This window comes from Ascaphus truei, chromosome 2, assembly GCF_040206685.1.
Source record: "Ascaphus truei isolate aAscTru1 chromosome 2, aAscTru1.hap1, whole genome shotgun sequence".
NCBI classification, from domain to species: domain Eukaryota; kingdom Metazoa; phylum Chordata; class Amphibia; order Anura; family Ascaphidae; genus Ascaphus; species Ascaphus truei.
In genome coordinates, this window is record NC_134484.1 from 323,808,934 (window position 1) to 323,881,022 (window position 72,089).

At 43.1% G+C, this 72,089-nt stretch overlaps 2 pseudogenes; both read right to left on the reverse strand.

Annotated features, from left to right (window-relative positions):
• Nucleotides 1-24,224: 24,224 nt before the first annotated feature.
• Nucleotides 24,225-44,393, reverse strand: LOC142488239 (E3 SUMO-protein ligase KIAA1586-like; annotated as a pseudogene).
• Nucleotides 44,394-52,358: 7,965 nt separating this feature from the next.
• Nucleotides 52,359-72,089, reverse strand: part of LOC142488241 (E3 SUMO-protein ligase KIAA1586-like) — a 23,640-nt pseudogene continuing 3,909 nt past the window's right edge.

A 72,089-nucleotide genomic window follows, 5' to 3' on the forward strand; every position in this document is an offset into this window, starting at 1 on the left:
ATACAGATCATCGAGTGGTGGGCTATGCAAATTGTGTAACCTTTTATGCATGGCGACGAGGTACAGGTGTTAAAAGTGGGCGTACTCTAATGTGAGTCATTAACGTATTTTGTGGATTCACTGCACATTGAATACACATCGACTAAACATCGAATATACATTCTTGTGCTTGTATTTCTTTCTACTCGCAGCAATGCCTGTTAAAAAGATTTGAAAGGATCTCAGCATGAGAATTAAGGAGATGTACACGAGCGGACAATGAATTGCAGATATCCAACACTGGTTAGCTGCTTCTGGCCTCGTTGTGCCATCAACCACCGTGTGCTATCATGCACACGGAATGACCAAACAACGCACGAGGACACCAACGGTAACTAACGCGTAAGTATATTTATATTACTATATAATATAGTATATATACTGCTGCGGCCGAGTTTATTCAAGCATTTGCCCGTTCTCGGCCGCAGCAGTAACCTGGCGCGCGCCGGAGGGTGCCGGGCGCGCGCCGAAGCAGCGGAGGAGCGCCCTCCGATCGGGGCTTTGTTCCTCCCGCTGCCGGGTCCACCGGGTCCCCCGGAACCCCCTGCCGCCGTCCCCCACATCGCGGGACACCAGGGCTCCCTCGGGGAGCCCTGGACGCGCGTGCAGGGGGCGCAGGCACCCGATGACGCGTGACCGCGCATCGGTGATGCGCGGCACGCCGAGGGGATGCCACTAGCAAGCCGGGAAATCTCCCGGCTTGCGGAAACGGCCGCACTTCAATAAAACGTGTCGCCAGTGTATATCTATTATTGTTTATATTGCTGCATATAAATATAACTATACTGTATAGTATAGATCTATCTAACATTATGGTTATTTCTGTTTATTTATATTACTATATAATATACAGTAGTATTTCTATCTATTATTGTTTATATTGCTGCATATAAATGTAACTATATAGTATAGATCTATCTAACATTATGGCTATTTCTGTTTATTTATATTACTATATAATATAGTATATCTATCTATTATTGTTTATATTGCTGCATATAAATATAACTATATAGTATAGATCTATCTAACATTATGGTTATTTCTGTTTATTTATATTACTATATAATATAGTATATCTATCTATTATTGTTTATATTGCTGCATCTATTATTGTTTACTGTAAATGATGTGCTGTACTTGTGGCCTACTGCACTGTAACTTACCGGATTGTTGTTATTCTGTACACTGTAGGGAGACAACTCTTCTGGTCGACAAAATAAGTGAAGAGAATGATGAGAAGAGTGCCATAAGGGTCAAATACACTCTGCTACAAAATCACAATCTCACTGTATCCGAGACCAGCATAAAGAAGATGAGAAGCAGAATTGGATGGAAATATGGACGTGTGAGGTTAGTACTGGACAGTACAGGAGGTTAAACTGTTGTTTAAGAAACTGTACTGTTCCTATTAAATTATTCCTTGTCATTACAGAGCGTACCCTATGATAAGGGACGTTAACAAGATCAAGAGAGTGGTCCAGGCCAAGGCATGGATCGACAGTGGAGAAACTTTCCAGGATTGCATCTTTATTGACGAGTCTACTGTATCGCCGGAGAGATTTGCCACCTTTGCATTCCACAAAAAAGGTCGCATATCTATGAAGCCGCGTCCAAAACACCCAGTGAAGATGCATGTGTGGGGTGCCATCTCTAGGCGTGGACCAGGATGCATTGTCATCTTTGAAGGTAAAATAAGTCACACGCTTTTGCCTTATGCACTGTACTGTACTAGTGTGCAGTTTTTTTGAGCACTTTTCTTTTCTTGTTATAGGAATCATGAATAAAGCTTTTTTCCAAGAGCAAATTGTGCCTGAGATTGTGGAATACATCACACGTGAGTTCCCAGATGGTCACCGTTTCTACCAGGACAACGATCCGAAGCACACCGCGTCAACAGCGCATATTCTTGAGCACGGTATCAACTGGGTGAAGATGCCAGTGGAGTAAGTGCGGTAACCGTGTCTCATTTTCCCCCACTGTTTTTACTGTGTATCTCTTTAACTAATTGTCCTTTTTTCCCCCTCCAATGAAAGATCGCCAGACTTCAATCCTATTGAAATGGTCTGGCATCAGCTGAAGGATCAAATCCGAAAAGTCGTGAAACCCTCCAAAAAGGATGAGTTGGCGCAAGGCATAATGAGTTTTTGGAACGATGTACTCACCGTGGAACGGTGCAATAAATATATTGACCATATTGCGACTGTGTTGCCCATTGTGATCGAGCATAAGGGTCAAGCATCAGAAATGTAGTGTGGTATAGTACTGTAGTATGGTAAGTACAGGCACACCAAGTACAGTACTGTATGATACAGGTAAGTATGGCACAGATTTTTTCTTTCCTGAGAGAGCAGCACTAGCCATCTGGTTACTAAATATTTAACAGTAGTTACAGTGTACAGTAGTTCCAGTATAGACTAGTTTGACAGTACTACTGTAACTGCATACTGTAGTCCAATATGGAGTAGCTATACAGTACAGTACACAATGCCATAATGTGCACCTAACTGCATAATTTTTTTCTTTCCTGAGAGAGCAGCACTAGCCATCTGGTTACAAAGTATTTAACAGTAGTCACAGTACACAGTGGCTCCAGTATAGACTAGTTTGAAAGTACTAACTGCATACTGTAGTCCAATATGGAGTAGCTATACAGTACACAATGCCATAATATGCACCTAACTGCACAATTTTTTTCTTTCCTGAGAGAGCAGCACTAGCCATCTGGTTACAAAGTATTTAACAGTAGTTACAGTATACAGTAGTTCCAGTATAGACTAGTTTGACAGTACTAACTGCATACTGTAGTCCAATATGGAGTAGCTATTCAGTACACAATGCCATAATATGCACTTAACTGCACTAATTTTTTCTTTTCTTGTCTTTTCAGAGAAAAAAAGGATGGAAAGGGGGAGGGGGGTATCGTGTATATTGTGTGAACTGTGTGTACAGTAAAGTGTATCTAAAGTTCAGTCATGATTTACACAAAACCTTCCCTCTCTCAATGAACTACACAGAATGAGGAAGAAGATAAAGACGGAAAATGTTACATTATTATATATATTATTATATATTATATATTATTAATTAATATTATTATCAATGTGCATTATTCATGATTATCCTCCGGCCCTCAATTTTCAACTGACAGAAGAACTGAATAAAGACTGCATTTTGTATTATTCATGATTATTTGTATATTTGTATTTTTTGTTCCTGATAAAATAAAATAAATATTTCTTTACATTCATGATAATCATAATCATTGACACCCCCCTACACCAAAGAAAAAGAAAGAATGACAAAAATTGGTAACTTACTGCATCAAAAACATGAATCAGATTATGTTTTTTTTTAACTTTCAATTTCACAGTGCAGTGCAAATCAGATTTACATATCAAATTCGAGAAGGTATTATCATAAGCGTTACCGTAAACAAAGCCTCAAAGGGTTGGGGGGTGGGGGGGTGAGTCATGCGCAGTAATCATCATCTAGCTCCCTTGCCAAAAAGGATTACAGAGAGGTGACTCAAAGCCAACAATAGGAAAATTAATGAATGGTTTTGTAGAGGTGTCGATAAGAGGTTCAAATCCTTGAGCGAGCCTTGTGTGTATGTGTGGGGGGGGGGGGGGGGGGGGAGGGGGGTAAAGCGGCATGAAGGATTATCTGTACTGTAGTTCAAAGACATGACATATTTTCAACAGGCAGGTCATCATAATAATTTGATCCCCACACCCCCAAATACATAAAAATCACACAAATCAATCATGTGCAGTCAAACGCACAGTGTCGCAGTCAAAAGCTACAGCACAGATTGAATATCGTAATGTCAAGATGGTTGAGGCAGGAACATGTTCATTCATGTTGAAAAAATAATAATAAAAAATGACGAGAATTTTTTTTTTTTGGTCACTCTTGAACGTCGCAAGCAATTCACGCATGCGCAGTAATAATCAACTACAGCTCCCTTCCCAAAGAGGATTACACACAGGCGCAGAGAGGTGACTCAAAGCCAACAATAGGAAAATTAATGAATGGTTTTGTAGAGGTGTCAATAAGGGGTTCAAATCCTTGAGCGAGCCTTGTGTGTGTGTGGGGGAGGGGGGTAAAGCTGCATGACGGATTATCTGTACTGTAGTTCAAAGACACGACATATTTTCAACAGACAGGTCATCATAATAATTTGATCCCCACACCCCCAAATACAAAAAATCACACAAATCAATCATGTGCAGTCAAAAGCACAGTGTCGCAGTCAAAAGCTACAGCACAGATTGAATGTCATAATCAAGATGGTTGAGGCAGGAACATGTTCATTCATGTTGAGAAAATAATAATAAAAAAGACGAATATAAAATATATATTTTTTTTGGTCACTCTTGAACGTCGCAAGTAATTCACGCATGCGCAGTAATAATCAACTACAGCTCCCTTCCCAAAGAGGATTACATGCAGGCGCAGAGAGGTGACTCAAAGCCAACAATAGGAAAATTAATGAATGGTTTTGTAGAGGTGTCGATAAGAGGTTCAAATCCTTGAGCGAGCCTTGTGTGTGTACATGGGGGAGGGAGGGTAAAGCTGCATGAAGGATTATCTGTACTGTAGTTCAAAGACATGACATATTTTCAACAAGCAGGTCATCATAATAATTTGATCACCACACCCCCAAATACATAAAAATCACACAAATCAATCATGTGCAGTCAAACGCACAGTGTCTCAGTCAAAAGCTACAGCACAGATTGAATATCGTAATGTCAAGATGGTTGAGGCAGGAACATGTTCTCATTTATGTTGAGAAAATAATAATAAAAAATTACGAGAATTTTTTTTTTTTTGGTCACTTGAACGTTGCAAGCAATTCACGCATGCGCAGTAATAATCAACTACAGCTCCCTTCCCAAAGAGGATTACACGCAGGCGCAGAGAGGTGACTCAAAGCCAACAATAGGAAAATTTAAATATTTTTTTTTTTTGGTCACTCTTGAACTTTTTTCCCCCCAATGAGCATTAATAATCAACACAGTAAATCAAAACTGAACGTTATACACGCAGGAATGTGATGACAGGAATGTAATTGAAACCAGAAAGCCATCCGTTCAAAGAATGGCGTGGGAGAGGTGTACTAGAGGTGTAGATAAGAAGTTGAAATACTGCAGTACAGTACATTATCCTATGTGTGTGCGCAGGGGCGAGCGAGGGAAGGGTGCTATATACGCCGAAATGTGATACTGTTACAGTACACGCCTATGCATTTCAACATTGTTCAAATGAGACATACATGCATGTATAAATATGCAAATTACTGCGCGCGCACACGCAGACTGTGTACTGATGTAGGTTGAACTGCTACAGTATTAGACTTTGAAGACAACAGCTCACGAACGCCAACATGAGTTTTTAGACAGTATTGCAGTATTGCAGACAGCGCTAAGAATATGCTAGTATTACAAGCGCTAAAATACCGGAACATATTCCGAAAAAAATAAATATACTGCATCATGGGGTTTTTTATTTGCCTTCCTCTGGATCAATAAGTAAGTATATATAGTTTATATAGGATAAAGTATCTGTTGTCTAAATTTAGCATTAGTTGAACTTGATGGACCTATGTCTTTTTTCAACCTCATCTACTATGTAACTATGCATGCCCGCGATTATCAGAGTTGCGCCGCTACGGCCGCATTAGGATAAAGGCGGCCGCAGCTGTACAATCGTACAAACACATTTTTTTAAGCTAAAAACCATAAAAGATATATCTGCAGATGGAAGACTCCGCATGCCAACCGGATCCTGCAAATTTCTTTAACCGTTCAAAGAGACGTCCCGCATCCCTCTCCACCGATACCTCGTGCACTCAGATCCTTTCCGAGTCACATTATTTATTTATTTATAAAATATTTTACCAGGAAGTAATACATTGAGAGTTATCTCTCGTTTTCAAGTATGTCCTGGGCACAGAGTAAAACAAATAATACTTGGTTACAAATACAGTTACATAAATGAACAGGGTATACATTATATACAGACATTGCGTGCACAGTTAAAGAAAATATATATTATGGGCGTATGAAACAGTTACAGACCAGATTAAAATGTGAAACAGCCTTAGATTTGAAAGAACTTAAACTGGTGCTGGATGTGAGAGTCCTGGTAGGTTGCTCCAGTTTTGGGGTGCACGGTAGGAGAAGGAGGAACGTCCGGATACTTTGTTGAGCCTTGGGACCATGAACAGTCTTTTGGAGTCTGATCTCAGGTGATAAGTGCTGCATGTGGTAGGGGTGAGGAGCTTGTTCAGATAGCTGGGTAGCTTGCCCATGAAGAATTTGAAGGCAAGACAGGAAAGGAGAATTTTGCGCCTAGACTCTAGTGATGACCAATCTAGTTCTTTGAGTATATCGCAGTGATGTGTGTTGTAGTTGCATTGGAGAACAAAACGACAAATTGAATTGTAGAGGGTGTCAAGTTTGCTAAGGTGGGTTTGAGGTGCCGAGCCATATACTATGTCCCCATAGTCAATAATTGGCATTAGCATCTGCTGTGCGATACGCTTTCTGACCAGGAGACTTAGGGAGGATTTGTTCCTGTAAAGTACCCCTAGTTTGGCATAGGTCTTGGTTGTCAGGGTATCAATGTGCATCCCGAATGTTAAGTGGGAGTCAAACCATAAGCCCAGGTATTAAAAACTAGTGACAGGGGTTAGGGTGGTGTTAGTGTTGGTTCTGATCAGGAGCTCAGTCACTGGAAGCTTTAAAAATTTAGTCTTGGTCCCAAATACCATTGTTACAGTCTTGTCAGTGTTTAAAAACAGTTTGTTTTGGGAAATCCAGTTTTCGAGTCTCAAAAAGTCAGACTGAAGTATGTGTTCAAGGTCAGAGAGGCTATGGCTGTGTGCATATAGGATTGTGTCGTCTGCATACATGTGTATTGAGGCTTCCTTAGAAGCTGTGGGAAGATCATTAATGAACACTGAGAAGAGTAGGGGCCCCAGAACAGAGCCTTGCGGGACACCACAGGTGATATCCAGGGGGTTGGAGTTAGAGCCTGAGATGGACAAATGTTGGGATCTTCCTGATAGGTAGGACTGAAACCAGTTTAAAGCATGCTTCCCTATTCCAGAGCTCTGGAGTTTGTTAAGCAGGATAGCATGATCAACTGTGTCAAAAGCCTTTGCAAAATCTAGGAATACTGCACCAGTGAGTTGTCCCCGTTCCATTCCACACTGGATTTCATTGCAAACTTGTAGCAGGGTAGTTACGGTGGAGTGTTTGGGACGAAGCCCAGATTGGAATTGGCTAGGGAAATTTGTCTTGGTATAGAAATCGCTTAATTGGGAGTGGACACATTTTTCCATGACTTTGGATAGAATTGGGAGAAGTGAGATTGGCCTGTAGTTTGAGACAGTGTTTTTGTCCCCACTTTTGAAGATTGGGACAACTCTGGCAGTTTTCCAGATCTTAGGGTTATGGCCTGCAGACAGGATAGAGTTGACTATGGACGCAATTGGTTTGGCAATGGCTGGGGCACCAAGTCATAGGAACCTAGATTGTAGTAAGTCAGGTCCACATTGGCTGCTTAGTTTTAGTTTGAGGAGCGCTTGTATAATCTCCTCTTCAGATACTGGGCCAAATTGAAAATTGTGGGCAGTGTTGGGAGGGGGTGGGACTATAGGGGTACTCCCAGGATGAGATTCAGGTTTGTGGTTTGGGCTGCGTTATGCTAATAAGTTAGTGGCGCACCCTACAAAGTAATCATTGAATGCATTTGCAATGTCAGTGGGGTTTGTCAGAGTAATATCCCCCTTAGTGATATTACTTGGTTGTTGATGGTTAGGAGGCTGGAATATATTGTTGATAACCTTCCAGAAGTTAGCTGGGTTTGATGTATTTTGGTGGAGATTGTCACAGTAATATTGTGCTTTTGCATGCCTTGTTTGCCTTGTGCACATGTTCCGCATGTATCTGTAGTGATGGAGATCCTTGGTAGTGCCAGTTATTTTGTAGCTTTTCCACAAGGTATCCCTGAGCTGGTAGAGTGCAATAAGGTCAGTTGTAACCCATGGAAGGTGGGCCCCCCGTACCCTTATTTTGCATAGTGGAGCATGGGTATCGCAGAGTTTTAAGAACTCGGATTGGAAATAGTCGAGTGCAGAATCAGGGTCGGGAATTAAATCGATTCTGTGCCATGGGCAGTTGGTAAGGTCATCCAGAAACTGTTGTGGGTTAAAGTTTTTAAATGTTCTAGTGAGGAGAACTTTAGGGCTTGATTGGGGCATTTTAATTTTCCTTACACAGTACACTATTGCATGGTCACTGAAAATGTCAGGAAGGATGCCAGAGGATTGGATTCTGATGGGGTTTGAGGAGAGAATCCAGTGTAGCAAGGAATGGTTATGCGTGTTCAGGTTTATCCGTGTGGGTTGGGAAATGAGTTGCGATAGGTTAAGTGACTTGAGTTGTATCTGGATTTTGTGGTTTTTAGGGTCAAGCCAATTGAAGTTGAAATCTCCAAGAACTAGCAGCTCACTCTTCTCATTCAGAGAGGAAATGGAGCCAAGAAATTGGGTGATATCAGTCAGGGATTGTAGAGGGGTTTTAGGGGGGCGGTAGATGCCAGCAAGCAAGATTGGCTTAGAAAAGGGGAGGCAGATTTTGCCCACTAGAATTTCAAAAGAGGGTCGGCTTGGTGGGCAATTTAACAGTGTAAATTGTAATGTGTCTGCAATATAAAATAACACCCCTCCTCCTCTCTTTGACCTATCTCTCCTAAAAATGGAGTATCCCTGAATGGCGATATTTGCATCAGGGGCTTTAGGGGATAGCCATGTTTCTGTAAGAATGATGGCTTTGGGTTTATGCATAAGGCACCATGCCCTTAGTTCGTCCAGTTTGGGCAGCAGGCTCCGGATATTTATATGGGCGACAGATAGCCCTTTTTGGAATTTAAAGGTGGAATTCTCAGGGGCATGGGACAGAGCTGAAATGGGAGGACCTGGGTTAGGATCCTTAACGGTTCAAGCAGACATCCTGAGTCCCTCTCCACCGGTACCTCCGTGCACTCGGATTACTTCCGCGTCACATGAGGGTTCTACGCGCGTCTTGCGAGATTTCGCCCAAGGCAATCACAGACCTCCAACAGCAGCGATTTCCATTTTGAACTTGAACTTTTTCATTTTTCCTGCATATTGCTCACAGTGTATGCAGTTCTGTGCACCAGAATCTCCAGTTACTACAGCTTCTATTCAATATACTGTGAAGCTACTACCCAGTGCTTGTGAAGAGATGCTCAACTTAACTGAATAGTTCTAAAATATCTCCAGTATGGGAGAACAGGCTCACAATTTACAGAATAAAGGTCTACGACCGGGATTCAGCAAGCCGCAAAGCAGGGTATCGCACACCCTGATCCAGCGTTAATCGCCATTTAAGTCAATGTCGGTTAATGCCTAATTGAGGTGCAATAGCATGCATTGGCACTTAGTGAATTGCCCCCATAAGTGTACTCCCCTAAAGTGGTTACTATTTTATTGTCTAATACACAAGGAAATTAACATAGACAAGTTCACTTCAAGCTGCCAGGGGTCTTTCAATAGATTTTCCTATTTCAGACTGTAGGGTATATTCTCTAAGCTTTGACAGAAAGCCCCATTGATTTCAATGGGGCTTACGTGCCAGATCACATGGATCGGCGATGACGCAGCTTAGAGAATATGCCTCAGTGAGTGATATTTACTAAGCAGTGCCAAGCCATATGACCTTTATGGTCCATGTACTTGAGGGTACTGTAAGGTGTCTTACAGCATCATAAGGTGCATTATGGTTTAGCACTGCTTTGTTAACAGGACTTAGTACTGTATCTTTATCATTAGTCAATCAAAAGTTTCCTGAAGATTTCAGCTTCACCACAAAAGACTAGAAGAGTTCACCGGGTTTTTATTATTTTATAAACAGTTGGGGGAATATTTAAATATTCTTAGAAAACAAAAACATTATTATTTTACTTGTTTTGGAGTCACTGAGACTGAAAACATTAACAGCAGGCCTTAAACCCCCAGTTTGCCATCGTATTGTGTGCACATAAACTAAAGGATACCTTCAAGTTTTTAAAGCAGGCCTCTACTATTTTGGAAATGTAACAGATCTCCGGGGACATGGCTGTACTGTTCTTGAAATAACAGCTATAAATGAAAAGCCTCCCACTGCCCAAAGACAACTAGCAAACTTCTTTATATTAAACTGTAAATCTTTTATTAGGTTACCATGCCAGTTCAAACAAATTAAAACCAAGTGCATGAGAAAAACATACATTTTATCAAACGTATTTCCATAATATCACAGCGCTTTGTGTCTTTGCCAAATGTTTCAGAAAATCAAAGGACATTTGCAAAGTTACTGTTGTGCTTGTCTGATAGCAATCATTCTAAATGTGGGACCAATGGTGTCTGTTGTAAAACTGGAAATTGTCTTTTTTTTAGTCCAAAATCTTCCGCTGTAGTCTATGAAACAATAATTAGAGCATGATGTTCAAAGTTTTATTAACAGTATTGGTACCGGAAAAGTGTAGATTTGTTGCAGGTTGTGATAACAAAAAAATGTGCGGATGTCTTTGGGCTTTTTAGAGATTGTCGCATATTCATGAATGTTATTGTCAATGCTGACGCTGTTTAGTGGGAGAGGAGGAGTAGGGAGAGAACCTCGATATTAATGTCTTTCTCTCCATATATACCATATACCATATATATTTACCGTACCACACACAACAGGAAACCTACTCAGCTCATAGTGATACATAGGGGCCTATTCACTAAACTTCGATAAGTTCATTGCTTTACCGATGTTCCTACCGCACGCTATTAAGTAAGAAAAAAACGCAAGTTTTTTTAACGTTCGGTTAAAAAAATGCCATGTCACACTAATTTGTGTTTGCTTAACGAGTGAAATGTCACTTCAGCAGTCTGGAAGAGCTGCACAGAGAGAGCTGCCACTCCCTGTAAAGCTCTTACACTGTTTTCATTTACATTTGAATAAAACAGTATTGAAGCAGGGGGTCTCCGTAGCTGAACCGCATTAATTTCAGCCTCGGGGACCCCATGCTTCCCGAGTTACAGGATCAGGTATAGGGTGCCGGTATCGCCGCAAAATTTAAATGACCCGGTGACGTGATGTGGGAGATTTAAACAACTAGACGCTAAGGTAATGAAGGGGTTAAACTAGAGTACCTGGTTTGATGGGGGTAGATGGGGCTGGTGAAGGGGGTAGATTCCCCAGGGTGGGTGGTTAGGCCTACCAGGAAGGTTGTGGGAGGAGTTAACCACTTTACTACCTTAGCGGGAGTAACCCCTCCTGATAACCACCGAGAGGCATTACCACCCACCCTGGGGCAACTACCCCATTCACCAACCCCCAATAAACATTAAAACATTAAAATACAACAGCCCTACTACCCACCACCTCTACCCCCAACACCCCACCCCCCAACACATACAGTACAATAATGGGCAATATTCATATTATCCAAATATGGATAATAGTGCATTTGCCCATTAAAAATTAAACATTACCCAGTCAGCATGTAGTAAATGAAAGTTGTACTTACCCCTGCCAGGATGAAGGACATCCTCATCTTTCCCTATGTCTTCCGTGAACAGCAACATTAAAATAAAAAAACTAACTACTGGCCACTAACCCCTTAACCACTGTTGCGCTTAGTAACCGCTATGGTCATTAAGGGGTTAACCCCCCTCCCCTGCTACCCACCCAGGAGTCTAATCACCCTCCCTGGGGCAACTACCCCACCCCCCTCTTTACGCATTGATTGTCACTGTGGTAAACCATGCCCACAATATGGTCTATGTATCAAAGCAAATTTGGAGCAAAACTAGGGCATCTTTACACTGCCCCTGTGTATCAAAGCATTTTGCTCCAACTTTCCACTGGCCACTAGCTTGAACCATGGGGAGAGTCAGTTGGAGGAGTTGGGGAACTTACATGGGGCACAGATGAATTAAATATATCACACTTTGCATCTCTCTGTGCCATTCTTTCCCCTTTTATTTGCCCCCCAAAAATCCTCTATATCTGAAGTGACGTAAGTCTAAAATTCTGCATAGAACTGTTCTTACATATGCTGCGGCTCTGCTCCAAAAGATCGAGCAGAGCGTCTAAACACCATTTTCTCTACATTGATACATAGACTCCAAAGTTGGTCCACTGAAAGGTATCACAGCCTGTAACTTCTACAACACTTGCAGCCCTCACCTTCCTCTTTCCTCTGTCTCTTCCAACTTTTATCCAGTCGTGGGAGTGCACGGGGCAAAGCTACAACTGGGAAGCGGAGCTGTGAACTGGGGGTGGAGCTACAGGTAGAGCAGGACAGTGAGAGGTGACGTGGGTAGGGTAACACCGATTTTCATTAAATATCCTGGTGTCCCGACAATTTCACAGGTTTTAGTATCTACTAAATGTAATTTTACACCACAACATGTAACATAGCAATTAGAGATGTGCAAATGTCTTCAAATGTCCTTTGCGGCATTTTTTGTGTGCAAATTTCTCTTAAATTGGACTTTTTGTCAAAATTGTAATAAATGGTCACATGTTTAAAATTTAGTACATTTTACCAACATTTTGCAACTTTTCGCCCGAATTTTGTGAAAATCGTAGTACACATATGGTCATGTGATTTACTTTCATTGCCTGGCAAATAAATATTTGTGGACCAGACGGCAAATGTCTAATAGCAAAAGTATTTATAAAAAGATCTAGCATGAAGAATACACATTTAATAAACACTAATAAAAGCACGCTCACAGACTAGGTTGCAAAAATAAGTATACAGACATGGTAGGGAAATGCTTTGTTCTCTGATATATCACTGATGTCATAAAGAGAGAAAGCACAGTCTTAAGAAATATCAGTATTTAATATCTAAGTGCAATGCACTTTTGAAAATCCGCCACCCCTAAGCACTTAGCTGTGGTGGCCACCTCTTTGCTGCCACCCCCTTATCCTTCTAAATCACAGCGTCAAATGACACCACGGACTGGCATTTCACGGCATCGCCATGCCATGGTAATGTGACATCATGACGTCATTTAACACCACGACGACACGTTGCCATGGCAATGAAGCTGTGTGGCATCATTTGACACTGCGATTCGAAAGGAGAAAGAGGGTGGCAGCAAGGAGGCAGACACCACAGGTAAGTGCCTTTCCATTGGGCCCAATTGATCCAAGAGACTGATAAAGTCATACAGAAAACGATTACTTCAAGTTATTGCTGCTAAAGGTGGTTCCACTAGCGATTGAATCATAAGGTATACTTAGTTTTTCACACATGGATTCTCCATTTTGTGCTCCATAGCTACGATGCGTCTAATAAAATAACACATACAGGCATACCCCACTTTAAGGACACTCACTTTAAGTACACTCGCGAGTAAGTACATATCGCCCAATAGGCAAACGGCAGCTCACGCATGCGCCTGTCAGTACGTCCTGAACAGCAATACCGACTCCCTACCTGTACCGAAGCTGTGCGCAAGCGGGGAGACTATAGAGCCTGTTACAAATGCGTTATTTACATCAGTTATGACGATTGCAGTACAGTACATGCATCAATAAGTGGGGAAAAGGTAGTGCTTCACTTTAAGTACATTTTCGCTTTACATACATGCTCCGGTCCCATTGCGTACGTTAATGCGGGGTATGCCTGTACAGGATTTTTAGTAATGAAGAACTCTCTTAGCAATTACAAAGTAGTAGTTGGAATTTGAACTTGAACTAGGGGCTGCTGGGGATTGTATTTCCCCATGCAGAGCCTATAGGCAATGGCCGCCACTCTGCCTGAGCTACTGCGCATGCGCAAGCCTCTCTCCCTACTGGGCACCGTACCCTGGCTACTCTGCGCATTCACAGCTTTAAAGATGGCGGTCCCTGCTAGCCGGGTGCACCGTGGAACCTCCGAAACACTGGAGCGCTCCCTGCTCACTGCCCCCACCTTTCTGGCTAGCCGCCGGGTTTGCCGCTGACTCCGACGGCACCCGCGCCAACCACCACAACGGAGGTAATGAGGGGGTCCAGGGGGGACCCTGCTATAATTGTTTTGTTATTCATATTAGTACATGTCCTCTTCGTTTTAATCTTATTATAATTTCATTCTAATTTTATTTTACTTCATTTTAAGTATTTATTTGTTATTTGAATTATAATGAGGTTGATTATTATTCTTAATTAATTTTTGATAGTTCCATTATTATTTTTATTCTATTTTTATTTTTTTCTCCTTATCATCATTATGTAATCCTTAACCCCTTGTTATGTGTGACATTGAATATGGGGCTGTATTGCTCTAAGTGTGGGCTTCAAATGTTTTATAATTTTTCAAACACAGAATGTAAAAAAGGTCTTTTAGTTTGTATTTAATCTTTTATTTCATTTAGTTCTGGTATAGATACTCACATTGAATCCCATACACACTATCTAGATCAGCGGTGCGCAAACTGGGGGGACGCGCCCCGCAGAGGGGGCGCTAGATTTTCTGGGGGAATGAGCGGCAGTTATAGAGGTCCCACGCTCTCCCCCCAGGCATTTAAATTAAATGCCGTGGCACCACACGAGGCGTCTATAATACACTTACCTTCTCTTCCAGTGACACGTCGTCCTGGTAGCGTCACGTGATGTCACGTTACCATGGCGACGTGACGTCACATGATCCTGCCATTCATTTGATGCCGGGGTTGAGCGAGGGGAAGGGGGTGCGAGGCGCTGAGGAGAGCAGGCAGGGGTGCGCATGGGGAAAAGTTTGCTTGATGAGTGGGGTTCTGTCTGGTGGGGAGAGGGTTAACATAGCGCATTACTTAAGGCAGGGGCGCGCAAACTTTTCTTGCTGCGCCCCTCCTACCTGCTCTCCTCCGTTGTGCGCCCCCCTCTTTACCTTGCGCGGCCTTAAATGACGCTGCGGGGTCGTGTGACGTCAAGTTACCCGCGCATCATTTGACGTCACGTTACCAAAGCAACCGTGACGTCACATGACCCGTGGCGTCAAATGGCCATGGTCATGTGTCCTGAAGCCGGCTGAATCCCGGTAAGAAGAGGTTGCAGAGGCTTTGCATGGTCCCCCGACATTTAATTTAAATGCCTTGGGGAAGAGCGAGGGACCTCTACAACCGCACGCGCCCCCCCCCATAAAAAAATCTCGTGCCCCCCAGTTTGCGCACCACTGACTTAAGGGGCCATTGATGACCTCTTGAACGTATACTGCTGAGGAAGCAAAGTAGACTTCCGAAAACGTATTGGGTTGCACACAGTCCAACAACCGTACATCTACACGGCGCACCATCCTGACATCACTGAAGCCAGAGTTCCGAAGACGCACCAAGCTTCCGATCGATGGAGACGCCAACCCGAGGGCAGGAGCGGAGGGAAGTGCGGCATCCAGAGACGAAGGAGATCTCATAATACTGCAAGTTCACTGATGCGCTCCTGGAGAAATGGAGACAGAACGTCAGAGCCTGGAGAAACTGCAACAATAGAATGTTGGACTTGAAGATGCCCCTCTAAAAACGACTTGGTACAGTAGATGAGACGTGCTTTTAAAGACTTTCTGTGTGAGTGTTCATTTGGTCGTTATATTTACATTTCATAATTAAAATATTACACTATATTAGGCGATTTTTGCTCTGGGCTCTTGTTGGATATCTATACATGTCTGTTAATGGCCTACTTTTAGCAGTGGTTGAAGTACAGTACAGTACAATGGTACCAGTCGTTATGGAGAACCAATTGTTTGGATATGGAATGTTGCAGGCTATGCAGTGGAGAGAGTTAAGTAAAATACTAATGTGAAAACTTTTTATTTTTATAAGTGTGTATTAACATTTGCTGATAAGGTATATTTACAGTTTTATTTTATTTTTACACAGAGTACCAGTACTTTTTTTCATTTACAAACGTAGAATTCTACTTAAGGTATTGGTTTTGTTTTTACAGCAGAGATATTATTTACTTGGTTGTAAGTACATTCACTTTGAAGCAGTTGAATCTTGTTCAAACCCCAGTATCCACTCTCCTTGTGACTTTGGGCAAGCCTCTTTGGTGCTACAGGCAGATTTCCCTTTGGGGAAGGAACCAGTTTTACTTGCAAAGTTCTATGTACAGGTGCGCCGACGAGTATTCTTAAACTTGCCTTGGAAAATTTGGGGCTATCACCAACAAGACCCAGGTACTGTCAGGACGAGCTCACCACAAATGAGGCAGGACCGCGGTGCTCAGGTGGGATAGGATATAACGCCACCAACAGCCACGAGGGCACACCTTGAGAGTAGAGTGGTCCGGGAGTCCAAGTCGGGGCAGGAGAGGTACGGATGGTAGAGGGTGCTGTTCGCCAAGTCCGGGGTTAGAGAGAGGGACGTAATCGTTTACCGTTTGCTGTGTTCGGGGTGCCAGAGGTGCGGAGAGACGTATTGCCGTACGCCAAGTTCGGGATGCCAGAGGTGCGGATAGTCGTAGAGGAAGCCGGTTCGGTACACGAGGAAGACTGCAAAACAAGACAGGACAAGACAGGACTAGGGAGGCAGAGAGTGATGAGAACAACTGGTTCTATGCTCAGCCGACGAGTTAATGAAGCTGCAGGGTATATATAGGCAAGAGGGTCCAATGGCAGAGTAGCAAGGTGGGGGTGTGTGAATGGGCCAGGCTGAGACAGGTCTAGATGAGTTCCTGGAGGAGGGGCTATAGATCCTAGAAGAACTGGTATATTGGATTGCAGCATTGCAAATAGGTACTGTGCCTTTAAGAGGCTGGTGCGCCTCCGTGTGGCTGCGCCTGTGGATGCGTGAGCGGGCACACGCCCAGACCCGAAGGCAGAAGAAGAGGACTGACGCGCGCGCGCACGCACAGGGGAAACGGAGCTCGGCGTCCTGGAGGAGAGATCCGTGTGAGACGCGGGAAGCCCTGGCAGGGCTGCAGGTAAGTGGGGAGCACGCCGAGAGCGGCGTGACTTCCCGTTCGTTACAGGTACATGCTGGGTACATGCTGCAACATTTCAGTGACATTTCTGCAGAGAGACTAATGGCCCATCGGATTAACACAGCAGGGGTCCCTGGCAGTCCCATTCAGTTTGAATGGGTCTGCCAGGGACCCCCACTGTTAATCCGATGGGCCATTAGTCTGTTTGCAGAAATGTCACTGAAATGTTGCAGCATGTACCCAGCATGTACCCAGCATGTACCAAGCATGTACCCAGCATGTACCCAGCATGTACCTGGGTCTTGTTGGTGATTGCCCCAGATTTGTTTTAGAATACTCGTCGGCACTACAGTAGGGTCCACTCTGTGTATGCGCTACACAAGACATTGAGGTAGATAGATTAATGGATATGTACAGTATCCTTCGAACACTGTTAGCGATATTTCAGAAAGACAATATTATTAAATCCTTTAAAGATGGAGTACAAAGACCTTGGCCTCAATACTTAATAAATGTAAATCTTTAAAAAAAAAATAACCACTGCTGTTTGGGGGATCATTGATTAAAATGTGATAGGGCCGATCGGTGCACTGTCACTTGTAAACCATTATTGAAGTCAACGGGAGCTTCGTGCGATGGTGCCCCAATCGGTACAGTTTAATGAATAACCCCCTTAGTCTTTGTTATCTGCCAAATCCAAAAACCAAGTACATGACTTTTCTATGAACATTGCCTCCGGTTTTTCCTTCAGTAAACGTCGAGCCTGGGATTTTAATTAACGTAGGTTTACATGAAGGAGCTCTTTGTCCCAGACAATCTATATCAATTAAAATTTCCGCCAGATTTTGGCCACAAATAACTTGTCGTCTTTCAGGTTGAGCAGAGAAACGATTGCAGTGCCAGTGTTCAATAAAATGAAAATTAACTTGCTTCGCTGCCTTCTTCTCTATTATGCCCTGAGTACTCCGGTCTTTGTTATTTTAATGTCAACAAGAAAACGTCTACGTTTTGTACTTTGACAGAGATTAGAAAGTGACTTGACAAGCTCATAAAAGAAAATGGCAAAAAAACTTATTTTTCCTTCCATTAAGGTGACCTGCTAATTATAGGTTAAAAAGAGAAACAGCAGTCAAATTCTGGGTAACATACCTCCCTGTTTCAGTAGTACCGTTAGAAGATTTTTACATCTGGATTAACCGGACTAAACACAGTAATATTTATTTATTTTATAGGCATTGTAACGAATGGTACACCTGTGAGCACATGACTTGATGTGACAAGGGTTAATACACACAGCTTGTAGCTGAAGCACTTTTCACCCCCCCCCCTCTCGCAGGGTCCCTTGAATGAGTAATATCTGCCCTCAATCCATCATAAATATACATTCAAATGCTTCCACAACCAAGGATATAGAAAAATATTATTGCTAGGGTCCTTGGTCCCCGTTTACTAAGCAAAATATGTAATTAGCACACACATCTATTGTAGCAAAATGTGTCCAAAAATGCAATTACTCTTCAAAACGTGAATAGTTCAATGAAAGCCCAAATACAATACTTATTAAATTTACAGTGCTTATGTTACAGAAAAAGACTATTACAAGGAATCATACAGTTCAATATATGCAGACAGTTTCATCAAATAAAAGGATAAAATAAACAGAATTCCTTAACATACATTAACTCACCATAAATTTCGGATCTCTCAAACGGTCTTGAGTGGAAAATATGAGATTTTACGCATCTTAGCACTGACACTCCCTTAGTTGAAAATCTGATTTCGTATCTCAATTGCAGGGTTTTTATCTTAAAACGCTTCTACATTTAGCACAGCATAACCCCACCTTAACGCACCACCCTTATCAATCTCTAGTGACACCTTTAAGGCTTAGGGAGAAAAACAAAAGGTTTATATTGCATTAAAAGGAGCCTGAATATAATAAATACCTCATAACTTAGTTCATTCTATATATGAGAAACAAATGAATATCTGACCTTTGCCCCCTAACAATCATGGACTGTTTAGCATCATTTAATTTGTCTGATTGTAACATTTGCAATGATATATTTGTAATTCTCGTGACACATTGTCAGGCCCATTATATTTCATATTTAGTAAATTCAGACAAACATTGACTGTCTTCCTGGACACACCCTCTGACATCCTCCAGTACACAAGTGCATCCCTTTAAAGTTATATTGAAAGGTTGTTTCTAATGCCTACTGTCAGGAAGAGTGACGCCATATTTATGTAAGCCTGTATGCCTGCAGACCTGGCCAGTCCCAGTACTGAGGTGGGTAAGATTATAACACGCACCCACAGCAGTGAGGGAGTGCCCGGAGTGTGGTAGTGCGTTGCCGGGCCTGTTGAGAAAAGGTTAGCAGATACTTGCAATGTCCTGGGTATGAGAGTTTGGATAGTAATGTCCGTGTGCCAGAGTTCAGGAGTAATAGAGAACAGTGTAATCAAGTCCATAAGCCAGTGTTCGAGGATAGGAGTAGGCAGCGTAAACGTATCCGAATGCAGGGTCCAAGGGCAGGAGAAAGCAGGGTAATCCAATTCAAAGCAGAGTTCAAGCCAGGGAGATCCAAAGGTAAACAGGGACAGGAACCAGCACAGAAAGAGACAGGAGAGCCAAGCATAGAGACTGCACACACAGGGGTCACGAGAAGCTATGCAGAGCAATGAGCTAGAGGATAGACAGGGATTATAAAGGAGGGAGCCCCAATGGGAGAGAGAGGAGGAGCAGAGGGTAGAATGAGGGGTTGCAGAGATAGGTTAGAAGGAGAAAGGGAGGAGAAAGGTAGATCAGACAAGGAAATGGCTTGCACACTATGAGGGGCGGTACCAGGCCTCAGGGAAGACCTACAAGTGGAGCGTGTGCGCGCGCCTTCTGTAAGGGCTGGATGCGCGCGCACAGTGTGTGCCAGGGAGCGTGAGGAGCATCACGCCGCGGGAGCGCTCGCCAAGGACGGCGATGGGGCAGGAGGAGCAGCTTTAGGAGATAACGTGGCAGGAGAGGGAATCGAGGGGCGCCGCGAGTGATTAGTGCCGCGGGAGGAATCGGGAGTTTGGGGATAAGTGTGCACCTTGCGGGGAACGCGCGTGACAGCTGGGCGTGCGTCCAGACAGGGCGCAGAGGAACAGGTGCGGGAGGTGAGGAGAGATGAACGAGGAGGTGGAGGAGGAAGGTCAGAGGCAGGGAGAACAGGGGGGACGGGGACACATTGAGAAGCAGGAATCCCCTGAACCGTCACAATTTAAAATCCTCACTTTCAAAACCAAGCGTTGCCAACACATAACCTCACTTCTAGAAAAACACAGAAAACCAGACAGGGGCACTGGCTTGACCTGCCATTGTTACGGTTTACATACATCACTTGTTACTGTCCAGGAGACAGACCCACTAAGCAGAAATGGGGAGTATAGACCAACTGTGACAGGGTGAAGTCAGTCACTGATAATTATGCATGGGAAACATACTTCTGATGGCTGAAACCAGCAGTCAGTGGGTTAATCCAGTTAGAGGTAGCTGAGCAATCAGGACTGAGTTAAGGCAGCTGTTTAAGGTGCCAGACCTGAGCAGGAAAGAGGAGAGCCTTTTCAAAACCAGGAAGTACGCCAGAGGCTCTGGTCCCACAGAAAGAGGATTGCCATTAACTAAGACAAGTCTGCTGGACAAAGCCCTTTCTATAAAGAACCAGCCTTCCATCCCTGCAGAGGATTTTATGCTGCTGTTGCACTATCCAGAAGGGATTACTTGGACTCTCCTGGGACAGAGCTCCCCAAACACAGATAAGAACTTTTATATTTCATGTCAGACGTTTACATAATATTGTTTGACCTGAAAGTAGATTAGCTACCCAGGGGGATAGCTAGGGGCCTACTGTATAATTCATCTCCCTAAAGGGGAGTAGAGTTTTGTTTTATGGTTTGTTTTCCTTAAAGGGACAGTGTGCTTAGTAATTGTCTGACTATGGAAAAATAAACCACTAAGTTAAAACCTTATCTACTGTTTGGGACTCTTCCTGACCCCAATGTGAGGCCATCCTGCTACACCAACCCATACCTGGGATCTAGATCCTGAATGAGTAAGAATCATGGGGTCCAGTTCCAGGGTCAGGGCAGGGTGCAGCGACTGGGTTGAGGTCACGGTTACTGTTCTGGGCTCAGGGTAGGAGAGAGGCAGAGTCCAAAGGTGGGCAAAATAGCACTCAGGGATTCTAATAAGAACAAGGTAGTGATTCCAACAGAAAAAAGGTATGGAGAACCTTGCACAGACATGTAGTGAGTGGGAATTACATTCTTCTAATGGGAGATGACAGGTGTAATCAATTTCCATCTCAACCTGAGGCTGACTTCCTATTTTGGAATTGAGGGAAGGAACTGACAGGAAGCATGATGGCCAAGGTTGCTTCAGTGTGGGCGAGTGAGGTCATTTTCTGTTGGCAGTTATCTTGGTAGATACAAAGGGAAAACAACCTCAAATTTCGGCCATGATATTATATTCAGCGAAATTAGGCGGCATCCATGTTTGAAGTCCTCACAGTATCCCCCATTTCAGGAACAGACTCTGAATGCCCAGGAGTGGGCTTGGGAGGAAAAGCATGGTGGAAAAACCTGATCAGGGCAGAAGCATGCACATAGCAAGCCTTGACCCAGCTCCTCTCTTCAGTACCATACCCCCTCCAGTTGACCAGGTACTAGAGAGACCATCAAGAGATATGGGAGATCATGATCGTCTGGATGACATACTCAGTTGACAATCCAAGGATATGGCTGCAGGACAGGTTAGAGTCATGGAAAAACGGTTCCAAATTACTGGTTTTAGCAATGAGACATGGAAGGTGGAGGAAATCTTGAGAGAAGTTAAAGTTTGAAGGCCACCTGGTTCACCCTCTGGGAGATCCTGTATGGACCAATAAAGCGCGGTCCCAATTTTGTGGAGGGCTGACGTAGACTGATATTACGCATCGAGAGCCAGACCTCATCCCCGACTTGGTATTCAGGCAAAGGCCTTCTACGTTTATCCACGCTGCTCTTCTGTGTCTCCACTGCCATGCGAAGGATAGCCTGTATGCCCTTCCAGAGATCATGGAGATCATCGGACCTGGTATCTGCTGCAGGGACACCAACTGCTGAGGACACCTACTGTCCATGGGCAGGGTAGTTGTGTTATACCCTTGTGCCGCCAAGAAGAGGAACCGCTCCAGGGTTTAATTGGTCCTTTCAGTCTGGCAAATGGATTGCAGATGGTTGGCGGAGGAAAAATCCTCAAATAATGACAAAAAGCCATCCAAAATCTCACTATGAATTGAGAGCTCTTGTCGGAGACAATCTGCATGGGTAAGCCGTGCAGGCAGAATACCTCCCCAGTGCAAATATACGCCAGCTCAGGAGCAGAAGGAAGCTTTTTCACAGGGACAAAATGTGTCTGCTTGGAGAAGCAGTCAACCACAACCAGTATTAATGTCATGCCCCGTGAGGAAGGAAGCTCCACAATGAAATTCATGGACAGTTGTGTCCATGAATGGGACAGAACCGGAATGGGGAGAAGCCCAAAGACATCTAATGACATCGTTCCACATCTTCGACCACCAGAAGGTCCGCTCAAGAAACTCGGTGGTCTTCATGATACCTGGGTGACCTACAAATCTGGAGTGATGATCCCTTTGGAGGATTTGTAGATGAAGAGGGGAGGGGACAAAGAGCCGACAAAGAGGTACCGAGAGGCCAGCGGGTAGTTGACTGGGCACTGTGGATGTGGTTCATGATGGGGTATTTATTGCGGGCACAATCCTGGACGGAGGGGTAATGGAGCTCTGTCAGGATCAGCTTGGCCCCACCCCCGTGGCGCATCCCGCGACGTCTTGAGTGACGTGTGCAAGCGCCGCATACACTGGAGGGGAGACAGATCAGGTACTGACTCCAGGCCTGCTCCCGTAATGAGACGGGCAGAGCACACCACACCCTACCATTGGCTGCTTGTCCTTTATAGGCTCAGCCAGCCCTCTTGCAAACTGGCTGAGCATAAACTCTGTTCTTGTGACTTGTGCTTATCTCAAGCTTTTGCTGTCCTGCCTCTGCCTTGTCTTATTCCCTGTATATTGACCTCAACTTACGCCCGGACTCCTGCCTTCTCTGACCCCTGGACCACGGAAACGACTATTCTACATTCTATACCACTGGACCCCGGCATCGCACAACGACAACCCGATCTCTCCAATCCTAGACCACGGCAAGTACCTCGACCAATCTGACTTCACCTACTCTGACCCAGCTACACGACTACCACTCTGCACTCCGGATGTGGCTGCTCAATTGCAGGTCGGTGGCTACCAACATCCCCACCTCAGCTTCGCGGCCCTGCCTTGTTTGTGGTGAGCACATGTTACTGCACCGACACACTTTATTCGAGCAAATACCCAGTATGTACCTGGCAGATACCTGGAATGCGCCGCTCCTCACCTCTGACAAGCCCCGTTGTGTTTGCCTTCCCAGCCTAGGTTCATGCCTGGCTGACGGGCGGCTGATCTGTTAAATGATAATGATTAGGATTTAATAGGCTGCAATGCTTCGCATGTCTACCAGCTGGCATAAATTCATGAATTGTAATGCAGTATATATATATATATACTGTGCAGTATTGCAGCCAGCGGGAATAAAATGCTTCAATCCCTGCTTGGAAAATACCTCAATGCACTCGGGCAGAAAACAGTCACAAACCTCAATACACCCGGGTATACCCGAATTCGTGGGACTAGCCCAGCTCGAATAAAGTGTGTCGCCAGTGTACATAACACCCGTATTGACTGGACAGAGGCGCTGCCCCTCCAGTGGAGCTCTCATTGCCTCCAGAATTGTTCGATCCCTTCCAAGAACCTATGTGGAGTATCTGTACCGGAACAGGTGAACATCCTGACATCTACGCAGAATTTTGGGACGTATTCAACAAGGCCCAAGCCGAGGAACTGCCAACCCCACCGGGCATTTGACAGTCCCATTGACCTTCTGCCTGGTGATATTCTCCCATGGGGAGCTTCTTATCCGTTGTCACCTCTGGTGACCAGGGTCATGAAGGATTACATCCAGGAAAATTTACAGAGGGGGTTTATTCGCAAGTCTTAATCACCCGCGGTGCGGGTTTCTTCTTCGTGAAGAAGAAGGATGGATCGCTCAGACCTTGTATCGATTACTGGGGACTCAATAAAGTCACGATCAAGAATCGGTATCCATTTCCATCTCAACTTGAGGATGACTTCCTGTTTTGGAATTGAGGGCAGAGATTGCCAGGAAGCTTGATGGCCAAGGTTGCTTCAGTGTGGATGAGTGAGGCCACTTCCTGTTCACAGCCATCTTGGTAGAGACAAAGGGAATACAACCTCAAATCTTGGCCATGATGTTACACAGCGAAGTCAGAAGGTACCCATGTTTCAAGTCATCACAGGCATAAAAACAGTTCCTTGTAATTTTATTATACAACTTTCAACTGAAATTGGGGGGAGAGGTTACCCTTTGCATTGGACAAAAGGGTGAAAGTGCGCAGCTAAAACATGATTAAACAGTGTATATAGAAACAGTGTGAAAGTTTAAATAAACAATGAATTGACCTTGTGGGAAATAACACTAATGTGACGTCTGCAGCCTTTCTTGAGGGGTGGCTCGACACCCCTAGGGCTATAGAAAAAACAAAAAGACAGGGTGCACAACGCACATAGTGAAGCACAGTTAAAAGATAATTTTACTAAAAAATTAATGGTTCTGCGTACATCAATATAATGAAAATCAAGCAGTGGGTTAGTGGGGTTACCACACAGAAGAAATGATCACAGCTCTCCACTGGAATGGACGCGAGGCACTGGATACCAGCAGACCACATCCAAGGCAGCAGCTTCCGTGAGACTTTTAGTCAGGGTAACCAGATGTTGGGGACCGGTGAAAAGTCCCGTATTGAAGTCCTGTTATGAGGCTCAGAAGCCTCCGTCAGTTCTACAGCAATGCAATTCCAACAGCACGCCGCTCAGACCCGTGGTGCGCCTTCTGATGACGTCACGACACTCTCCTTCTCACATGGAGCGGGGGAGAGAGCGCATTGGCGAACAACACACAGGGCAGGCAGGGTAGCAATAGTAAACACCCGTACCGACAGGCAGTGAGGCAGGGGACCGGGAGGCACAAGCCAAGAATAAACTTGACAAACAGTATGTCAGATAGATGAACAATCCAACAATCCAACTAGTTTCGTAATACACGGTTACTTCATCAGGGAATACAAAAAGCTGAGGGGGTACACATGATTAAATACCCAGCAGCCTCCAATCAATGATTAGAGTATCATATTACAAAACACGGCATTTGGGTAACACATGAATATTCATTAGCAAACCACAAGCAAAGTGTGCAGTTAAAGAAACAGAACATCATAAAACTTACACAATAAAAAGTACATAATAAAAATACATAATACATATGGAAAAAGTAGCTGAAAGAAAAAAAGCCACAGTTAGAAAAAAGCAGGTGTAGTTATAACACATTCAAATGAGTCTCAAATAGTTAAATAAAGATCAATATTGGGACCAGATGTCTATATCTTCGTTTAACCCATTAGGGCTCAAAGAGCCTAATTTGTAGATCCACAGAGTTTCTTGATAGGAGAGGTTTTTGATTCTGTCACCTCCCCTCCTATCTTTAGGGACTACTTTAATGCCTTTGAACATTAATTTGGAGGGATCTAAATTATGATAAATAGCAAAATGGCATGATAAGCTGTGTTTTTCATAACCATTTCTTATATTTCTAACATGTTATAAGAAATGGTTATGAAAAACATAGCTTATCACGCCATTTTGCTATTTATCATAATAAAGATCCCTCCAAATTAATGTTCAAAGGCATTAAAGTAGTCCCTAAAGATAGGAGGGGAGGTGACAGAATCAAAAACCTCTCCTATGCTGCCTTGGATGTGGTCTGCTGGTATCCAGTGCCTCGCGTCCGTTCCAGTGGAGAGCTGTGATCATTTCTTCCGTGTGGTAACCCCACTAACCCACTGCTTGATTTTCATTATATTGATGTACGCAGAACCTTTAATTTTTTAGTAAAATTAACTTTTAACTATGCTTCATTATGTGCGTTGTGCGCCCTGTCTTTTTGTTTTTTCTATACCCCTTGCATTACCTTAGGGGTTAGTAAAGCATTGCTTGGCAATGCTTTACTAGCCACTAAGGTAGTCAAGGAGGTAAGTAATGTATTTTAATATTGATATGTATATATATTTTTTTTATTTCAAACTTTTTTTATTAGGATTTCAAATTTGACATCTTACAGAATAAGTGAAACAATATCCATAGATATCTAAATACAAACAAACAACATCATAAAAGAGTAGTTTTTCTTCAAGCTCAATCTGTTTTCTATGACTCATTTATCGAAAGCCTGAGTTATGGGGTGGAATGGGTGCTCCAAAGTCAGTGGAAATTCCAAAATGTCTATCTTTAGAAATAAACAGGACTGGTGGACAGAATCAATAGCGGAGTGGGTACACTAAGAGATGTGATATGTGAGTCACCTTTTAAACACATATGTCTCCTTAAGGGGACCAACTATTGTACCCAAAGGCACTCTAGTGAGCACTCATTGGAGACAAGACAGTGCTATTGCTGGTACTCATCTATAATAATCACAAATAATACATATTAAACTCTTACCCAATCCATCTGTTTGTAAGATTCCGGCATAGTCCATCCAGGGGGCGTGCAAATCTGTAGATAGTAGTCCAGAAAGAAAAAGAAGAGCAAAACAGTGCACTGCCAGGGAGCCAGGTGGTGTAAATATAAAAAATCTATTTATTCAGCAACACTTCACAAAAACATACCCCCCAAGGGGTGAGACAGTACCTCCTACGCGTTTTGGACCATGTGGGTCCTTTATCAAGGAGTATGGGGGACAGGAAGAAGGGAACCCCCTTATATACACCATATCCTTAACAAATTACCAATCTACAATTTTACAATTGGCGCCAAAACCGGGTGCGTGCCGATATGACGTCATGTGTGTGAGCCCCCTGTGCTGCGTCCCAGGATTACCTGATCACGCAACCTCAGCCCACACCTCCTCATGACCGTCAAGTCGGCACACCCACCACAGTGATGGCTGCAAGGAAGGAGGAGGGAGTCTCCACCCCTATGGGAGGGCCCATAAAGACAGGCAGGGCCATGTCACGGACACAAACGGCCCATGTAAATCGGGCTGATGTGCCCACACCGCTGGCCCCCGATCTGCCTAAAGTAGCAAAGCCAACTGCACAGAGGGGCGCACCCCCCCCCCCCCCCGAATCCATAACGGGACTGGGAATAGACAGATGTATATAATGTGAATACACACATAATAAACTTTTGCTGCAACAATACACTATACTGTGCAAAAAATAGAAAACAGGGTCCCTTGTTCTCTCCTCCATATAGACAAATACAGATTTACAATTTAAAATAAAGTGAAACAACACAGACACAGGTTCCTTAACTTATTCCTAATCAGAAATTTGAACACATAATACAGCTATAAGAAAAGGGACCTGATACTGACAAAACTGGTTAAAAATATTAAGTGGAATATTTCAATCCTAAATTGTCATTCCACCATGAATCATTAGTCACCTATCTGGGGTAATATTGCAAGGAAAACGACACAATTCATTAAATTTTAAAACAATATTAAGAAATCAATTATTCTGTATGCTCTTTTAGAAAACATGTGTAAGAGAAAGACTTCACAGGAAATGCATATATACAGAACCAGTGTAAGTTGACAATTTAATAATAATTTGCAAATTAGTCAAAATATACTACACTGATTCTAAACATTCCCCGTTATGGATTCGGAGGGGGGGGGGGGGGGTGCGCCCCTCTGTGCAGTTGGCTTTGCTACTTTAGGCAGATCGGGGGCCAGCGGTGTGGGCACATCAGCCCGATTTACATGGGCCGTTTGTGTCCGTGACATGGCCCTGCCTGTCTTTATGGGCCCTCCCATAGGGGTGGAGACTCCCTCCTCCTTCCTTGCAGCCGTCACTGTGGTGGGTGTGCCGACTTGACGGTCATGAGGAGGTGTGGCCTGAGGTTGCATGATCAGGTAATCCTGGGACGCAGCACAGGGGGCTCACACACATGACGTCATATCGGCGCGCACCCGGTTTTGGCGCCAATTGTAAAATTGTAGATTGGTCATTTGTTAAGGATATGGTGTATATAAGGGGGTTCCCTTCTTCCTGTCCCCCATACTCCTTGATAAAGGACCCCCATGGTCCGCAACGCGTAGGAGGTACTGTCTCACCCCTTGGGGGGTATGTTTTTGTGAAGTATTGCTGAATAAAAAGATTTTTTATATTTACACCACCTGGCTCCCTGGCAGTGCACTGTTTTGCTCTTCTTTTTCTTACCGAAAGCCTGAGTTACCTGTGTTGAGTGCACGTGTGTTGTAAGACTACTGAACCTTCCTGTTTCAGGAGGGAAAAGGATAGAGAGAGCTGAGAAAGAAATGTAAGACGAAAATGGGGGGGAGGGGGATATGTATATTTTTAATATACATTTTACCATTGATTGCTATTGTGGCTATCTGGGCCCCCATTGAGAGGGCCTAGATAGCCACAGTGAAAATCAATGGGTTTATGGTTGACATTTTTGTTACAGTATTTTAAATGTAGTAGTGTATTTATTTGATACATGTGATTTTTTTTTTTTGCAATGCCCAAAAGCCTTATTTGGCTATGAAGGCTATTGGCCATTAATCTAGAGGGGGATGGAGGGTGGAGGGTGGTGGGACTTACTTTTTTGGGGGATAAAGAGATGGGGGTTGTTGACCTGGGGAGGGTGGTTAGACCTCCCGGGGGGATGGTGGGACAGGTTAATCCCTTGGTTACCTTAGCGGTTAGCACTAAGGTAACCACAGTGGGGATAGGTAGTTTATTTATCTGGTAACCTCAAGCATCGAATTGGTTAATGTTATTTTGATCACAAGATTCTGTAATAATAGTTGCAGAAATTAACAGTTGCCTTAATTCATACACCTCTCCCCTTTTGGGTATACTATAATGATGCAATCAGTTGCCCCTTATTATACCTAAAGCTAGTATCAACTACGGTCTTTAGATAATGTATTATTTATAGGTGCATTATTGAGCTTTGCCTCTGTTCTCTGTTGGGTATTCCCATCAACGCTGAATTTAACCACTAAATCCCTATCACTTGACAAATATTATACTGTATCAGAGTGTTTATTAAAAAGGGATTACTGGTATTTCGTCTCATTACTGTTGGCTTGATTTTTTTAATTACTGTTACACTCACAATAGGTAATATATGTTTTAAGTAAAACTAGAGTATTAAAAGTTATATTCTAATTGTCAGTGGTGGGCATTTAAGTGAATTTTTCTTTGAGCACTGTCTTGTGAGCTCACTATTTCACTGATTCACTTTAGGTTCACAGTTTGTACCCACTTATTATAATTATCGATCATTTCATTTGTTAATTGGTATGGCCTTTAGTGGATCACTCCCTGTAACTTTTTTTTGGCCCGAATATCATATTCTGTATATTTTTACCACAATCTTGATGAATCTGTAATGCCCGTGCTGCCCACACTGAGGTGGGAAGGTATAACACCACACACCCGCAGCAGCGGAGGCGTGCCTGGAAGGTGGATAGTTTAGCGTTACCGGGTCTGGGTTGGAGAGTGTAGGAGATGCGGTATACTTGCCGAGTCCTTGGATTGGGGAAGACAGGATAATAAGGGTCCGTAAGCCGTGGTCTGGGATTGTAGATAGCAGCGTAGTTTAAGACGTATGCAGTGTTCAAGGGTAGGAGAGATCGCCGTAGTCAAGGGTATGCCAAAGTCCAAAATCCAGGAGGGTCCACAAACAAGCCGAGTCGGTACACAAGAGGTTAACTGCAAACGAAACAGAGCACTGCACAACAGAAGTGAGCTTCACGAGGCTACATGGAGTTATGCTGAGCAAAGCATGGGAGTAAGCAGGAAGTATTTAAAGGCAGGACAGACCAATGGGGACAGGGGCGGAGCAGATGCGTGGACCCAGCAGAGCTGGGATAGGCTGCAGGCAACAAGGCAGGGATGAGAGACTTGCCATGCAGCTGGGGATCATCACACGTCATCGCGTATGCGCGCCGCGCTGGAGAGGTGCGCGCCGCACTGGAGAGGTGCGCGACGCATGCGGGAGGTGGGACCAGGTTCCGTGCGGCAGCTAGAAGAGCAGGAACAGTGGCCGCGGCAGCAGCAACAGGTAAGATGGGAACACACCACAAAGGACATGTTCCCTGATTCTTTACAGAATTCCATCTTAAAATTGCAGTAATATGATCCATAATTGTTTTTTCACCAGGTTCGAACTTAACTCCATTTTAATGGAGTTTGATGTATCCGGGCCTATATGAGACATTCATATGAATGGAGTGTAAGCAATATAACAATTTGTGCTCTCTAGCAGTCTAATTGCTTATAATGATAGCCCAAACTACTGGTAAGTCGTAGTTGTCTGAGAACATTCTGGGAAACACTTAGGGGCCTCATTCTAGTAGCTTCGATACCCACTCATCAAGGATTTTGAGCAGCTATCGCAAAATTTTGTTAGGTAGCTATTCAGAAAGCCTCAATGAAGATTTTACCTGATGTGGAGGATCGCTGAGGATTGCGTCGTGGATGGTGAGCTTCCAGATACAGAGGGTGAAGACATCTAAAGCTAAGAAAAATATTGAATATATGTAATTTTTGTTTTTCAGGTTTTTTAATTGTATTTTAATTTTATTTTTTTTGCTTGCCCATTGACAGTTAATGTATTTATCTCTGCCCCTTTAGGGTATAGATAAATACAGTAACAGGCAATGCATTTTTTGGCAAATGGTTGTTTTTAATTAATTGTTATGTTTTGTATTTCTGTTAATTGTTTTGAGTTAATTCTTATGTATTTGTAGGGCTTGTTTTAAAAAAATGTTTGGTTTCTTAAGGCATTTGATTTCTTTTATTGATGTGCTGTTTAGGCTTTTTCTTTTATTCTTCTGGTGTTTAGGCGTTTGATTTATTTAATTCTTCTGGTGTTTAGATGCTTGGGTATTTCTTTTATTGTTGTGTCTTTTTGGTGCCGTTATTTTTTTTTTAGGTTACCCATTGACTGCTATAGTGGCTTAGACCCATATTATTCGGTTCGGGGCATGATGTACCACTGTGCAAATCAATGGGTAGAGGGGGGGGATAGTTGCCCCGGGGTGGGTAGTTAGGCCGCCCGGGTGGGTAGCAGGGCAGTGGATTAACCCCATAATTACTTTACCGGTTACTAACCGCTAAGGTGATTAAGGGGTTAGGGGCCATTAGATTGTATTTTTTATTGTTGTGTTCCTGCCAATGGAGGACATGGACGTGGAGGATGGTGATGAGGACGACCTTCATCCTGGCAGGGGTAAGTGCAAGTTTTATTTATTTTATGCTGGCTGGATAATGTTTTATTTGGAATGGGCAAATGAGCTATTATCCAGATAATAGTGATTTTGCCCATTACTGTACTGTATGTGTTGGATGTATAGGAGGTGGGTATTAGATTTGTTGTTTTTTTATGTTTATTGGGGTAGAGAGATTGGGTGAAGGGTGTAGTTGCCCCAAGGGTGGGTGGATAGGCCTACTGGGTGGGTAGCAGGAGTGGTTAACCCCTTCATTACCATAACAGTTCCCACCGCTATGGAAGTGAAGGGGTTAACCAGTCCCGCTACCTTCCCGGGAGGTCTAACCTCCCACACTGGGGCAACTACCCCCTTCATCCACCCCTCTGCCCCAATAAACCTGTTGTTGCTTCATTTTTGTGGCTGAAATATGTCATTTTGTAAACTATTAAAGAGGGATGAATGTGTGAAATCAATGTGAGACCCTCAGACTGGTGATAAACATTGGTAAGGATATTAGTTTTAACATCACCAGCACTACTATAAACTAAGATATGTATGACTAAAGGGAACGGTTCCTTAGATACTCTTTGAGCTTACTACATTTTCCCCAATATTTGTTGGGGACAGAGTGCTCACCATTTCATCTCTTTCTACTTACCTTATCGGTTTGTGACAGATCTACTCAGGTCACCCCCCCCTGTTCCAAAGGACAACAACTTCATCAATATTCTAACAATCTGGCTCTAGTATATTTACAATTTCATGAATTTTTGTTCCCTATTTTGCGCTTTATATCCTGATTTTAAGTGATTACTGTCCATCAACCTGGCTTTCATATTATTGATAACTGCTTCCAGTAGTTTTTGTAGAGGAAGATTTACATATTTTTTATTCTCAACAAAGTCAATACATTTAAAAGTGTCAGAATTTGTGGTAGGATCAACTTTCTTTTCAAAGTTTCCACGGCTTTCTTTGAGCATTTCAAATGCCCTAATGGATCTTTTTGATACATTTTTCAGCTCATACTAAATTTAAATTTCTGCTTTGAAGGGCATTAGAAAGTAAGGACATTTCTTGCAATTTATCTATCATTAATGCTAAATCGTCTATGAAGAATCTGTTGCGAAGACGGGAAGCAATTCCTGAATATTGTTTATGTGGATAAAAATATTTGTATAAAGCTGGATAAGCACGCCATACGGCAAGTGTTGAGCTTAAGCTGCACGCAGCCAATCTTGGTCCCAAAACTCTACCAATCTTCGTAATTTCTAGTCCAAGTTCTTCAGAATTTTTGAAAAGTACCATTTGATTTTTTGTTTGATTGGTGAAAATCGTGTAGATTTTATCTATGAACATTTTGTAGTGATTCACCTGTTTTATGTGATAGAATCATCAAAGACAAGTAGCAGATGGTGATTTCAATAATGTAAAAAAAAAATCTAATGCCTGGAAAATCTTTTGTAAGTCTGGTGCTCACCCCTGATTTGCAACCAAGCATTACACTTGCACCATCAGAACAAAATGCAACCAAATTATTTCTCAAATATCCCATATCAAATCCAACACCACACAAACTTTTTAACAAAGTTTTGTGCATAGTCTCAGCATCCTGTGCTTCCAACTAAATCAAATTGAGGAAAATTGTAGGCGATAGATGACAATCTTCAACTTCTACAAAAATTATGATCACTGCTTTATTAGATATGGTTGAAGCTTCATCAATGATGACACAATTGTCTATTATTTTAGTAAATATTTTTTTTTAATTTCGCTTGCAATGTGATCAACTATTTTTACAGCAGTTTTCCGAGAATGGAGTCCCACTCCTATATCCAAACCATTTTTTGCTTGCAGTTCGATCTCATCTTAAATGTCAGAAAATGGCCTATTTCTTTTTGCTAAGCGGTAAACAGTATTGAAGACTTTATACTGTATGTAGAGCCAATATATTTTTGGTTAATTTTGTCTATGCATTTGGTAATTACATCATCAGTATGACATTTCAGTTGTGCCACACATATAGCGTGTGCCTGTGATGAAAAGTGTTCATTAATTTGTTTTCTGAGAGGAGCTTGCTGGATGACTTTATTTTTTCCTCATGCTTCAATACTGTAGCTTTTCCATTCCTTCGATACATGAATTCCTTTAATGTTTATGGAATCAAATTAGGTATAGTGATCACAACCTAGTTTCTTGTTGCGAACAGCCAAATCAACATATATTTTTTAAAATTCCGTCGACCTGCTTCATATTCCAGCAATCAGGAAGAGCAACTGCTCGATCTTCATCTCTTGTATTAGAATAGGATTATTCATCATCTCTTGGTGTTAGATGTTTACCAGGATCCTCATTCCAAATTGCAGATGCAGCTGCTGAATCTTCATCTCTGATTTGTGCAGTTTTCTGTAATGGTAGACCAGAGCTTTTAACACCAAAATACCTGGATCCTTTGAGCAAAGCAAGAAATAAAATAAATTGCGATTTATTTATAGAATGAACATACACAGCTTGATTTACAATTACAACGAAAAATACACTTACACTGGCGGCACACTTTATTAGAGTGCGGCCAGTTCCGCAAGCCGGAGATTTCCCGGCTTGCTAGTGGCATCCCCTCGGCGTGCCGCGCGTCACCGATGCGCGGTCACGCGTCATCGGGTGCCTGCGCCCCCTGCACGCGCGTCCAGGGCTCCCCGAGGGAGCCCTGGTGTCCCGCGATGTGGGGGACGGCGGCAGGGGGTTCCGGGGGACCCGGCGGACCCGAAGAGGAGAGGGGGAAGCCCCGATCGGCGGGCCTCTCCTCCGAGGCTTCGGCGCGCACCCGGGACATCCCGGCGCACGCCAGGTTACTGTCGCGGTCGAGACCGGGCAAATGCTCGAATAAACTCGGCCGCGACAGTACTTGAACTGGGTCAAACAAAATAAAATGTTCCCAAAACGAAATGTTGCCAAAACAAAGTCTCTAGGAGCAATTTCCCAGGAGCGGGAGTTTCTCGCAAAAAGAGCCTGAAACAGTCCTCGGTCAGCAGCACAACTTGCCGCTGTTGTTTACTCCGCTGGAGCTGCTTCTTTCGTGATGAAACTTTATAATCTTGAAACTTAGATGAATGCATGAATCCTTAGATGGTATGAAACTCTTACAGCATGATGAATCTCATTCCTGATGGGCTGCACAGGTTCTTATAGGGTTAACATTCCTATGCCTCACTAGTACAGCCTATCTTCTCAGTGGGAATATTTCCTTCTCTCTATCACGGAGTTGCATATATTTAGCAAACCTGGCAGAGGGCTTCTTATTTTGCTCTAGGCAGGTACAAACTTTGCACCTTGGACACTTAGCATATGAGACCCTGCCCCTCTTACCTGGTGCCGTTCAGGCTGGGCAGGGTGACAGCTGGCCAGAGAGCTTATTGAAGTTTCCTGCCTTTCCCCCTCCTTGCTAACAAAAGGGTTTCTTCTTCCAGGTAAGGTTTAACAACTCCATATCCTGGATTGACTTTGAAGATTAGAGGGCGGAGTAGACCCTCTGTTTCCCATGCAAATGGATTTGTATCCATACTGAATGACTTCCTCTGAACATTACTTTAATAACAATATAAACCTTGGGGACTTTTAAAACCATTTTCTTTATCACATATGATACACTTATGATACATATGATAACTTAAAAACATATAACTCTCACCACCTTATACCTGTGGGAGATACACTGAACCCCCCCTTGGTTTTGGGGTTCTTGGGCATATACCGGGGACCTTTGAATGTAATTCAATTCCCTGCCCGGTCTTACTGTTCCTGGTCTGTGCTAAGCAGGGGGATTTGGCGGTGAGCTGCAAACTGCTTTCTATTGAGGATTTTATCCAGTGGTCTGTGTTCCTCATGTCATTAGGAATCAGGGGGGATTCATGAGTACATGTTTCGGGGTAACCCGCAACACTGGCCACCTTCTACCCAAACACACCCTGACAACATTTTACCGTAAAATCACCCCTGAAGCTCACGCCCTGCACATCTCCGCTGGTTGGCACTCCTGGAACAGTAAAAATACACATACACTTTTATTACAAATACAGTTACATGCCAGGATTGGGTTGAAGAGCTGAGAATCACAATACCCCAATATGTCTCAGGGGGACCCAGCAGGGCCAAATACCTTTATTAATGGCCTGGGTACCCCCTCATCGTCACATCTTCCAATTGGACATTTCATCTCCTTTTGGTGTTAGATGTTCTCTGGGATCCTCATTCCAAATTGCAGATGCAGCTGCTGAATCTTCATCTCTGGTTTTGTGCACAATTGGAAGTGGACATTTCATCTCTTCTTGGAGTTAGAAGTTCCCTGGGACCTTCATTCAAAATTGCAAATCTCATTTTTTTATGAAATAATTAATAAAACCTGTTGTTGCTTCATTTTTGTGGCTGAAATATGTAATTTTGTAAACTATTAAACAGGGATGAATGTGTGAAGTCAACGGTGAGGCCCTCAGAGAGGTGATAGACATTGGTAAGGATATTAGTTTTAATACCACCAGCACTACTATATAATAAGTTATGTATGACTAAAGGGAACGGTTCCTTAGATACTCTTTGAGCTTACTACGTGTTCCCCAATATTTGTTGGGAACAGAGTGCTCACCATTTCATCTCTTTCTACTTACCTTATCGGTTGGTGACAGATCTACTCAGGTCACCCCCCGTTCTCTCCTGCTAGTCCAGGAAAATCTAGGACACACAAACACTGGAGAAGTTCCTATGGGAACCACGTTATCTGGTTCTTTTCTCCATTCCCCCTAAGTACCTAACAATCAATACTGTTTACACTAAACCCTGCCTGCTGCTCACGCTGGTTATATGGACACCTTTTATTCAGCAGCAAAGTGTGAAGACCCTCCTCACCCCTCAAATGAAGCCCTGTGCTTAGTGGCAGGACACGCCTCTGCTAACAGTTTGCAGACACCACTGCAGCTTTAACTGCCTACCATTTTGAAACCAGAATAGCCTTTTCCAATAGACAGAAGAAATCTCCCTTTGAACCCACAAAAATTCAGCCTAATTATTTGTGTCTGTTAAGAACAAAAAAAAACTTATTGGCAGGAAACATCTAAGGAGTGGGAAAAAGTAACGTATTTTCAGAAAAAGTGAAATTTGCCAAGGAAATAATTGTAAAAGTAGTTTGGACTAATTCATTTGTCATGAATTCTGCAGATGTATTTAGCGATATGGAAATGTATGTGTTTGTAAAGAACGAAAATGTGGACACTGAAATCTAAAATTTGTTGTGTAACGTATGGCAGCGATACATTGTTCCACTGTTTCAGGTTTCATTCTAAAATAAATAAATGAATGCTGGAATCAGTCTTGATAACATGTTGCAATTTTAGCAGTGTTAATGTTAGATAATGATAAATTGTTGGTACATATACTAAATAGTTTTTGGTAGGGTTTGTTTAAGACAGAGGCAGGGGGGGAGAGAGATGGAGGGTGAGAGATGGAGGGTGACAGACAGAGATGGAGGGTGAGAGAGAGAGACATGGGTGAGAGAGATGGGGGTGAGATAGAGACGGGGTAAGAGAGAGACAGTTGTGAGAGAGAGAGACGGGGGTGAGGGAGAGAGACGGGGGGAGAGAGAGACCAGGGGGGAAAGAGAGACCAGGGGGGGCGAGACCAGGTGGGGGGAGAGAGAGGCCAGGAGGGGAGAGACCTGGGTGGAAGAGAGACCAGGTGGGGGGGAGAGAGAGACCAGGGGTGAGAGACCAGGGGGAGGGGGGAGAGAGTGACCAAGGGGGGAGAGAGTGACCAGGGGGGTTGAGAGAGACCAGGGGGAACCATTGACAAGACAAATGTCCCTAAGTGCAACCTATCTGGGCTGTACTGTGCTTTTATGCTGTGTGAGTGCTTCATGTTTTATCTTTTTTTACATAATAAATCTTTTGGCTTATGCTAATTCAGGCTCTGCCCATTTTCCACATTTGGGTATTTGGGAGAGGAGCCATTCGCTCACTACACCTATTAGGTGAAATACTGAGAAGACAGGACTGACTCTATCTACCATCCCTAATCAGACTGACATCACAAAGACTATCACTCTGAGGGAAGGGGCTCACACAAGGCCGTGTGAGTTGTTTATATATTGCTCCTATTCATCTGCATCCATCCCTTCACCCTCCCCCTCCCTCCCCCCTTCCCCCCTCCTTCCCCCTTGATTATACACTGTGTAACTACTATATGTACTAACTATCTTCATATACTATTGTCTCTCTTACCTTTGAGATTGACAGCATGCGCTGACCTTTATCCTGTTTTTTGCCGCCTTTGTAAGAAGATTCTGGGTTTCATCTTCTTTTGGTCAAGCTGCAAGGGCTAGTATATATAACAAGGGCTAGTATATATATATATATATATATATATATATATATATATTTTTATTCACTAGCTTACCTGTGTTACATGCATACACGTTACACAAGTTAGGGAGCGCCCCAGATTTGTTTTTGTTCCTGTATCTCAGGAAACAGGGGGTCTCAGGACCTGAAATCAATGCGTTTCTCTCCAGAGATCCCCTGCTCCCGCACAGTAATATTACAATTGTAATAAAAACACTGTGATCGCCTGTGAAAGCTGTGCATGGTGAGGTGGGTCTCCTTGTGCAGCTCAGATTGCATTAAAATCACAGGCGGGAGAACTTGGAAAACATCTCAGATGAATGTGCTGCTACGCTGTACGGTTTTGGCATTTTCCTACCTCACGGTTTGAGAAGGGTTCAGATTCTTTCTGAATACCGTGATAACTCAAATAAACTGTTCAGCGGGAACATGCCAAACCTTGCGAGATAGCATACTATATAACTCATCAAAGCTACTAGAATAGACCCCTTAGTATTTTTAGCAATGTCTGCCAATATGTCATGCAGAGAGTGCTTGTCAATTGAGGCATGTGTATCGCAATAGTATACACAAATCAACCAAAAATAAACCGGCGCCTAAAACAAATCCAAAAATATACTGTGGAAAAAACCTGACCATATAATATCCAGTCCTGTTGAACTAGGGGTCTTCCGGTGAGTTTTGATGGTTGACTCAAAACATGTGGAAAGCAAACCAGAGCCCAATCATAGTGTGTAACTATAAAAAACTATAAAAGCTATAAATAAACTGCTGATAAAACAAACAAAGCTTACAAGACCAACACACATTAAACGCACTGACAAACACTAACACTAAACTACACAACACCTAGTGATGAGCCAAACAATGACTGATTTAATAAAATACACTTAAAAAATAAATGATAACATACACAGGGAATATAACTTGAGCCCTGAGGCAGTGAACTCTTCCACGAAACACGTAGGGTTGTGGGATTTGACGAAATTGGACATCTGCAGAAGCTGCAGAATCTGTGGAGAGCAGGACGAGCAGTTTGGAGCATGGTGGCGAGTGATATACACTTCCGCATGTGCGCGTGCAACTAGGGAAGTGTCAGTAGTCGGTACACGGAGCGGCAGCATGTGGGCATAGTGGTGAAGCCCAGCCCAGGCAGTGTTATCATCGGGGACTACCCGGAGCAGCGGTACACGCGGTGGCGGGACCAGCTATGCGGGGAGCGAGTAGCAAGTCTGCTGATGTGGACATTAACCCTTGGAAAATAACTATCTACCATGCTTATTTGAATCGTGTTTGCTGTAAGTAGGATTTCACTTTTCCCTTTCCGGAGCAGAGTTTTCACGTCATATTCCCTGTGTATGTTATAATTGATTTTTAACTGTATTTTATTAAATCAGTCATTGTTTGGCTCATCACTAGATGTTGTGTAGTTTAGTGTTAGTGTTTGTCAGTGCGTTTAATGTGTGTTGGTCTTGTAAGTTTTGTTTGTTTTATCAGCAGTTTATTTATAGTTTTTTTTATAGTTACACACTATGATCGGTCTCTGGTTTTCTTTCCACATGTTGTGAGACAACCATCCAGACTCACCGGAAGACCCCTAGTTCAACAGGACTGGACATTATATATGGTCAGGTTTTTTCACAGTATATTTTTGGATTTGTTTTAGGCGCCGGTTTATTTTTTTTATATTTCCGTATGTGCTTTGTATTAATCATATTGTTCCAGGCAGCCTTTCCTATATTATAGGCACATTTGGTATAGATCAGTAGCGTTTGTTTTACACTACATTAATTATTGCATCAGCGCTGAAGCACATTAACCTTTTTTTTTTGCAATAGGATACACAAACACGGACTAGTCTAGAAATACATGCTAGCATAAGGAGAACCTCCCAGTTGGATATGTCAATCCAGAATTTAGCTGAACATTTAATAGTTCAGCAATAAATTCGAACATTACAAAAGTAGAACATTATAAAAAGCGAACCACCATATTCAGTTTAGTGGAGATCTCCCGCAGACAGCTGGAAAAACGGAGCACCACAGGCACAAAAGGAAATCAGGGTTTATCACTGATTCGGTAAAAAAAAACTGTGTTATGGGACATCAGACAATAGTATATTTTATACTTATCTTCCTGTATGGGCCTGATCATGGAGAATACAATCAGACATGTGGAAGTTCTTGCACAGCATGAGCACAACATGAGTTGCAGAGATAATTCTCTAAGTTATAAATAGGGCTGCAAAGTTTCAAGCCCTTAATGTTTATCTTCAGGTCAATTCCCACAATAAAAATAGCCTCACGTGGTACTTCTCTCCAGGATTGTACTCTGGCTAGTGCACAAGTTGATACCTTCACTGTCTAAGAGTTCATGTGTATGGTTGTTCGTCCTACTCCATATGGTTCTCTAGTTCTCCTGTCCAGGCATGTGCAGTGTATTGAAAAATGTGTCTCTGTGACATGAAAATCCCCATTACTAGCACTAGGTACTTTGATGGATGGATGTTATTTTTGCATCTCAGCAGCTTTAAGGATACCCGTTAATAAGAAAAAAAAGCGATTTTTGTTGCAGACTGTTTGCTATACCGTTCCCCGTGGCTGGTTATCCCTTTTTAACTAGTTTTTTTAAAAACTGTTTATAAAGCACCTACCGTTCGCCAATCTGATCCTATTAAAGATTAGGACGAGATTTATAGCATTTGCATAGGACTTATATGTGACAAAGGTGAAAAGGAAGTGCGCAACTATTAAACAATACCACACACGTGAAGTGATAATACAGTGATAATAAAGGTATATTACGTGACCTATTAATCAGATTGGAGCGTCTGCAGCTGTGGTACCGGGGATGGCTCAGAGCACCCCCTAGAACGTCAGACAAATACACAAAAAACACAGCGCACAACGCTCATAGTGCATTAAAAGTATATTAAGACAGTAAATCAATAAGGTAATTATTGTGCGTACATCAATAAAATTCAATTAAGCATTTTGGGGTAAGTTACCCATCCACCAGCATTGTAACCCGGATCAGATGTCATCAGCAGGGACCATGCACCAACACTGTGGACCGGATCAGTTGTCATCTACTGGGACTGGAGCTGGTGAGTAAGTCCCAGATTTCGAATGGGTAAGTAGGGAGTCCTTTAACTGTCCCCGGTAATTTTTATTTAATTTTTTTTTAATTCTAAAATTCTTCTCACCGTTATCACTCAGTTAATTTATAATTTTTCATGTGAGTAGGAATTTTGGGGCCTTTTAAAATATACAGTACGTGTATTCCTTTTCTTTCTATCTACACTAACATGCATCAATGGAACTAATGATGTTGAACTGTGGGTGCGATTGTAATAGATACAAGGAGACCACTTGAGACAGACATCTTAAATAGAACTCACAGAAAATGCATTTTTAAAGCAACCACATTTCTAGATGGCTCAACCAGAACCGGGGTCAGTGAGCAAGCAATGTGTAGCAGGCAGATTAGAGCAGGGGTGCGCAAAGTGGGGGGTACCCACCCCAGGGTGGCGCAAGATTTTCCAGGGGGGGCACAGTGGTTGCAAAGGCCCCGCGCTATTCCCCAAGGCATTTAAATTAAATGCCGGGGGATTGCGAGGCAAGCAATTTGCATATTGGAAAATGTATCATATGTAAAAGTGAATGCATTATGAAACTGTTTAACACTAAACAATAAATGCCGTGCACACGTATCTATCTATTGGAGAGGACATTCTTCGGAATTGGCTTTCCGAACCCCCGATTTGCTTAATCGCTCAACGTTTGGAGTTTTTAAACAGCGCATAGGAGCAGGGATAGCTCTGTGTATGCGTTATTTAAGGCATTGAGATAAATAGATAGAGATACAGTACATACTTGAAAATGTGATGGATCTCTCAAAGTATTTTTCCAAACCCTAACACCTAAATGAATTAAATGTATTTTGTCTTAAAAAGTTTTTAAAAGGTCTTCCCCCTCTTGCTCTCTCTTTTCTCCCCCCCCGCTCCCCCCAAGACCCTTCCTGTGGAGTAGTGCATGTGCAGCCTGGCGACAGAGGGAACCCACACAGGCAGCGACGGCGGAAGTTGGCTCCTCCGGCAGGAGGATGGACACAAGCAGAGCCTTGGTTGGGGGCAGGGGATAGGGAGTGTTAGAGGGGAGGGCCTGTAGAACTGCAGGAATGCCGTTCCGGCTGCTAAAATAAGTGCCAGACGGGTGTGCCCTGCTGTACAACTGTTAGAGGCCCATCCTCCGGCTGTGGAAGGATGGGCCCCTAACACATGTGGGCCCAGGTGCAGCTGAACCGGCTGCACCTACGGGAGTTCCTGTCAAAGGTTGCAGTGATATGTCTCATGGGTCCATGTAGCTATCTCAACAACTCGTCTTCATGCCGCACATCGATTTTACAACGCGTGCAAAACATACTAAAATAGAGTAGCATATTTGATTAAATACTTGCAAACCAATAGAGATCCGTTTTCCATTCCTGTGTGATTTATAGAAATGTGCAAAACCGGACCAAAAAACATAATGCATTTCTTTTGTTTTTTTTATCCGCCCTTTGCTGCAGTGAGCCTCATGCCTGCCATTGATTTCCTTGAAGTAAAAGCTGCTGTCAGGATAATAACCTGCCGAAACACCCTGACTGATTTCTTCTCTCTGCAGAATCCACACGGGATGGATGTGTATGTTACATTTGGGATAAGAATAAGGTTTTGTAGTCGGGGTAAGATGGTTTTTACAGATACTGATCCTAAAAGTCGGTTTAGAATTCACTGATTGGGGGTTGGCATAGAATCAACTACCACCCGTTGTTAAGCACTTGCAGGCAGTAGCCAAAGAAAGGCCTAACTGACTACTGAAAGGTACAATTGTTCCCTTCATTAAGAAGAGTGAAATACGCAGCCCATTATTTTGTCAGAAAAAAAAAAAGATTGCTCCATTAACGTAATTAGGGGAGCAGATTAACCAGGCTCTTCCGACAGTAGCTGAAATGCAAGAAGCCGACGTAAGAGGAATGTAAAACTGCCGAACCGATCTGTGAAACTTTATTTACTTTACTTTGTTTTTTCTACAGACATGTTCACGACAAGGAGTGTCCGGAGTACACCAGGGCATTAGGTAGCTTGGCAGGAATGGCTTGAACAAGAGGAATGGGGAAAATGAAACTCACGTCAACTACTGTTTGTGTCTCATTACTTAGCATTCCTCATCACTAAGGCGGTAATTCCATTTACTCTGAAGTGGCTGTTCGTGCCGGTGGTTAGTGGCCAAAAATCCCCCTTGACGTGGATAGGATTTTCAAACGAAAACGACACATACGGCCACTTCAGAGTATATATAAAATGAACCCCTAAGGGGGATAAGGAGCAGCATGTTTCCTGCAGCATTATGGTAAACAAACTTATCAGGGTGTTTCCAGCTTCTTCTACACTAGGGGTCTTCGGCTGAGCCACTGATGAAGCCATCTGCGCTGAAGCAGGGATATCCTGAATACCTGACCTGTTGGTAGCTCTTGAGGACTGGAGTTGGCCACCCCTGTTCTACACATTGACACCTATTCAATATGCTGGCAAGATGCGTCTGAATGTCAGGGTTTCATTAGATAACAGCACTCATTTTGACTGTATATATATATATATATATATACATATATATATATATATACACACACACACACACACACACACACACACACACACACACACACACACACACACACACACACACACACACACACACACACACACACACACACACACACACATATATATACTGGGAAAAATGGAGTCATCAATCATTCAGATTGATCAAAGAAGAAAATCTAGACACATCCCTTAAAAAAAATGCTCTGAAAATAGTCCTGTTAAATCAAAAAAAATAGTTGATTGTGAAGATGTACCTTCCCCCCCCCACAAGCTAGTGTCTACTTTATCTTCTTGTATATGTCTGCTGTTGTCAAGACTGAATTCAAGTTGTCACGTTTGAACTTCTGAACATAGACGTGAAACATTTTTGCTAATATTTACAAATCAGGCAAAATTTCACAAAACCTGCAAGCATGACAGATATATATATATTTTGTGCCCATGTGCAAGGTCACATGACTCTTTTTATACTAAAGCTTTGAAAAAGAGTAGCAGGCCAAGGTGAGGTTTTCTAAACAAGTTGTTTGTTTTGCCACGCTGTTTCGGTCAAATAGTATCACGTTTATCCTAAAGCCCTTTAGAGACATTTATTAGCCATTTTTGCTACATTCTGATGAAATTCTGTCAAGATTAGCACAATTCTGAGTAAAGTAAAGTGAATGCAAAAAGTTTACAAAAATACAAAATGTAAGAGAAAACTGAGCAATATTTTTGCAAAGCATATTTGTACACATTTGCCTATCCCTAGTTCTGATACAACTTTCTCATTTTTGTTTTTATTATGATTAGCTGGTCCGGCTGGGAAAATTGCAGGGCTCGGTGCAGGGCAGTGGTGCAGGGCCTCTTACCTTCTACTGTGCGATCGCTTGCCGTCAGAATCCCTCCTCCCGGCCCGGCGATGTCAATGGGATGCCGCATTACGTCGTGACATCACGCGGCGTCTCGTTGTCATGGCAATGCGACGCCATGTGACGTCGCGGCGCCATGAGGAGAGATACTGACAGCAAGAGATCGCGTAAGGGAGATACAGAAAGTAAGGGAGTTACAGAGGCCCCACGCTCTCCCCCGACAATCGGTTTAATTGTTGTGAGGAAGAGCACGGGGTTCTGTAACCGTGGGGCTTGGTGCAGTGGCACCGACTGCACTGCCATCAAGCCAGCCCTGATATTTGCTACCATCATTTATCTATGTTATCAACATATTCTCCAGTGAGAAATAATGGTTGTGAAAGACAATATCCTGCCCAGAAATATTATGTTGAAACATACTGAAGCAATAGGCAAAGAGGTCCCTATGTCATGGAGCTTCTGGTTTCCATTTTGATCCAATTATGTTTCTATGGTAAAGTGACATAGGAAACTGATTCAATAAGCTGTCCATAGGTATTCCCTGTACTGGGCAGAAGTTTAGTCCTGTTATTAGAATGGAGTAGAACTCTTCTCTGGTAGAGATGGAAAAAAATCTTGCTTTGGTGTGTGTTAAAATAGCATTGAGTTCTAAAATATTCCTTAAACGCACATAGTAAGGGAAATAAGTTCCATTCACAACTTTAAACATCCAATCATATTTTGCTGATAGACGCTCAGATATTAAATTCAGTTACTGTAAGTAATAAGGTTATTTGAGTTTAAGTCAAACTATAAGCCCTGACTGAACCAAGAGTTAGAGAGTGACAAACAAGCACTCACAGGGGAAACGGAGCTCGGCGTCCTGGAGGAGAGATCCGTGTGAGACGCGGGAAGCCCTGGCAGGGCTGCAGGTAAGTGGGGAGCACGCCGAGAGCGGCGTGACTTCCCGTTCGTTACAGGTACATGCTGGGTACATGCTGCAACATTTCAGTGACATTTCTGCAGAGAGACTAATGGCCCATCGGATTAACACAGCAGGGGTCCCTGGCAGTCCCATTCAGTTTGAATGGGTCTGCCAGGGACCCCCACTGTTAATCCGATGGGCCATTAGTCTGTTTGCAGAAATGTCACTGAAATGTTGCAGCATGTACCCAGCATGTACCCAGCATGTACCAAGCATGTACCCAGCATGTACCCAGCATGTACCTGGGTCTTGTTGGTGATTGCCCCAGATTTGTTTTAGAATACTCGTCGGCACTACAGTAGGGTCCACTCTGTGTATGCGCTACACAAGACATTGAGGTAGATAGATTAATGGATATGTACAGTATCCTTCGAACACTGTTAGCGATATTTCAGAAAGACAATATTATTAAATCCTTTAAAGATGGAGTACAAAGACCTTGGCCTCAATACTTAATAAATGTAAATCTTTAAAAAAAAAATAACCACTGCTGTTTGGGGGATCATTGATTAAAATGTGATAGGGCCGATCGGTGCACTGTCACTTGTAAACCATTATTGAAGTCAACGGGAGCTTCGTGCGATGGTGCCCCAATCGGTACAGTTTAATGAATAACCCCCTTAGTCTTTGTTATCTGCCAAATCCAAAAACCAAGTACATGACTTTTCTATGAACATTGCCTCCGGTTTTTCCTTCAGTAAACGTCGAGCCTGGGATTTTAATTAACGTAGGTTTACATGAAGGAGCTCTTTGTCCCAGACAATCTATATCAATTAAAATTTCCGCCAGATTTTGGCCACAAATAACTTGTCGTCTTTCAGGTTGAGCAGAGAAACGATTGCAGTGCCAGTGTTCAATAAAATGAAAATTAACTTGCTTCGCTGCCTTCTTCTCTATTATGCCCTGAGTACTCCGGTCTTTGTTATTTTAATGTCAACAAGAAAACGTCTACGTTTTGTACTTTGACAGAGATTAGAAAGTGACTTGACAAGCTCATAAAAGAAAATGGCAAAAAAACTTATTTTTCCTTCCATTAAGGTGACCTGCTAATTATAGGTTAAAAAGAGAAACAGCAGTCAAATTCTGGGTAACATACCTCCCTGTTTCAGTAGTACCGTTAGAAGATTTTTACATCTGGATTAACCGGACTAAACACAGTAATATTTATTTATTTTATAGGCATTGTAACGAATGGTACACCTGTGAGCACATGACTTGATGTGACAAGGGTTAATACACACAGCTTGTAGCTGAAGCACTTTTCACCCCCCCCCCTCTCGCAGGGTCCCTTGAATGAGTAATATCTGCCCTCAATCCATCATAAATATACATTCAAATGCTTCCACAACCAAGGATATAGAAAAATATTATTGCTAGGGTCCTTGGTCCCCGTTTACTAAGCAAAATATGTAATTAGCACACACATCTATTGTAGCAAAATGTGTCCAAAAATGCAATTACTCTTCAAAACGTGAATAGTTCAATGAAAGCCCAAATACAATACTTATTAAATTTACAGTGCTTATGTTACAGAAAAAGACTATTACAAGGAATCATACAGTTCAATATATGCAGACAGTTTCATCAAATAAAAGGATAAAATAAACAGAATTCCTTAACATACATTAACTCACCATAAATTTCGGATCTCTCAAACGGTCTTGAGTGGAAAATATGAGATTTTACGCATCTTAGCACTGACACTCCCTTAGTTGAAAATCTGATTTCGTATCTCAATTGCAGGGTTTTTATCTTAAAACGCTTCTACATTTAGCACAGCATAACCCCACCTTAACGCACCACCCTTATCAATCTCTAGTGACACCTTTAAGGCTTAGGGAGAAAAACAAAAGGTTTATATTGCATTAAAAGGAGCCTGAATATAATAAATACCTCATAACTTAGTTCATTCTATATATGAGAAACAAATGAATATCTGACCTTTGCCCCCTAACAATCATGGACTGTTTAGCATCATTTAATTTGTCTGATTGTAACATTTGCAATGATATATTTGTAATTCTCGTGACACATTGTCAGGCCCATTATATTTCATATTTAGTAAATTCAGACAAACATTGACTGTCTTCCTGGACACACCCTCTGACATCCTCCAGTACACAAGTGCATCCCTTTAAAGTTATATTGAAAGGTTGTTTCTAATGCCTACTGTCAGGAAGAGTGACGCCATATTTATGTAAGCCTGTATGCCTGCAGACCTGGCCAGTCCCAGTACTGAGGTGGGTAAGATTATAACACGCACCCACAGCAGTGAGGGAGTGCCCGGAGTGTGGTAGTGCGTTGCCGGGCCTGTTGAGAAAAGGTTAGCAGATACTTGCAATGTCCTGGGTATGAGAGTTTGGATAGTAATGTCCGTGTGCCAGAGTTCAGGAGTAATAGAGAACAGTGTAATCAAGTCCATAAGCCAGTGTTCGAGGATAGGAGTAGGCAGCGTAAACGTATCCGAATGCAGGGTCCAAGGGCAGGAGAAAGCAGGGTAATCCAATTCAAAGCAGAGTTCAAGCCAGGGAGATCCAAAGGTAAACAGGGACAGGAACCAGCACAGAAAGAGACAGGAGAGCCAAGCATAGAGACTGCACACACAGGGGTCACGAGAAGCTATGCAGAGCAATGAGCTAGAGGATAGACAGGGATTATAAAGGAGGGAGCCCCAATGGGAGAGAGAGGAGGAGCAGAGGGTAGAATGAGGGGTTGCAGAGATAGGTTAGAAGGAGAAAGGGAGGAGAAAGGTAGATCAGACAAGGAAATGGCTTGCACACTATGAGGGGCGGTACCAGGCCTCAGGGAAGACCTACAAGTGGAGCGTGTGCGCGCGCCTTCTGTAAGGGCTGGATGCGCGCGCACAGTGTGTGCCAGGGAGCGTGAGGAGCATCACGCCGCGGGAGCGCTCGCCAAGGACGGCGATGGGGCAGGAGGAGCAGCTTTAGGAGATAACGTGGCAGGAGAGGGAATCGAGGGGCGCCGCGAGTGATTAGTGCCGCGGGAGGAATCGGGAGTTTGGGGATAAGTGTGCACCTTGCGGGGAACGCGCGTGACAGCTGGGCGTGCGTCCAGACAGGGCGCAGAGGAACAGGTGCGGGAGGTGAGGAGAGATGAACGAGGAGGTGGAGGAGGAAGGTCAGAGGCAGGGAGAACAGGGGGGACGGGGACACATTGAGAAGCAGGAATCCCCTGAACCGTCACAATTTAAAATCCTCACTTTCAAAACCAAGCGTTGCCAACACATAACCTCACTTCTAGAAAAACACAGAAAACCAGACAGGGGCACTGGCTTGACCTGCCATTGTTACGGTTTACATACATCACTTGTTACTGTCCAGGAGACAGACCCACTAAGCAGAAATGGGGAGTATAGACCAACTGTGACAGGGTGAAGTCAGTCACTGATAATTATGCATGGGAAACATACTTCTGATGGCTGAAACCAGCAGTCAGTGGGTTAATCCAGTTAGAGGTAGCTGAGCAATCAGGACTGAGTTAAGGCAGCTGTTTAAGGTGCCAGACCTGAGCAGGAAAGAGGAGAGCCTTTTCAAAACCAGGAAGTACGCCAGAGGCTCTGGTCCCACAGAAAGAGGATTGCCATTAACTAAGACAAGTCTGCTGGACAAAGCCCTTTCTATAAAGAACCAGCCTTCCATCCCTGCAGAGGATTTTATGCTGCTGTTGCACTATCCAGAAGGGATTACTTGGACTCTCCTGGGACAGAGCTCCCCAAACACAGATAAGAACTTTTATATTTCATGTCAGACGTTTACATAATATTGTTTGACCTGAAAGTAGATTAGCTACCCAGGGGGATAGCTAGGGGCCTACTGTATAATTCATCTCCCTAAAGGGGAGTAGAGTTTTGTTTTATGGTTTGTTTTCCTTAAAGGGACAGTGTGCTTAGTAATTGTCTGACTATGGAAAAATAAACCACTAAGTTAAAACCTTATCTACTGTTTGGGACTCTTCCTGACCCCAATGTGAGGCCATCCTGCTACACCAACCCATACCTGGGATCTAGATCCTGAATGAGTAAGAATCATGGGGTCCAGTTCCAGGGTCAGGGCAGGGTGCAGCGACTGGGTTGAGGTCACGGTTACTGTTCTGGGCTCAGGGTAGGAGAGAGGCAGAGTCCAAAGGTGGGCAAAATAGCACTCAGGGATTCTAATAAGAACAAGGTAGTGATTCCAACAGAAAAAAGGTATGGAGAACCTTGCACAGACATGTAGTGAGTGGGAATTACATTCTTCTAATGGGAGATGACAGGTGTAATCAATTTCCATCTCAACCTGAGGCTGACTTCCTATTTTGGAATTGAGGGAAGGAACTGACAGGAAGCATGATGGCCAAGGTTGCTTCAGTGTGGGCGAGTGAGGTCATTTTCTGTTGGCAGTTATCTTGGTAGATACAAAGGGAAAACAACCTCAAATTTCGGCCATGATATTATATTCAGCGAAATTAGGCGGCATCCATGTTTGAAGTCCTCACAGTATCCCCCATTTCAGGAACAGACTCTGAATGCCCAGGAGTGGGCTTGGGAGGAAAAGCATGGTGGAAAAACCTGATCAGGGCAGAAGCATGCACATAGCAAGCCTTGACCCAGCTCCTCTCTTCAGTACCATACCCCCTCCAGTTGACCAGGTACTAGAGAGACCATCAAGAGATATGGGAGATCATGATCGTCTGGATGACATACTCAGTTGACAATCCAAGGATATGGCTGCAGGACAGGTTAGAGTCATGGAAAAACGGTTCCAAATTACTGGTTTTAGCAATGAGACATGGAAGGTGGAGGAAATCTTGAGAGAAGTTAAAGTTTGAAGGCCACCTGGTTCACCCTCTGGGAGATCCTGTATGGACCAATAAAGCGCGGTCCCAATTTTGTGGAGGGCTGACGTAGACTGATATTACGCATCGAGAGCCAGACCTCATCCCCGACTTGGTATTCAGGCAAAGGCCTTCTACGTTTATCCACGCTGCTCTTCTGTGTCTCCACTGCCATGCGAAGGATAGCCTGTATGCCCTTCCAGAGATCATGGAGATCATCGGACCTGGTATCTGCTGCAGGGACACCAACTGCTGAGGACACCTACTGTCCATGGGCAGGGTAGTTGTGTTATACCCTTGTGCCGCCAAGAAGAGGAACCGCTCCAGGGTTTAATTGGTCCTTTCAGTCTGGCAAATGGATTGCAGATGGTTGGCGGAGGAAAAATCCTCAAATAATGACAAAAAGCCATCCAAAATCTCACTATGAATTGAGAGCTCTTGTCGGAGACAATCTGCATGGGTAAGCCGTGCAGGCAGAATACCTCCCCAGTGCAAATATACGCCAGCTCAGGAGCAGAAGGAAGCTTTTTCACAGGGACAAAATGTGTCTGCTTGGAGAAGCAGTCAACCACAACCAGTATTAATGTCATGCCCCGTGAGGAAGGAAGCTCCACAATGAAATTCATGGACAGTTGTGTCCATGAATGGGACAGAACCGGAATGGGGAGAAGCCCAAAGACATCTAATGACATCGTTCCACATCTTCGACCACCAGAAGGTCCGCTCAAGAAACTCGGTGGTCTTCATGATACCTGGGTGACCTACAAATCTGGAGTGATGATCCCTTTGGAGGATTTGTAGATGAAGAGGGGAGGGGACAAAGAGCCGACAAAGAGGTACCGAGAGGCCAGCGGGTAGTTGACTGGGCACTGTGGATGTGGTTCATGATGGGGTATTTATTGCGGGCACAATCCTGGACGGAGGGGTAATGGAGCTCTGTCAGGATCAGCTTGGCCCCACCCCCGTGGCGCATCCCGCGACGTCTTGAGTGACGTGTGCAAGCGCCGCATACACTGGAGGGGAGACAGATCAGGTACTGACTCCAGGCCTGCTCCCGTAATGAGACGGGCAGAGCACACCACACCCTACCATTGGCTGCTTGTCCTTTATAGGCTCAGCCAGCCCTCTTGCAAACTGGCTGAGCATAAACTCTGTTCTTGTGACTTGTGCTTATCTCAAGCTTTTGCTGTCCTGCCTCTGCCTTGTCTTATTCCCTGTATATTGACCTCAACTTACGCCCGGACTCCTGCCTTCTCTGACCCCTGGACCACGGAAACGACTATTCTACATTCTATACCACTGGACCCCGGCATCGCACAACGACAACCCGATCTCTCCAATCCTAGACCACGGCAAGTACCTCGACCAATCTGACTTCACCTACTCTGACCCAGCTACACGACTACCACTCTGCACTCCGGATGTGGCTGCTCAATTGCAGGTCGGTGGCTACCAACATCCCCACCTCAGCTTCGCGGCCCTGCCTTGTTTGTGGTGAGCACATGTTACTGCACCGACACACTTTATTCGAGCAAATACCCAGTATGTACCTGGCAGATACCTGGAATGCGCCGCTCCTCACCTCTGACAAGCCCCGTTGTGTTTGCCTTCCCAGCCTAGGTTCATGCCTGGCTGACGGGCGGCTGATCTGTTAAATGATAATGATTAGGATTTAATAGGCTGCAATGCTTCGCATGTCTACCAGCTGGCATAAATTCATGAATTGTAATGCAGTATATATATATATATACTGTGCAGTATTGCAGCCAGCGGGAATAAAATGCTTCAATCCCTGCTTGGAAAATACCTCAATGCACTCGGGCAGAAAACAGTCACAAACCTCAATACACCCGGGTATACCCGAATTCGTGGGACTAGCCCAGCTCGAATAAAGTGTGTCGCCAGTGTACATAACACCCGTATTGACTGGACAGAGGCGCTGCCCCTCCAGTGGAGCTCTCATTGCCTCCAGAATTGTTCGATCCCTTCCAAGAACCTATGTGGAGTATCTGTACCGGAACAGGTGAACATCCTGACATCTACGCAGAATTTTGGGACGTATTCAACAAGGCCCAAGCCGAGGAACTGCCAACCCCACCGGGCATTTGACAGTCCCATTGACCTTCTGCCTGGTGATATTCTCCCATGGGGAGCTTCTTATCCGTTGTCACCTCTGGTGACCAGGGTCATGAAGGATTACATCCAGGAAAATTTACAGAGGGGGTTTATTCGCAAGTCTTAATCACCCGCGGTGCGGGTTTCTTCTTCGTGAAGAAGAAGGATGGATCGCTCAGACCTTGTATCGATTACTGGGGACTCAATAAAGTCACGATCAAGAATCGGTATCCATTTCCATCTCAACTTGAGGATGACTTCCTGTTTTGGAATTGAGGGCAGAGATTGCCAGGAAGCTTGATGGCCAAGGTTGCTTCAGTGTGGATGAGTGAGGCCACTTCCTGTTCACAGCCATCTTGGTAGAGACAAAGGGAATACAACCTCAAATCTTGGCCATGATGTTACACAGCGAAGTCAGAAGGTACCCATGTTTCAAGTCATCACAGGCATAAAAACAGTTCCTTGTAATTTTATTATACAACTTTCAACTGAAATTGGGGGGAGAGGTTACCCTTTGCATTGGACAAAAGGGTGAAAGTGCGCAGCTAAAACATGATTAAACAGTGTATATAGAAACAGTGTGAAAGTTTAAATAAACAATGAATTGACCTTGTGGGAAATAACACTAATGTGACGTCTGCAGCCTTTCTTGAGGGGTGGCTCGACACCCCTAGGGCTATAGAAAAAACAAAAAGACAGGGTGCACAACGCACATAGTGAAGCACAGTTAAAAGATAATTTTACTAAAAAATTAATGGTTCTGCGTACATCAATATAATGAAAATCAAGCAGTGGGTTAGTGGGGTTACCACACAGAAGAAATGATCACAGCTCTCCACTGGAATGGACGCGAGGCACTGGATACCAGCAGACCACATCCAAGGCAGCAGCTTCCGTGAGACTTTTAGTCAGGGTAACCAGATGTTGGGGACCGGTGAAAAGTCCCGTATTGAAGTCCTGTTATGAGGCTCAGAAGCCTCCGTCAGTTCTACAGCAATGCAATTCCAACAGCACGCCGCTCAGACCCGTGGTGCGCCTTCTGATGACGTCACGACACTCTCCTTCTCACATGGAGCGGGGGAGAGAGCGCATTGGCGAACAACACACAGGGCAGGCAGGGTAGCAATAGTAAACACCCGTACCGACAGGCAGTGAGGCAGGGGACCGGGAGGCACAAGCCAAGAATAAACTTGACAAACAGTATGTCAGATAGATGAACAATCCAACAATCCAACTAGTTTCGTAATACACGGTTACTTCATCAGGGAATACAAAAAGCTGAGGGGGTACACATGATTAAATACCCAGCAGCCTCCAATCAATGATTAGAGTATCATATTACAAAACACGGCATTTGGGTAACACATGAATATTCATTAGCAAACCACAAGCAAAGTGTGCAGTTAAAGAAACAGAACATCATAAAACTTACACAATAAAAAGTACATAATAAAAATACATAATACATATGGAAAAAGTAGCTGAAAGAAAAAAAGCCACAGTTAGAAAAAAGCAGGTGTAGTTATAACACATTCAAATGAGTCTCAAATAGTTAAATAAAGATCAATATTGGGACCAGATGTCTATATCTTCGTTTAACCCATTAGGGCTCAAAGAGCCTAATTTGTAGATCCACAGAGTTTCTTGATAGGAGAGGTTTTTGATTCTGTCACCTCCCCTCCTATCTTTAGGGACTACTTTAATGCCTTTGAACATTAATTTGGAGGGATCTAAATTATGATAAATAGCAAAATGGCATGATAAGCTGTGTTTTTCATAACCATTTCTTATATTTCTAACATGTTATAAGAAATGGTTATGAAAAACATAGCTTATCACGCCATTTTGCTATTTATCATAATAAAGATCCCTCCAAATTAATGTTCAAAGGCATTAAAGTAGTCCCTAAAGATAGGAGGGGAGGTGACAGAATCAAAAACCTCTCCTATGCTGCCTTGGATGTGGTCTGCTGGTATCCAGTGCCTCGCGTCCGTTCCAGTGGAGAGCTGTGATCATTTCTTCCGTGTGGTAACCCCACTAACCCACTGCTTGATTTTCATTATATTGATGTACGCAGAACCTTTAATTTTTTAGTAAAATTAACTTTTAACTATGCTTCATTATGTGCGTTGTGCGCCCTGTCTTTTTGTTTTTTCTATACCCCTTGCATTACCTTAGGGGTTAGTAAAGCATTGCTTGGCAATGCTTTACTAGCCACTAAGGTAGTCAAGGAGGTAAGTAATGTATTTTAATATTGATATGTATATATATTTTTTTTATTTCAAACTTTTTTTATTAGGATTTCAAATTTGACATCTTACAGAATAAGTGAAACAATATCCATAGATATCTAAATACAAACAAACAACATCATAAAAGAGTAGTTTTTCTTCAAGCTCAATCTGTTTTCTATGACTCATTTATCGAAAGCCTGAGTTATGGGGTGGAATGGGTGCTCCAAAGTCAGTGGAAATTCCAAAATGTCTATCTTTAGAAATAAACAGGACTGGTGGACAGAATCAATAGCGGAGTGGGTACACTAAGAGATGTGATATGTGAGTCACCTTTTAAACACATATGTCTCCTTAAGGGGACCAACTATTGTACCCAAAGGCACTCTAGTGAGCACTCATTGGAGACAAGACAGTGCTATTGCTGGTACTCATCTATAATAATCACAAATAATACATATTAAACTCTTACCCAATCCATCTGTTTGTAAGATTCCGGCATAGTCCATCCAGGGGGCGTGCAAATCTGTAGATAGTAGTCCAGAAAGAAAAAGAAGAGCAAAACAGTGCACTGCCAGGGAGCCAGGTGGTGTAAATATAAAAAATCTATTTATTCAGCAACACTTCACAAAAACATACCCCCCAAGGGGTGAGACAGTACCTCCTACGCGTTTTGGACCATGTGGGTCCTTTATCAAGGAGTATGGGGGACAGGAAGAAGGGAACCCCCTTATATACACCATATCCTTAACAAATTACCAATCTACAATTTTACAATTGGCGCCAAAACCGGGTGCGTGCCGATATGACGTCATGTGTGTGAGCCCCCTGTGCTGCGTCCCAGGATTACCTGATCACGCAACCTCAGCCCACACCTCCTCATGACCGTCAAGTCGGCACACCCACCACAGTGATGGCTGCAAGGAAGGAGGAGGGAGTCTCCACCCCTATGGGAGGGCCCATAAAGACAGGCAGGGCCATGTCACGGACACAAACGGCCCATGTAAATCGGGCTGATGTGCCCACACCGCTGGCCCCCGATCTGCCTAAAGTAGCAAAGCCAACTGCACAGAGGGGCGCACCCCCCCCCCCCCCCGAATCCATAACGGGACTGGGAATAGACAGATGTATATAATGTGAATACACACATAATAAACTTTTGCTGCAACAATACACTATACTGTGCAAAAAATAGAAAACAGGGTCCCTTGTTCTCTCCTCCATATAGACAAATACAGATTTACAATTTAAAATAAAGTGAAACAACACAGACACAGGTTCCTTAACTTATTCCTAATCAGAAATTTGAACACATAATACAGCTATAAGAAAAGGGACCTGATACTGACAAAACTGGTTAAAAATATTAAGTGGAATATTTCAATCCTAAATTGTCATTCCACCATGAATCATTAGTCACCTATCTGGGGTAATATTGCAAGGAAAACGACACAATTCATTAAATTTTAAAACAATATTAAGAAATCAATTATTCTGTATGCTCTTTTAGAAAACATGTGTAAGAGAAAGACTTCACAGGAAATGCATATATACAGAACCAGTGTAAGTTGACAATTTAATAATAATTTGCAAATTAGTCAAAATATACTACACTGATTCTAAACATTCCCCGTTATGGATTCGGAGGGGGGGGGGGGGGGTGCGCCCCTCTGTGCAGTTGGCTTTGCTACTTTAGGCAGATCGGGGGCCAGCGGTGTGGGCACATCAGCCCGATTTACATGGGCCGTTTGTGTCCGTGACATGGCCCTGCCTGTCTTTATGGGCCCTCCCATAGGGGTGGAGACTCCCTCCTCCTTCCTTGCAGCCGTCACTGTGGTGGGTGTGCCGACTTGACGGTCATGAGGAGGTGTGGCCTGAGGTTGCATGATCAGGTAATCCTGGGACGCAGCACAGGGGGCTCACACACATGACGTCATATCGGCGCGCACCCGGTTTTGGCGCCAATTGTAAAATTGTAGATTGGTCATTTGTTAAGGATATGGTGTATATAAGGGGGTTCCCTTCTTCCTGTCCCCCATACTCCTTGATAAAGGACCCCCATGGTCCGCAACGCGTAGGAGGTACTGTCTCACCCCTTGGGGGGTATGTTTTTGTGAAGTATTGCTGAATAAAAAGATTTTTTATATTTACACCACCTGGCTCCCTGGCAGTGCACTGTTTTGCTCTTCTTTTTCTTACCGAAAGCCTGAGTTACCTGTGTTGAGTGCACGTGTGTTGTAAGACTACTGAACCTTCCTGTTTCAGGAGGGAAAAGGATAGAGAGAGCTGAGAAAGAAATGTAAGACGAAAATGGGGGGGAGGGGGATATGTATATTTTTAATATACATTTTACCATTGATTGCTATTGTGGCTATCTGGGCCCCCATTGAGAGGGCCTAGATAGCCACAGTGAAAATCAATGGGTTTATGGTTGACATTTTTGTTACAGTATTTTAAATGTAGTAGTGTATTTATTTGATACATGTGATTTTTTTTTTTTGCAATGCCCAAAAGCCTTATTTGGCTATGAAGGCTATTGGCCATTAATCTAGAGGGGGATGGAGGGTGGAGGGTGGTGGGACTTACTTTTTTGGGGGATAAAGAGATGGGGGTTGTTGACCTGGGGAGGGTGGTTAGACCTCCCGGGGGGATGGTGGGACAGGTTAATCCCTTGGTTACCTTAGCGGTTAGCACTAAGGTAACCACAGTGGGGATAGGTAGTTTATTTATCTGGTAACCTCAAGCATCGAATTGGTTAATGTTATTTTGATCACAAGATTCTGTAATAATAGTTGCAGAAATTAACAGTTGCCTTAATTCATACACCTCTCCCCTTTTGGGTATACTATAATGATGCAATCAGTTGCCCCTTATTATACCTAAAGCTAGTATCAACTACGGTCTTTAGATAATGTATTATTTATAGGTGCATTATTGAGCTTTGCCTCTGTTCTCTGTTGGGTATTCCCATCAACGCTGAATTTAACCACTAAATCCCTATCACTTGACAAATATTATACTGTATCAGAGTGTTTATTAAAAAGGGATTACTGGTATTTCGTCTCATTACTGTTGGCTTGATTTTTTTAATTACTGTTACACTCACAATAGGTAATATATGTTTTAAGTAAAACTAGAGTATTAAAAGTTATATTCTAATTGTCAGTGGTGGGCATTTAAGTGAATTTTTCTTTGAGCACTGTCTTGTGAGCTCACTATTTCACTGATTCACTTTAGGTTCACAGTTTGTACCCACTTATTATAATTATCGATCATTTCATTTGTTAATTGGTATGGCCTTTAGTGGATCACTCCCTGTAACTTTTTTTTGGCCCGAATATCATATTCTGTATATTTTTACCACAATCTTGATGAATCTGTAATGCCCGTGCTGCCCACACTGAGGTGGGAAGGTATAACACCACACACCCGCAGCAGCGGAGGCGTGCCTGGAAGGTGGATAGTTTAGCGTTACCGGGTCTGGGTTGGAGAGTGTAGGAGATGCGGTATACTTGCCGAGTCCTTGGATTGGGGAAGACAGGATAATAAGGGTCCGTAAGCCGTGGTCTGGGATTGTAGATAGCAGCGTAGTTTAAGACGTATGCAGTGTTCAAGGGTAGGAGAGATCGCCGTAGTCAAGGGTATGCCAAAGTCCAAAATCCAGGAGGGTCCACAAACAAGCCGAGTCGGTACACAAGAGGTTAACTGCAAACGAAACAGAGCACTGCACAACAGAAGTGAGCTTCACGAGGCTACATGGAGTTATGCTGAGCAAAGCATGGGAGTAAGCAGGAAGTATTTAAAGGCAGGACAGACCAATGGGGACAGGGGCGGAGCAGATGCGTGGACCCAGCAGAGCTGGGATAGGCTGCAGGCAACAAGGCAGGGATGAGAGACTTGCCATGCAGCTGGGGATCATCACACGTCATCGCGTATGCGCGCCGCGCTGGAGAGGTGCGCGCCGCACTGGAGAGGTGCGCGACGCATGCGGGAGGTGGGACCAGGTTCCGTGCGGCAGCTAGAAGAGCAGGAACAGTGGCCGCGGCAGCAGCAACAGGTAAGATGGGAACACACCACAAAGGACATGTTCCCTGATTCTTTACAGAATTCCATCTTAAAATTGCAGTAATATGATCCATAATTGTTTTTTCACCAGGTTCGAACTTAACTCCATTTTAATGGAGTTTGATGTATCCGGGCCTATATGAGACATTCATATGAATGGAGTGTAAGCAATATAACAATTTGTGCTCTCTAGCAGTCTAATTGCTTATAATGATAGCCCAAACTACTGGTAAGTCGTAGTTGTCTGAGAACATTCTGGGAAACACTTAGGGGCCTCATTCTAGTAGCTTCGATACCCACTCATCAAGGATTTTGAGCAGCTATCGCAAAATTTTGTTAGGTAGCTATTCAGAAAGCCTCAATGAAGATTTTACCTGATGTGGAGGATCGCTGAGGATTGCGTCGTGGATGGTGAGCTTCCAGATACAGAGGGTGAAGACATCTAAAGCTAAGAAAAATATTGAATATATGTAATTTTTGTTTTTCAGGTTTTTTAATTGTATTTTAATTTTATTTTTTTTGCTTGCCCATTGACAGTTAATGTATTTATCTCTGCCCCTTTAGGGTATAGATAAATACAGTAACAGGCAATGCATTTTTTGGCAAATGGTTGTTTTTAATTAATTGTTATGTTTTGTATTTCTGTTAATTGTTTTGAGTTAATTCTTATGTATTTGTAGGGCTTGTTTTAAAAAAATGTTTGGTTTCTTAAGGCATTTGATTTCTTTTATTGATGTGCTGTTTAGGCTTTTTCTTTTATTCTTCTGGTGTTTAGGCGTTTGATTTATTTAATTCTTCTGGTGTTTAGATGCTTGGGTATTTCTTTTATTGTTGTGTCTTTTTGGTGCCGTTATTTTTTTTTTAGGTTACCCATTGACTGCTATAGTGGCTTAGACCCATATTATTCGGTTCGGGGCATGATGTACCACTGTGCAAATCAATGGGTAGAGGGGGGGGATAGTTGCCCCGGGGTGGGTAGTTAGGCCGCCCGGGTGGGTAGCAGGGCAGTGGATTAACCCCATAATTACTTTACCGGTTACTAACCGCTAAGGTGATTAAGGGGTTAGGGGCCATTAGATTGTATTTTTTATTGTTGTGTTCCTGCCAATGGAGGACATGGACGTGGAGGATGGTGATGAGGACGACCTTCATCCTGGCAGGGGTAAGTGCAAGTTTTATTTATTTTATGCTGGCTGGATAATGTTTTATTTGGAATGGGCAAATGAGCTATTATCCAGATAATAGTGATTTTGCCCATTACTGTACTGTATGTGTTGGATGTATAGGAGGTGGGTATTAGATTTGTTGTTTTTTTATGTTTATTGGGGTAGAGAGATTGGGTGAAGGGTGTAGTTGCCCCAAGGGTGGGTGGATAGGCCTACTGGGTGGGTAGCAGGAGTGGTTAACCCCTTCATTACCATAACAGTTCCCACCGCTATGGAAGTGAAGGGGTTAACCAGTCCCGCTACCTTCCCGGGAGGTCTAACCTCCCACACTGGGGCAACTACCCCCTTCATCCACCCCTCTGCCCCAATAAACCTGTTGTTGCTTCATTTTTGTGGCTGAAATATGTCATTTTGTAAACTATTAAAGAGGGATGAATGTGTGAAATCAATGTGAGACCCTCAGACTGGTGATAAACATTGGTAAGGATATTAGTTTTAACATCACCAGCACTACTATAAACTAAGATATGTATGACTAAAGGGAACGGTTCCTTAGATACTCTTTGAGCTTACTACATTTTCCCCAATATTTGTTGGGGACAGAGTGCTCACCATTTCATCTCTTTCTACTTACCTTATCGGTTTGTGACAGATCTACTCAGGTCACCCCCCCCTGTTCCAAAGGACAACAACTTCATCAATATTCTAACAATCTGGCTCTAGTATATTTACAATTTCATGAATTTTTGTTCCCTATTTTGCGCTTTATATCCTGATTTTAAGTGATTACTGTCCATCAACCTGGCTTTCATATTATTGATAACTGCTTCCAGTAGTTTTTGTAGAGGAAGATTTACATATTTTTTATTCTCAACAAAGTCAATACATTTAAAAGTGTCAGAATTTGTGGTAGGATCAACTTTCTTTTCAAAGTTTCCACGGCTTTCTTTGAGCATTTCAAATGCCCTAATGGATCTTTTTGATACATTTTTCAGCTCATACTAAATTTAAATTTCTGCTTTGAAGGGCATTAGAAAGTAAGGACATTTCTTGCAATTTATCTATCATTAATGCTAAATCGTCTATGAAGAATCTGTTGCGAAGACGGGAAGCAATTCCTGAATATTGTTTATGTGGATAAAAATATTTGTATAAAGCTGGATAAGCACGCCATACGGCAAGTGTTGAGCTTAAGCTGCACGCAGCCAATCTTGGTCCCAAAACTCTACCAATCTTCGTAATTTCTAGTCCAAGTTCTTCAGAATTTTTGAAAAGTACCATTTGATTTTTTGTTTGATTGGTGAAAATCGTGTAGATTTTATCTATGAACATTTTGTAGTGATTCACCTGTTTTATGTGATAGAATCATCAAAGACAAGTAGCAGATGGTGATTTCAATAATGTAAAAAAAAAATCTAATGCCTGGAAAATCTTTTGTAAGTCTGGTGCTCACCCCTGATTTGCAACCAAGCATTACACTTGCACCATCAGAACAAAATGCAACCAAATTATTTCTCAAATATCCCATATCAAATCCAACACCACACAAACTTTTTAACAAAGTTTTGTGCATAGTCTCAGCATCCTGTGCTTCCAACTAAATCAAATTGAGGAAAATTGTAGGCGATAGATGACAATCTTCAACTTCTACAAAAATTATGATCACTGCTTTATTAGATATGGTTGAAGCTTCATCAATGATGACACAATTGTCTATTATTTTAGTAAATATTTTTTTTTAATTTCGCTTGCAATGTGATCAACTATTTTTACAGCAGTTTTCCGAGAATGGAGTCCCACTCCTATATCCAAACCATTTTTTGCTTGCAGTTCGATCTCATCTTAAATGTCAGAAAATGGCCTATTTCTTTTTGCTAAGCGGTAAACAGTATTGAAGACTTTATACTGTATGTAGAGCCAATATATTTTTGGTTAATTTTGTCTATGCATTTGGTAATTACATCATCAGTATGACATTTCAGTTGTGCCACACATATAGCGTGTGCCTGTGATGAAAAGTGTTCATTAATTTGTTTTCTGAGAGGAGCTTGCTGGATGACTTTATTTTTTCCTCATGCTTCAATACTGTAGCTTTTCCATTCCTTCGATACATGAATTCCTTTAATGTTTATGGAATCAAATTAGGTATAGTGATCACAACCTAGTTTCTTGTTGCGAACAGCCAAATCAACATATATTTTTTAAAATTCCGTCGACCTGCTTCATATTCCAGCAATCAGGAAGAGCAACTGCTCGATCTTCATCTCTTGTATTAGAATAGGATTATTCATCATCTCTTGGTGTTAGATGTTTACCAGGATCCTCATTCCAAATTGCAGATGCAGCTGCTGAATCTTCATCTCTGATTTGTGCAGTTTTCTGTAATGGTAGACCAGAGCTTTTAACACCAAAATACCTGGATCCTTTGAGCAAAGCAAGAAATAAAATAAATTGCGATTTATTTATAGAATGAACATACACAGCTTGATTTACAATTACAACGAAAAATACACTTACACTGGCGGCACACTTTATTAGAGTGCGGCCAGTTCCGCAAGCCGGAGATTTCCCGGCTTGCTAGTGGCATCCCCTCGGCGTGCCGCGCGTCACCGATGCGCGGTCACGCGTCATCGGGTGCCTGCGCCCCCTGCACGCGCGTCCAGGGCTCCCCGAGGGAGCCCTGGTGTCCCGCGATGTGGGGGACGGCGGCAGGGGGTTCCGGGGGACCCGGCGGACCCGAAGAGGAGAGGGGGAAGCCCCGATCGGCGGGCCTCTCCTCCGAGGCTTCGGCGCGCACCCGGGACATCCCGGCGCACGCCAGGTTACTGTCGCGGTCGAGACCGGGCAAATGCTCGAATAAACTCGGCCGCGACAGTACTTGAACTGGGTCAAACAAAATAAAATGTTCCCAAAACGAAATGTTGCCAAAACAAAGTCTCTAGGAGCAATTTCCCAGGAGCGGGAGTTTCTCGCAAAAAGAGCCTGAAACAGTCCTCGGTCAGCAGCACAACTTGCCGCTGTTGTTTACTCCGCTGGAGCTGCTTCTTTCGTGATGAAACTTTATAATCTTGAAACTTAGATGAATGCATGAATCCTTAGATGGTATGAAACTCTTACAGCATGATGAATCTCATTCCTGATGGGCTGCACAGGTTCTTATAGGGTTAACATTCCTATGCCTCACTAGTACAGCCTATCTTCTCAGTGGGAATATTTCCTTCTCTCTATCACGGAGTTGCATATATTTAGCAAACCTGGCAGAGGGCTTCTTATTTTGCTCTAGGCAGGTACAAACTTTGCACCTTGGACACTTAGCATATGAGACCCTGCCCCTCTTACCTGGTGCCGTTCAGGCTGGGCAGGGTGACAGCTGGCCAGAGAGCTTATTGAAGTTTCCTGCCTTTCCCCCTCCTTGCTAACAAAAGGGTTTCTTCTTCCAGGTAAGGTTTAACAACTCCATATCCTGGATTGACTTTGAAGATTAGAGGGCGGAGTAGACCCTCTGTTTCCCATGCAAATGGATTTGTATCCATACTGAATGACTTCCTCTGAACATTACTTTAATAACAATATAAACCTTGGGGACTTTTAAAACCATTTTCTTTATCACATATGATACACTTATGATACATATGATAACTTAAAAACATATAACTCTCACCACCTTATACCTGTGGGAGATACACTGAACCCCCCCTTGGTTTTGGGGTTCTTGGGCATATACCGGGGACCTTTGAATGTAATTCAATTCCCTGCCCGGTCTTACTGTTCCTGGTCTGTGCTAAGCAGGGGGATTTGGCGGTGAGCTGCAAACTGCTTTCTATTGAGGATTTTATCCAGTGGTCTGTGTTCCTCATGTCATTAGGAATCAGGGGGGATTCATGAGTACATGTTTCGGGGTAACCCGCAACACTGGCCACCTTCTACCCAAACACACCCTGACAACATTTTACCGTAAAATCACCCCTGAAGCTCACGCCCTGCACATCTCCGCTGGTTGGCACTCCTGGAACAGTAAAAATACACATACACTTTTATTACAAATACAGTTACATGCCAGGATTGGGTTGAAGAGCTGAGAATCACAATACCCCAATATGTCTCAGGGGGACCCAGCAGGGCCAAATACCTTTATTAATGGCCTGGGTACCCCCTCATCGTCACATCTTCCAATTGGACATTTCATCTCCTTTTGGTGTTAGATGTTCTCTGGGATCCTCATTCCAAATTGCAGATGCAGCTGCTGAATCTTCATCTCTGGTTTTGTGCACAATTGGAAGTGGACATTTCATCTCTTCTTGGAGTTAGAAGTTCCCTGGGACCTTCATTCAAAATTGCAAATCTCATTTTTTTATGAAATAATTAATAAAACCTGTTGTTGCTTCATTTTTGTGGCTGAAATATGTAATTTTGTAAACTATTAAACAGGGATGAATGTGTGAAGTCAACGGTGAGGCCCTCAGAGAGGTGATAGACATTGGTAAGGATATTAGTTTTAATACCACCAGCACTACTATATAATAAGTTATGTATGACTAAAGGGAACGGTTCCTTAGATACTCTTTGAGCTTACTACGTGTTCCCCAATATTTGTTGGGAACAGAGTGCTCACCATTTCATCTCTTTCTACTTACCTTATCGGTTGGTGACAGATCTACTCAGGTCACCCCCCGTTCTCTCCTGCTAGTCCAGGAAAATCTAGGACACACAAACACTGGAGAAGTTCCTATGGGAACCACGTTATCTGGTTCTTTTCTCCATTCCCCCTAAGTACCTAACAATCAATACTGTTTACACTAAACCCTGCCTGCTGCTCACGCTGGTTATATGGACACCTTTTATTCAGCAGCAAAGTGTGAAGACCCTCCTCACCCCTCAAATGAAGCCCTGTGCTTAGTGGCAGGACACGCCTCTGCTAACAGTTTGCAGACACCACTGCAGCTTTAACTGCCTACCATTTTGAAACCAGAATAGCCTTTTCCAATAGACAGAAGAAATCTCCCTTTGAACCCACAAAAATTCAGCCTAATTATTTGTGTCTGTTAAGAACAAAAAAAAACTTATTGGCAGGAAACATCTAAGGAGTGGGAAAAAGTAACGTATTTTCAGAAAAAGTGAAATTTGCCAAGGAAATAATTGTAAAAGTAGTTTGGACTAATTCATTTGTCATGAATTCTGCAGATGTATTTAGCGATATGGAAATGTATGTGTTTGTAAAGAACGAAAATGTGGACACTGAAATCTAAAATTTGTTGTGTAACGTATGGCAGCGATACATTGTTCCACTGTTTCAGGTTTCATTCTAAAATAAATAAATGAATGCTGGAATCAGTCTTGATAACATGTTGCAATTTTAGCAGTGTTAATGTTAGATAATGATAAATTGTTGGTACATATACTAAATAGTTTTTGGTAGGGTTTGTTTAAGACAGAGGCAGGGGGGGAGAGAGATGGAGGGTGAGAGATGGAGGGTGACAGACAGAGATGGAGGGTGAGAGAGAGAGACATGGGTGAGAGAGATGGGGGTGAGATAGAGACGGGGTAAGAGAGAGACAGTTGTGAGAGAGAGAGACGGGGGTGAGGGAGAGAGACGGGGGGAGAGAGAGACCAGGGGGGAAAGAGAGACCAGGGGGGGCGAGACCAGGTGGGGGGAGAGAGAGGCCAGGAGGGGAGAGACCTGGGTGGAAGAGAGACCAGGTGGGGGGGAGAGAGAGACCAGGGGTGAGAGACCAGGGGGAGGGGGGAGAGAGTGACCAAGGGGGGAGAGAGTGACCAGGGGGGTTGAGAGAGACCAGGGGGAACCATTGACAAGACAAATGTCCCTAAGTGCAACCTATCTGGGCTGTACTGTGCTTTTATGCTGTGTGAGTGCTTCATGTTTTATCTTTTTTTACATAATAAATCTTTTGGCTTATGCTAATTCAGGCTCTGCCCATTTTCCACATTTGGGTATTTGGGAGAGGAGCCATTCGCTCACTACACCTATTAGGTGAAATACTGAGAAGACAGGACTGACTCTATCTACCATCCCTAATCAGACTGACATCACAAAGACTATCACTCTGAGGGAAGGGGCTCACACAAGGCCGTGTGAGTTGTTTATATATTGCTCCTATTCATCTGCATCCATCCCTTCACCCTCCCCCTCCCTCCCCCCTTCCCCCCTCCTTCCCCCTTGATTATACACTGTGTAACTACTATATGTACTAACTATCTTCATATACTATTGTCTCTCTTACCTTTGAGATTGACAGCATGCGCTGACCTTTATCCTGTTTTTTGCCGCCTTTGTAAGAAGATTCTGGGTTTCATCTTCTTTTGGTCAAGCTGCAAGGGCTAGTATATATAACAAGGGCTAGTATATATATATATATATATATATATATATATATATATTTTTATTCACTAGCTTACCTGTGTTACATGCATACACGTTACACAAGTTAGGGAGCGCCCCAGATTTGTTTTTGTTCCTGTATCTCAGGAAACAGGGGGTCTCAGGACCTGAAATCAATGCGTTTCTCTCCAGAGATCCCCTGCTCCCGCACAGTAATATTACAATTGTAATAAAAACACTGTGATCGCCTGTGAAAGCTGTGCATGGTGAGGTGGGTCTCCTTGTGCAGCTCAGATTGCATTAAAATCACAGGCGGGAGAACTTGGAAAACATCTCAGATGAATGTGCTGCTACGCTGTACGGTTTTGGCATTTTCCTACCTCACGGTTTGAGAAGGGTTCAGATTCTTTCTGAATACCGTGATAACTCAAATAAACTGTTCAGCGGGAACATGCCAAACCTTGCGAGATAGCATACTATATAACTCATCAAAGCTACTAGAATAGACCCCTTAGTATTTTTAGCAATGTCTGCCAATATGTCATGCAGAGAGTGCTTGTCAATTGAGGCATGTGTATCGCAATAGTATACACAAATCAACCAAAAATAAACCGGCGCCTAAAACAAATCCAAAAATATACTGTGGAAAAAACCTGACCATATAATATCCAGTCCTGTTGAACTAGGGGTCTTCCGGTGAGTTTTGATGGTTGACTCAAAACATGTGGAAAGCAAACCAGAGCCCAATCATAGTGTGTAACTATAAAAAACTATAAAAGCTATAAATAAACTGCTGATAAAACAAACAAAGCTTACAAGACCAACACACATTAAACGCACTGACAAACACTAACACTAAACTACACAACACCTAGTGATGAGCCAAACAATGACTGATTTAATAAAATACACTTAAAAAATAAATGATAACATACACAGGGAATATAACTTGAGCCCTGAGGCAGTGAACTCTTCCACGAAACACGTAGGGTTGTGGGATTTGACGAAATTGGACATCTGCAGAAGCTGCAGAATCTGTGGAGAGCAGGACGAGCAGTTTGGAGCATGGTGGCGAGTGATATACACTTCCGCATGTGCGCGTGCAACTAGGGAAGTGTCAGTAGTCGGTACACGGAGCGGCAGCATGTGGGCATAGTGGTGAAGCCCAGCCCAGGCAGTGTTATCATCGGGGACTACCCGGAGCAGCGGTACACGCGGTGGCGGGACCAGCTATGCGGGGAGCGAGTAGCAAGTCTGCTGATGTGGACATTAACCCTTGGAAAATAACTATCTACCATGCTTATTTGAATCGTGTTTGCTGTAAGTAGGATTTCACTTTTCCCTTTCCGGAGCAGAGTTTTCACGTCATATTCCCTGTGTATGTTATAATTGATTTTTAACTGTATTTTATTAAATCAGTCATTGTTTGGCTCATCACTAGATGTTGTGTAGTTTAGTGTTAGTGTTTGTCAGTGCGTTTAATGTGTGTTGGTCTTGTAAGTTTTGTTTGTTTTATCAGCAGTTTATTTATAGTTTTTTTTATAGTTACACACTATGATCGGTCTCTGGTTTTCTTTCCACATGTTGTGAGACAACCATCCAGACTCACCGGAAGACCCCTAGTTCAACAGGACTGGACATTATATATGGTCAGGTTTTTTCACAGTATATTTTTGGATTTGTTTTAGGCGCCGGTTTATTTTTTTTATATTTCCGTATGTGCTTTGTATTAATCATATTGTTCCAGGCAGCCTTTCCTATATTATAGGCACATTTGGTATAGATCAGTAGCGTTTGTTTTACACTACATTAATTATTGCATCAGCGCTGAAGCACATTAACCTTTTTTTTTTGCAATAGGATACACAAACACGGACTAGTCTAGAAATACATGCTAGCATAAGGAGAACCTCCCAGTTGGATATGTCAATCCAGAATTTAGCTGAACATTTAATAGTTCAGCAATAAATTCGAACATTACAAAAGTAGAACATTATAAAAAGCGAACCACCATATTCAGTTTAGTGGAGATCTCCCGCAGACAGCTGGAAAAACGGAGCACCACAGGCACAAAAGGAAATCAGGGTTTATCACTGATTCGGTAAAAAAAAACTGTGTTATGGGACATCAGACAATAGTATATTTTATACTTATCTTCCTGTATGGGCCTGATCATGGAGAATACAATCAGACATGTGGAAGTTCTTGCACAGCATGAGCACAACATGAGTTGCAGAGATAATTCTCTAAGTTATAAATAGGGCTGCAAAGTTTCAAGCCCTTAATGTTTATCTTCAGGTCAATTCCCACAATAAAAATAGCCTCACGTGGTACTTCTCTCCAGGATTGTACTCTGGCTAGTGCACAAGTTGATACCTTCACTGTCTAAGAGTTCATGTGTATGGTTGTTCGTCCTACTCCATATGGTTCTCTAGTTCTCCTGTCCAGGCATGTGCAGTGTATTGAAAAATGTGTCTCTGTGACATGAAAATCCCCATTACTAGCACTAGGTACTTTGATGGATGGATGTTATTTTTGCATCTCAGCAGCTTTAAGGATACCCGTTAATAAGAAAAAAAAGCGATTTTTGTTGCAGACTGTTTGCTATACCGTTCCCCGTGGCTGGTTATCCCTTTTTAACTAGTTTTTTTAAAAACTGTTTATAAAGCACCTACCGTTCGCCAATCTGATCCTATTAAAGATTAGGACGAGATTTATAGCATTTGCATAGGACTTATATGTGACAAAGGTGAAAAGGAAGTGCGCAACTATTAAACAATACCACACACGTGAAGTGATAATACAGTGATAATAAAGGTATATTACGTGACCTATTAATCAGATTGGAGCGTCTGCAGCTGTGGTACCGGGGATGGCTCAGAGCACCCCCTAGAACGTCAGACAAATACACAAAAAACACAGCGCACAACGCTCATAGTGCATTAAAAGTATATTAAGACAGTAAATCAATAAGGTAATTATTGTGCGTACATCAATAAAATTCAATTAAGCATTTTGGGGTAAGTTACCCATCCACCAGCATTGTAACCCGGATCAGATGTCATCAGCAGGGACCATGCACCAACACTGTGGACCGGATCAGTTGTCATCTACTGGGACTGGAGCTGGTGAGTAAGTCCCAGATTTCGAATGGGTAAGTAGGGAGTCCTTTAACTTTGCCCGGTAAAAGTGCGCAGTGTCCAGCTACTTGCGGCTCACTGGGGAACGGCCGTGTCCCGCGGATCCTCGCGACGGCTGGTCTCTCTCCTTCTATCTTCCAATGGGATAGCGACAAGGGGGGGAGTGAATCCTTACAGAAAAAAACTTATCAACAACAACTTTATTATTCATAGACAACACACAATGATATAGAAAGCGATTCTAAAACAAAAGAAAAAAGTATTAATGCATCATAATATATCAAACAATTACAATCTAAAAATATATATATACACTAGCAATCTGGAACAAATGGAGTATGGACATTAAATAGAAATAAAAAACTTTATAAAGAAGAAGCATGAACTAAAAAATGAACTAAAAAATGAACCTTGGCAAAGGGACATAGTTTAAATCATATAAAATCCCAAAGTTTGTTAAAAATTATTTCCCATATCAAAAATATATACGCTTTCTATATCATTGTGTGTTGTCTATGAATAATAAAGTTGTTGTTGATAAGTTTTTTTCTGTAAGGATTCACTCCCCCCCTTGTCGGTATCCCATTGGATAGGACGTCCGTGTGACGGACCAATGGGCTGCTAGCGTGGGGTATTTTAATGTCAGTTATTGTACCATTCTTTTGTCCCTGATGAAGAAACCTTTATGGTTTCGAAACGCGTTGGAAGTTTGCTATTTGACTCTCTGCCCCGTTTTATACTGATCCGGCCACCGGAGAAGAACTGTGACGTGACGCGACGCGAGTTGTAGTGACGTCACTACCCGGAAGTGCTGGTGCGGTGGATAGAAGAAGAGAGACCAGCCGTCGCGAGGATCCGCGGGACACGGCCATTCCCCAGTGAGCCGCAAGTGGCTGGACACTGCTCACTTTTACCGGGGACAGTTAAAGGACTCCCTACTTACCCATTCGAAATCTGGGACTTACTCACCAGCTCCAGTCCCAGTAGATGACAACTGATCCGGTCCACAGTGTTGGTGCATGGTTCCTGCTGATGACATCTGATCCGGGTCACAATGCTGGTGGATGGGTAACTTGCCCCAAAATGCTTAATTGAATTTTATTGATGTACGCACAATAATTACCTTATTGATTTACTGTCTTAATATACTTTTAATGCACTATGAGCGTTGTGCGCTGTGTTTTTTGTGTATTTATAGGACTTATATACATGTTGAATTTTTCACCTCCGCTTTATTATGAATAAAGATTAGACCATTAAAGCCTTTTCATACAGTAAGTTAAATCTTCACTTTAGCTATAGCAATCCGTAACAGGTTCCTGTTTGTTCGTTCGCTTAATGTATATGCTTCTCCTATCTATAGATTTATTTGAGCATATCATTATTAAATGCACATTTTTAGTCTCATTCATATATCACCAACAATTTGTTTACTCTTTACCAGTGTGCAACATTTTGTGGGGTTTATTTTAGTTTTTTCTCATCTTTACTAAAAGCCAGAACCAAAATCCGGAACAGAATCTAATGCTGTCTTTGCACTATTCTACTTTCCTACTTGTTATTCAATGCTGAACAAACAAATGGCAAAATGTTCCCCGGGTAGCATCCAATTAGCCCACGTCCCAATATTTGTAAAATTCATCAAAAATATTTGTACGAATTAAAAAAGTTTAATGGTTTTCTTTTTTTTTTAAGGTGTCAAAAATAATGTCTACAATTCATTTTAAATTTGCTGCCTCTACAACTGCTAGAAAACTGTCATCCATTTCAGTGTAGCACATTGGTTGTATGGGCGTTATGCCATATTTTGGGGACAAGCTAAAGCAGATTGTCTGCAAAATAGATGTTAGATTCTTGTTTTTTATTGTGCCATGTGCAGTATACCAGCGTGTGGTTCACTGACACATTTGCATTTGTACTCGTAAACTCCATCAGCCGCCTTTTCCTTGTTGGAAAAACATTTTAAAAGCAGCACGTCGGGTAGAATTACTTTGTTTTGAAATAGATACAGCTCCCTCTTCTCTTCCTGTTTATTAAGAGAATTACTAAACAATAGTCATTCAAATGCCAATCACTCATGTTTTCAAAAGTCGAAACAGCCAGCAAAAACTACTGACAGACAGCTATGTACGTCTGTAACTCAGTCTGTGCTAAAAGGCTGTGTAATGTGGCAGACTTAAGCTTGTAGGGTTCAATGTTAAAATGAACATGAAGTTAAAGGTGACACGGTGTGCTACTGTCAGGGTTCTGCTCGCCACAAACCAGGACCGGACCGCGAGGCTGAGGTGGGGTTGTAAAAGCACCGACCTGAGACCGCGCAGGCTGATCCGGATTGCGCAGTTCGTAGTCATATGTCGCAGGATCAGGATTGGAGAAGACAGCGTCGTCGTTGTAGAAGCCAGGGTCAGGACAGGAGACATCAGGATAAACATTGTTCAGGCAAGAGTTCGGCAACAGGTAGTCAGGAGAGCCCCGCTTCAGCTTAGGAGCGCGGGGTTGGCCTCTGCGCGAGCGGCGACTATGGCCCATGGTACTGGTCACAGGAGATGGTAGGCAGACCAGAGTAGCACACCGCTTTGCTGCACGGGTGCACCAGTGCTACAGCGCAAGAGTCCTGAGCGGGCTAGGGAATCCTCTGTCTCAGCGCAGGAACCAGGACACGGCCTCTCTAGATTAGGGAAAGAGTAGGCCCCAGGAACCAGGAAGCTGAAGATACACAGGGAAACCTCCGCTTCAGTGCAGGAATCCAGGAGGCTGAGGGACGCAGGGACGAAGACCTCTGCTTCAGCACAGGAGAACAGGAGTGGACCGCTGCGTGAATATAGCAGCCGGTCACAGGAAACAAGGAGCTGAAGTGAACAAGAAGAGTACTCAGCTACAACACAGGAGACTGGAGCAGACCGCTGCGTGAATAT